At 40.8% G+C, this 65336-nt stretch overlaps 3 protein-coding genes across 4 annotated transcripts in view; 1 reads left to right on the forward strand and 2 right to left on the reverse strand.

Moving 5' to 3' along the window:
- Positions 1-2805: 2805 nt before the first annotated feature.
- npc1 (Niemann-Pick disease, type C1) lies at positions 2806-16846 on the reverse strand. Its single transcript, XM_079348162.1, has 25 exons — positions 16673-16846; positions 14451-14579; positions 14198-14304; positions 13690-13835; positions 13277-13444; positions 12889-13138; positions 12687-12769; positions 12205-12575; positions 11861-12087; positions 11372-11472; positions 10443-10545; positions 10119-10308; positions 9671-9853; positions 9245-9359; positions 8971-9098; positions 8536-8670; positions 8292-8381; positions 7926-8116; positions 7653-7768; positions 7029-7158; positions 6667-6852; positions 6312-6543; positions 4968-5081; positions 4564-4726; positions 2806-4475 (listed from the first exon to the last, which is right to left on the reverse strand). Exons 1-25 carry the CDS (start codon positions 16769-16771, stop codon positions 4393-4395), a joined length of 3840 nt encoding a protein of 1279 aa, XP_079204288.1. The 5' UTR covers positions 16772-16846; the 3' UTR covers positions 2806-4392.
- Positions 16847-17331: 485 nt separating this feature from the next.
- egfra (epidermal growth factor receptor a (erythroblastic leukemia viral (v-erb-b) oncogene homolog, avian)) lies at positions 17332-57095 on the reverse strand. Its single transcript, XM_079348163.1, has 28 exons — positions 56773-57095; positions 37528-37679; positions 36675-36861; positions 36436-36567; positions 36235-36303; positions 35859-35977; positions 35353-35494; positions 34630-34746; positions 34184-34310; positions 34019-34092; positions 33844-33931; positions 33475-33671; positions 33169-33301; positions 32616-32706; positions 31841-31998; positions 31357-31395; positions 31051-31195; positions 30797-30919; positions 29109-29207; positions 27673-27858; positions 27169-27324; positions 25363-25438; positions 24372-24518; positions 24152-24249; positions 23592-23759; positions 21615-21662; positions 21411-21504; positions 17332-20397 (listed from the first exon to the last, which is right to left on the reverse strand). The coding sequence occupies exons 1-28, from the start codon at positions 56849-56851 to the stop codon at positions 20054-20056; spliced, it is 3588 nt and encodes a 1195-aa protein (XP_079204289.1). The 5' UTR covers positions 56852-57095; the 3' UTR covers positions 17332-20053.
- Positions 57096-63670: 6575 nt separating this feature from the next.
- Positions 63671-65336, forward strand: part of mmp16b (matrix metallopeptidase 16b (membrane-inserted)) — a 17189-nt gene continuing 15523 nt past the window's right edge. Inside the window, exon 1 of one of the 2 annotated variants that reach the window (XM_079348165.1) lies at positions 63671-64148. In XM_079348165.1, the coding sequence (XP_079204291.1) occupies positions 64017-64148 (132 nt within the window). In that variant the 5' untranslated portion in view covers positions 63671-64016. The remainder of the gene's footprint in view (positions 64149-65336) is intronic. The other variant, XM_079348164.1, reaches the window with a different exon arrangement.

Here is a 65336-nt window from a genome sequence, read left to right on the forward strand (position 1 = left end):
CCACAGTCACGCCAGTCTCGTGCTCCCATCAAAACAAACAGGCCCCCGAGTTGAGTGTGGCCACATGGCATACGTGGCTTAGTCCCCTCCATTGACAGCTTAATTCCCCCCTCGTCTCCTCATAAAGGGCTCTATTGACAGGCCTTCCTGAGCACCGCTCACACATAAGTGACCCTCATTGTGAAAATATGTGTACCAAAGTTTGGGGCAAGCTGCGCCCTGTTGCTCTTCTCTTTAAAATAACATGATTCGGCTGAAATGGCATATTTCGTCTTTCCTATCATGACACTGTGACCCAGAGCTTTGCAGACATTTACAGTCACATGTAAACAAATAGTCAACAACAACAAGGACTTTATAATACTGTAACTTCTAACTTCTGGTAACCTGCTTTTTTTTCTGTACCATATTTTCTGCAATATTACAAGTTTGGCTTTTAGCCTTAATCTTTATTACACACAAGGCAGGGCATTTAAAGGTTTAATGTGTACAAATCTACTGTTATTCTCCTGTAAATGTTCTGATTTTCTTCCACAGTCAGCAGGGGACAGAACTACAGGTGGACCTGTGAAGCTGATCTTCTCCTCGTGTTTGACAAGGCCACCTAATACCTTTTGTTCCACTTCCAAGAGTCCATTTCAGAGACAACTGAGCCCACTGTAACAGAAAACCAGTGACGCAAAACAGGGCATTAAATGCTGCTCACACTTTATTATTCATGGAGTGTTTTAAAAACACGTAGAACCACTTTTTCAAGTCAGTGTGGTGGAGACCCCAAGGTGGTTTCAAGGACAACAGTGGGACTGCAGCGAGGAAAAAGGATCAGCATGAATAAAATGAGGTTTGCGGTGCGTTACTGAATTTAGTTTTACAAATGAGTGACAGAGGCAGATGTTATTTTAAACTCTGGATTTAATGTTTTGCACGAGTCTTACAACACAGACAAATTCTCTGTTACAAATGTTCTCAACTTCTGACATTACAGTGGGATTCTGGTTAAAAAAATTAAAAAAAAACCTCTCCCCTCTTGGTATCTCCACCCTCAGCCTAGAGCAAGGTTTATACAGGGTCACAAACCTCCTCTGGTGCTTGATTCATGTTTTATTTTGACCAAAGCACAGCACAGATGTTTAATTTAGACCACAGGGGACTGTTTGAAAATGTGGAAAAGGGGGATAATGTGTCCTCTTTAATAATGGGTCAGTTTTTACAAGTTCAGATTTCTTTTGCATTCACCATGATAATGGAGTAAACAGAATAATATTTTTTTTTTTTTTTGGTTAATTGGCATCGTCAAATAAGTTACGGTCTAAAGCGAAGTCACTATTCTTTTTAAATTAGTTATCTCATCGGAGGAAATTCAGTATTTGGGTTCATTAATTTAGAGAAACGTTCATCTTGTATTCATTTTTTAAAACACCGAACTGTGTTTTTTAATCATGCTGCTTTTTCCTGAAGTTGGAGAATTAGTATAACATCGCTTAATGATTGCTGTACTGCACAGTTCCCAATGATGAACGATGATGTATTCGCTCAAATTTATAAAGCACTTTTGTTCTGCCGCACCCTCTTTAATCTTTTAATTTCACCTCTCAATGATTGTTGGTATAAGAGCTCCTGAGCTACATTAGCTTCCAGATGATTTTCTAGTTTAGTCCTGTTATCTAAGCGGAACAAATTCAATTTTAGGCACCTATAATCCAAAGTCATTACTTGGGTGACAGATGACAGTCAGTGGGAGGGAGATTCACCTGGCACTCAACCAATCAGAACAAATTATGAAATGAAAAGTTCTTTCCTAAGAAATCATTCTGATGTATGTATGCAGAAGATTGCATTGCAGTATAATTTCCAGGAAAAAAGTCACCATTAATGCACGTTCACATACTGTTTGTGCATTTGGGCCTATATACAGTATATAAACATGTGAATTTCCCTCAGGATCAATAACATATCCATCTATCATTCCATTTTATTGAGCTAAAACATCCTCACACTACAGTGGGTGTGTGCCTCTCTGTCACAATGAAGTATGGGGACAGGGTAGACTCTAGTGAGAGCCAAGCCTTGCACAACTTACATAATAGTTCTCTCACAACCTGTATCCTCTCCTGCAGACAGCAGTACAGACCTGCAGAGGAAATTAATATTTTAATCTCTCTGCCAAAGAACAGTCCCCACTCTCACAGAGCAGCGGATAAATAAGTCATGAGTCGGAGGTTTGTGTGACAACAGAAGCGGACAGACAGACACAACAACACTCACTGGGAGGAAGTGCACAGCTCGGCGTTTGGCAGAGACTTTCAAATGGGATGTGCGAGTGACTCAGGGCCTAAGAAGTTTATTGGTGCAAATGTCTTCAAGCTGCAGAGGGAGAACATCCAACTGCATGCAGAAGCTATGCAGACCTAGCATTGGAAATTCTGCACCCTGCAGAAATGTGAAGTACCAGCTATGTGAAAGCATGACTGCTGCTCTTCAAGGAACATAAATCAGGTCACTCCCACTACATTACTGAGAGCAGGATGCGGCAGAGCGACATGAGCGGATTCAGGCGCCACACTGTGGCCAGTCTGGACAATTTCAATAGCAGTATGAGATTTTTGCCACATGCGCATTAAGGGCAGGTAACATGAACGTTATGAATAAATCTACTTAAAATGCGTTTAAAAATGCTTCTAAGCCTTTACACAGATTTAACTAGAACCTCTAAAACAAGCTCAGTCTCTGCAAAAAAACAATAACAAATCATAAATAGAACTAAATGCTTTTTGGGGGGGGGGGGGGGAGGAAGAAGGAGCAGGATCACTGACATGAGAAGATTTTTAATATTTGTTAAAAATGTTAAAAACTACTATTAGACATTTTTCAGAGACGATTTGTCCAAATCAATGCACAGCACTGTTAACAAACACATTTCTGCATCATTCCTGTCACAAGGTTTCTATTAGTTACAAAATATGTTCACACCCAAGATTTAACTCAGAATATCTTTTTGCATCAACCAAAAACGTTACTGCATCTCAAGGGGGGGACAAATGTAATGAGAATTAAAAACGAAAAAAGGAACGAGAGCTGTTCCTTTAAATGATTGTATACCAATTGTGTAAAACATAAACAGCAAAGCATGATAAAAAAAAAAAAAGAATAACTTAAATGAGTAGGAATGACAAAGTCAGGACTGCACTAGTATCCATTTAAAAAAAAAAAATATTCTGTATTACAATATCAAGCTGACGAATCAATCTAAATCAGTCCTTGTCAGCTATCTTCAACACAAAGCTTTGATTCTTCACCTCCAAGTCCCATTTACACGTCAATATAAAACCATTATTAAGAGACCCCCCCCCCCGCATCAACCTGGCATCAACACGCACCGTGACTGATATCGCACATTAATGGGACCGTTTTTAAAAGCACCAGAGACGGATTAGCGATGGAGTCATGCAAACACGTCAGACGAACACTTGAGATTCATCACCTAACTTTAAAATGAAATGCTGCACCAGATCATGCTGCTGCCCCGCCAACGTTGAAATAAAAGACCAGGCAAAATGCTGTTTCAAGAGCCACATTAAACAACTAGGTAGCAGTGTGCTAAAAAAACGAGTATATTTGCTGTGTATCCCTGCTTTGAAATGAAACAATGTCAACAAGGCCCATCTTGAAGTTGTTCATGTTTTTTTTACACAATGCCCAGGGTAAAAAAAATAAACCGTCCTAAATCCATTACGCAAAACTCCTAAAAGTTAGCTTCAAATCCAGAAAGCTGGAGCCATACAGTATAAATCTTTAAAATCTGTGCAGTCACACGACACTGCAAGGTAAAACTAGAAAGCCTGTTATACAGTAGGAGATGAGATGCATGTTGATGCCAGTTTCTGAGGACCTGTGATGTCATTATTGTTGTTAGCTTCAGAGCGTGCTGTGCGTGTGTCACAGGTGACATTACTTTTCACAGTAACAGTAACAGTTTTACCCTTTAGAGTTTTCCCCAATCTAAAAATCTCATAGCATAATGAGGCGACTGTCAACTGGTGCCGTGTTTCTCCTACTTCCACACTGTCGTTGGGACTTTTCTTTAAAAAATAAAAAAAGTATGTTGCCCAAGCTTCAAAAGGTTGAAGTCTGATTCGTCCTGTAGTGTGAAGAAGATAAAAAGGGGGGGGGGGGCAATGTTGGGGGTCCAAAGTCCTCTGAGCAAAATCAATATGTTTGCAGTCTGACAAAGCCTCTGGCACTCCTCTTCACGAGCATATTCCTGAGTTAAATCCGTGCATAGTAGTGGCGACGAGGGTGAGTGTGTCAGTAATCACAGAAACGGCCTCTCACGCCCGCACAGCCCCTCCCTGACAAATAGTTAGCTCATTGTTCATCGTCCCAAGCAGTGTGCTAATAGTTGAGGAGGCGCTCCCTTTCTGTACCAGCGTAGCGTTTGTTAGCAGCAAACACCTTCGCTTTGTTCACTGAAGGACCTGTGGAAACGGGAGAAGACGTTACATTTAATACAGATGTTGGACATTAAATCTCATCTTTTTTTTTTCTTTTCCTTTTCACACTGACCGATATAACTGAGCAGGACGGGGAGCAAGATGAGGCCGTGCGTGGCCCCCAGCAGGACTATAGCCAGGTACATCCGGAAGTAGAAGACCTGAAAGATCTGAGACTTGGAAAGTGCCAGGATGAGGATCCCTCCAAACTTTGTTAATGTGATCCCACTGAACACCTGTGGAAAGAAACATTAAACGTCAGAATGACCAAAATTAGACTTCATCAACTTTCTGAATCAATAAAAGGTTTTCATTTCGAGACTCATTTTCTGAGCTACAGCAAATATGTAAACACGTTTTCCTGGTGACATTGCCAGCACACAGACGCACAAAAATTCAATAGACGCTTTGGACCACGTTTCCTTAAACTCAAAAGCTCCCTTTTGTGTATTTGATCAGAGGAAAAGTGAGACTTACAGAGCTGCCCATGTGAGCTAGAGCCTCCTCGGCTCGTTCCACTCGGTTCTTCTTCACGCTGATGGAAAACGCCCGCACGATGTGACTGCAGAACTCCACTGAGATACCACAGCTCTGCAAGCGAGGACAAAACACGACTCAAGCACCACAACACAGAACAAGCTGGAACAAAATCCATCTGATCAAAGTTTCTACTCGGCTGCCTCGCTTGAGCTGAATATTTGACAGGCGAGATGAAGAGCAAGTTTTTAAAAGGCTTTCTCGTGGTTTTGAAAATATGTTACACACAGACGTGAGTGGGGGAAACTTAAGGACACGCTGACATAGCTGGATCAAAGTCCTGGAGGGTTGACAGCACGAGGGGTTCGATTGACCAGCCAGTATGTCAAACACGTTCCAAGATTAAAGGTTCAGTCTGTGATTACAACAGAGCGGCTAAAACGAGTGACAAGTCATCAACACACCTCTAACACTTATGTTGTGTGCAAACTTCATGACTTTACACTAACTTCTAGAAGGTCAGCACTTTGTTTCTAAGGCTCTTAACTGTTTACAGGTCTCTTTTAATCAGCACATAGGTTTTCTCTCCTCACAGGTTATGTACATTTATGCTATATAAGCATAATGCTAATGTTAATGCTAACTGCACAGGTTCAATCTGTAATCCTGTTTACTCTTAGTCCCATAGGGGCTGCTAAATCTTGTTTGGGGGATTATTGTATACAGAGGGGAGGGGGACAGCGGGTGTGTATTGTAACTAATGTCTTGTATCCTGCCTGTCTGTATACTGCTACTGGATGCCTTGAATTTCCCTCGGGATCAATAAAGTATCTATCTATCTATCTATCTATCTATCTATCTATCTATCTATCTATCTATCTATCTATCTATGACTGATGTCTTTTATATCAGCCATGATTGTAAACAGGCATTTTCTTTCGATTATGATGCGTCTCGTCATCCTGACATGTTTTGAATACATTTTATTCATGTATGTGGCGTTAACTATTACAAAGCTTTTAAAGAGAATGAGAGAAATCATTTATCTGGAAGGCCCTTTGAACTGGATGCGTGAGAGGGAGAGGGAGAAATGTAAGTCCAGGCCCGACTGTAATTAAACAAACGATGGTGGTTCTGATCTCTAATGGTGTCAGTCAATTTGCATAAAGGAAACGAGAAAATAAAATAGAAAGAACCAGAAGAACCAGAAAGGAGGAATGCTTGAAATTTGTTTCCTGAAAAACCTAAAGTCGGGTCTGTTTCGTTTTGGCTTTCAGAACGCTGTTCAGCTCCTTCCACCCGTTCTACCAGTGAGGTCATTTGCGCCTCGTGTCGTTTTCTCACCATGACGAGGTTCACGAGAGAGACCGCGTTGAGGCTGATGTCCCACAGCCACATGACCCCGAACATGTTCACCAGGATCATGGCGATGGTGATGGTGACCATCGAAGCCGACCACAGCTCGAAGCCGAGCAGCACCGTCGACACCACGAAGATGGCCGCCAGCGACACGCTCAGGTTCCAAGCTGTGTCGTACGCGATGGTGAGGTACTGCTCGTAGAACACGTAGAAGACGCTGCAAAGGGAAGAACAACGGTGTCAGAGCACATTGTGTTGAACGTGACGCAGCTGACGGCTACTTGATATTCCGGCTAATCTTTACTTTGGATTGGACCGACGTGAACAAACTTCTTGTTACCTGTAGGCAAACACTTTGTGGTTGATGGACTGACTGATATTGGTAGCCAACGTCCGGGCCATTTTTAGAGCGTGTATAAAGTCCGGTGACTCCTTCATGATGGTGTGATAAGTCATGAAGTAATTGGCCCCGACCCCTTTGTTTTCAGGATAGATGTCGACTGCTGTTGCGTAAGCTGCGTGGCCTCTGGATGAGCGTGGTTAAAGGGAGACAAAAAGACCAACCATCACTTTTAAAAGGAACACGTCAGGAACGGAGGTGAAATGTGAACGTTTCGAATGAAGTGCCATGTGTTTGCATTAAAAACCTGAAAATGAGAAAACACTTCAGCAGAGCTTCAAAAAAATTGTAAAAAAAATTACCCTTTTCCACACTTGATGTTCGGATTGTCGGACAGAAACATGGGCAGGAAGCGCATGAAGTCGTCTCCTTCGGGCCTCTGCTTCCCACTGGCAGTCATGGGCCGACAGTGTACACAAGAAGAATCCACCACTGAAAAGAAACAGTATCACACATATTATCGTCCATCGAAATAACTGAGACAAAGCAATGAAAAGAAAAGCAGACACATGTGGAAAGTGACCTCAAACTTGCACTTAAGGGAACAAAAATAAATCTTAAAATGAAACTTTTTCCTGAGACTGAAAACAACAGTGCTCGAGTAAAAGCACACTCTATTTGTTCATGCATTGCTTTGACGCAATGCTGAAGCAACGTGGCTGCACAAAACACTAAGGTGACGGGCCTTTCTTCCTCTTTGACCTGCATGTTTTAAAAAAAGAATCCTAGTGCACCGAATGTCTGCATAATGTCCTCAACACTAAGGGCATCATGCAGCAGACAATGTCCCCGGGAACACAGCATTCTCTGCACGAATACTGAGAGAAAAGGCTTCAAGTATGTCAAACAGCAGCTTGTGAAATAGTGATAAGGAGGCGAGGGCTAAAGGCATGTTGACATTTTGATAAAAAAAAAAAAAAACGTACCCGAGGCATTGCAGAAGGCTCCGCTGGTGTTGTAGTATCGACAGCAGGTCGACTGAGGCTTCACCCAGTCAAAGTAGTCATCGATCCAAGAGGACGGTGTGTAGGCAATGGTTGTGCTGGGAGTGAAAGGGAAGAGAAATGAAATACGTAGCTTGCAGAATAACAAGTATGTTTAGAAGTCCCGTGACTAAAAATCACATGATACCATTTTTTTTTTTTTTTTTTTTGTCATCGAACCCTCCGCGATTCAATTTATTCACAATTCAAACGTACTAGTTGCTGATGAGTGAGGCGGTGTAGACCTGCTGGACTAGAGAGTCGTTGTTGCAGCCCACTCCTCCACACACAAGATTCTGACCCTCTGGGCTGCTGTAGTTCAAACCGTCCTCCACCACAAAGTACACCGGAGCTCCAGTGTGGAGGTACAGGCTCAGATTCCTGAAGTAGTCGAGCACGTAGGAGTCCTAAACGGAGAGGACGGATGTTAGAGCAGCATGCTGCAAGGGGTGTGATGTTATTATGATAATGATGGATGATTGATTGGATAAGAGCACTGAAATACACAGAGATATAACGCCCAGAATGCACAAGCAAAGCATAAGAAAACATGACTATGGCCGAAACGGGAAGAAGACTTACATCAGGCATGGAGAGGGTCTGATCCAGTCCGATTTCTACTTTATTGATCACAGCAATACTGAAGGAGAGCATTCCTACAAAAACTGCAACCTTAACAAAGACAAACGCAGAAACAAACTCAACACTTTTGTAAACTCAACGCATCGACATGTGGAAATGAGACAAGACAAGAGGGGGGGGGGAAGTGAAAGTTCAATCTCTAGAAGCAGAGATTCATGGCTATCGGAGCGTCTCCCGCACTTACTATGATTGGTCGCACCCACTCTTTGAGAATGAACGGAGCAAAGACTTTCTTGAAAAACCGGAAGAGGAAGCTGTCTGTCCTTTCTTCCTGACCTTCTGGCAGCTTCACGCAGCAGAGGATGTCGAGTCGATTCTCCTGAAACGCAGCAAACGCAGCACTCTCTGCGTGAGAAACTGACTCGTTTAATTCAGAGCAAGACTTCCTGAGGCCACGAGCACTCGCGGCAACTTGCTCCTTTCTGTGCTCTGCATTTAAATACTCAACCACAAAGGGGAGTTTTATCTCTTCGGTGAGCTTGCACACTGATTGGTAGGATGATGACTGACAAAATGCGTAGGAGATTCTTTTCCACAAAAACCTCGCAGTTCGTCAGCCCTTCCCACAAACCCTGCAGTGTTGTCGCTCTACGTAACCACCATTTCCCCTCAGTCTCACCTCCTGTCTTTTGGCGTCCAAGCCGAGCAAGCTGACAAAGCAACTAATCTGCAACAGGAAATCAATAAAGACCGCCAAGCCAGCGAACAGAGAGAACGTCCTCACGGCGGGCATGCTGGACAGCGCTCCTGTAGAAGACAAAGGTGACAGACTTATCAGCATGTGACACTTTTTAGAACAACTGGTGAAAAAAACAAACATATACTGCACTTATATTAACCAAGAAAGAATATGGTTTCACTTCCATGGGCAGTGTCTGTACGAGAGCTCTTACCCAGTAAAAAGGCCACTGTCTCAGAGAAGGAGGACAGGAACATGCTGGGGGCAACGTCTCCGAGAATACGACCGATCTGCTGGTGGAGTTCCTCTTGTGGCATCCGCTCATCCCTCTGTGAGACACCAGCGTAAATTACTTTGAACCGGTCCCACTGGTAGCACTTGTCATTTGAACCTCACTGACATGACAGTCTCTTTTTTTAAACACGAGCAATGTATTCATAAACTAAAGATGAGCAACGTTGTGACAGAGAGGGTGGAAAAAAATACACGTCTCTGTGAAATAATTGATCAAAAACGTAGTTAATAAAAAAAAAAAATTGGATTAAAAAAAACCTAAATGTGTAAATCTGATCTATTGCTACAACTTTCATTTTCATTCATTGTATTTATCAAAGGACACACTGGTCAAGTAAAAAGGTACCTGATATGTTTGCACTATAATAAAGATGTTATCGACTCCCACAGCGAGCACCAGGAAAGGGATCACTTCGATCACAATGAGGGTGAGGGGGATCCCGCAGTAGCTGAAGATACCCAGTGAGGAGGACACAGAGCTGAGCACTATCACGATACCCGCGATCCCCAGAGAAATCTTAGAGTCCACCTGTACGGGCCAAAAAGACAGACGATCAGAAGCGGTCGACCTTTTCACTCATTTCTTTTCTGCTACAGGAAGTTGTCAAGCAAGTTTCACTAGTTTTTTATCATTTTCAGAAGCTCTTCTTACGTCACAGGCAGAGAGAACACTGGGTAATGTTGTAAAGTATTTTTTAAGAGATGGATGACAGTAATGGACAAATAGGAGCAAATGAATGAATGACACGTTTTGCATGGGGGCGGCGGGGGAAGAGTGTTGCTTAAGCTCTTACCATCACCCTCCTGAAGCTGTTGATGTGACCCAGAGCCAGGGAGATGTACAGGAACATGATGGCGTAGCTGATCACTATGGTGCTGATGTCGCTCTCACTCTCTCTGTCTAGCTCGTCTTGGATGCTCCTCTCTGCACTAAAGGCTATGGTCATGTTGGGGTTGCTGAAGTTCTTCATGAAGCTGAGGAATCTGAATTAAGGAAACACACACAAAAAAATAAAAAATAAAAAAATGACAATGAGTGGAAGCCACCTAGCATCAGCTGAAGCTTCTGCTAGCTAAGAGTCTCCAAGGGATTCTAGAGACAGATGGTGGTCTCTCACTCTTTCTCCCATGCCAGAGATTTGTCCCTCTTGACGGAGTCGTTCAGGTAGTTTTGGAGTGGGAAGGTGATCACCAGAGCGGTGGCGTTGTTGTAGTTGTTCTCTGTAACGGAGGTAAACAAACAAACAAAAAAAAAAAGATGCACTCAATCAGACGTCAGAACAAGTAAAGAAGAAGTGTCCACCAAACCAGGAGCAGCCGTACAAACAAACAGGAAGGACATCAAAAAAAAAAAAAAAAAAAAAAGGGAAACCAGCGAATAAATCAAATAAATTATTATCAATCACATCACGCATGACTCCTCTTTTAGAAAGAGGAAGTAACCTAAAACCCTTTTATCACTCTCTGCTTGCTGTGCTGTGAATTGTATCCTTGTGTCTCCCCTTTCCTACATACTAATGCTCTTGCCTTGTCCCTCCCTCGTCTTGTGTTGTTCTGCATCACCCAATAATAAAAAGAAAAGAAAGCAACCTAAAAGCACGGATGACATTCCCAAAAAGGCATTGCCTCGTGTGGATTCTACGGCAGCTCTCGTCGTAATGTGATCACTTTTCTTTTCCCTAGATTTTATTCCTACACTGTGTTTCAAAGGCACACTATCAACTGAAGCTAAAGGGGATCGTTTTTACATACCACAAATGAGTTTATATATAATAGTATTGAGTTAGTGCCAAGAAATTGTGGCTCAACTTCAATACCACCTGGATCAAAAAAAGACCCTAGAGCACAATGTTCGCTGTTGTTGACAACTTTAGAGATTGATCATGTTTAAAAGTTAACCAGACACTGCTGGAACATATTCTCCTTCTCAGTGCTATAAAATAATCTACCGAGAGGTTGTAAACATTATGAGATGTCACTGCTTCCGGGGGGGAGACAGACATGCTTTGTACTTCTCTGCCTACTAAAAGGTGTTAATCCAACACACCATCATAACCACCGAGGGCGAGCCACGGGAAGACGGGGCCACCGTACGTGCCTAAGCAGGGGTCGTGGAGTTGGGTGGTGTCATTGAGGGATGCCGGTGCACTGTGGAGGGAACAAAGAGCAGAGATGTTGGAAGGAGAGAAACCCCGATCATCGGCTATTATATGTATATATGTTGGGCAGTAAAGCAGCACATCTGAAGAGGAACTAATGGACAGCTGAGGAGGAAGTTTGATTAAGTTATTTAAACAATACGGCTTCTCCCACAAATGGCAGATAGCTGCCTTATTTGAAAATAGATTCTCATGACCTGCAGGTGCTTGATTTCAGACAAACTTTTTTTTTTTTTGGTTGTTGTCAGGTTTGACCTTTTCCAAGATCTCTGCAGGCAGGAAAAGACGACGTCTACCCACTGAGTGCCAGCCTGCTTGCTCGACATTTGAAAGTGAAAACAAGAACCAGAACTCAGACTCAAAAAAGAACGAATTACCTGACACAATAGAGGAAGTGGCTGTGGAAGTCAGCGTAGGTGTAGAATTCGTCTCCTTTCCAGTGGTCCAGCACAGCGTGGCTGTTCTGGAAGTAATTGAGGACACTCAAGATGGTACAGTTGCTATTGAAAGGGGCCAGCGGAGCCAGGCAGAGGTCTTTCAAGGTGACTTCTGTTCCATTGTCTATGGCGACAAGAGCTTCGATTTCAAGCTGCAGGTCTAACACCTGATTTGGTAAGAAAAAGGGAAACAGGAAGCAATAAGTTAAAGTGTCAGAGCTGCTTTTCACGTTGCAAAGTTGGTATCCAACTTGTAAGAGAAATACAATCTCCATCTAACCCACCTGGTGCAAGAAGTTTTTGTCCAGAATGGCTCCGAATGGGACGTCTGATCCTCCAAAGTACGGGGAGTAGAGGAAAGTGCTATTGAGTGGAGTAGTGATGATTAACTGCACAGTTCTGAAGAAGGGTCCGAAGTGGCTGTCGAAATAATCCTTCTCTTGGCGAGCCTGGCTCGAAGGAGACGACCACAGCTCAACAGGGTCGGTGGTGATGCGCATGTATGCCAAGCCCCCGGAGGAGGCCACCACCAGTATCAGGCTCCCCAGTATGACCACAGAGGGATGCCTCACGCAGAAGGAACCCCAGGAGCTAAAGAGGGTTCGCAGAATGTTCTCGAAGCGTTCGCCAAGTGTTTCACAGCAGGACGCATTTACTGAAAGATTTAAAAAAATATATATATATATATATCAGAGTTTGCTGCAGCGATGACAAAGATATGTTTATTTTACCAACAATGCAAAACACTTTGAGTGCACTACAGTACCTTGGTCCGGGTTATCACTGTTGAGAGATAATGGGTTATTGCTGTCTAATATAGGGCCGTACTCAGACATGATGGTCCGTTTCCTGTAGGTACAAACAACAACACAAGCAAAGTTTAGATTACTCTAAAGCAAGTGTGTTCTCGTACAATGATTGCAGCTGTAACCATTTAACACGTAAATAAAAGGCAGTTGGGTCTGTACCTGTAACACCAAGCTCCCACTACAGTCCCAACAAAGATGAGCAGGAAGGCCATGTAACAGATCCACATGATGACCGTCATGGCATCCATACCGAGGATGGTCCAGGGAGGGGGGAGAGGGGGGGGCACAGGTTTGGGACCACAGGCCTTTGAGCAGTCCTGACAGGAGCAGGGCTTTGAACCATCCTCTAAACCCATGGTGCAGTCAAACGTCTTGTTGTTCATGGGATCGTACCCGGCCAATGGGACATCTAGAACAGAGAGACGGCTTATCAGAGCGCGGTGCATGGACGATACAAAAACTGCAACGGACCTCAGTAGGGTCAACACTGATTTAACCGACATCAAATAAGCAATGGATGGGGGGGGGGGGGGGATGTTGTTTTTACCTGAGAATATTGGGAGGATGGGAAAGGGAGTCTGTCCATTGTTTATATCAAACATGTACTGGATCCAGTTAGTAGCATTGCATTGATCTGCATCCTTCCCACACAGCAGGGCTAACGCCTTCACGTTGCTGGATGGAGCCTGGACATCCCTACAGGCATTATACATGGCTGAAGAAAAAAAGCACAACTGTATTATTTGAGGGGAATGAATCAGGATTTCTATGGCACACAAACTGCCAGTTCTCTATTCCATTTGACCAAAAAAAGAAACGTGCAAGTAGTTGGCCAACCACAGATTTACACAAGTGAGAGTGTCACTTTGCTTTCATGGTTTCTGTATACTTCCTTACTAAAAGACAATGTGGGTGAAGCGATCTTTTTATATCCAATTGTTAATGTGGCAGTGAACTCACCATTCGTGAACGTCTCCCCGATGTAGTACTGCACTTCCACGACATTTTTACCTTCGACCTTCGTGGCATTCATGAACTGAGTCTGGTGGGGGCTGCACGTCAGCTCACAGAAGAGGGTCATCAGGTTGAAGTAACAGGCGGGACACCTGCGCACAGACGTGACGGATTTACGGAAACGAAAAAGGGATCATTGCACCAACAGCGCAGGAGGATTGAAACAGGTTTAAGGACGCATTGGGTGGGGGGGGGGAAACAAAACAAGCCAATAACATTTTCACTGGAGAGAATAACATCTATAAAGATAAGAAAATATGCCAACCTTGTACAATCAAAAGTCATCTGTCTGTCTCTAACGAATAATTTAGAACACGCAGAGGCGAGGAGATTCGACAGATTTAAAAGGACAGGTAGTCTCGTGTTTGTGTTCAGTGTTGTGAGGGGGAATAACATTGCCCTTCCAAACCGCGTCATGCGCTTTATTGGTTAATGTTATAAAGGCAGTCCATACCGAGACAAGAACTGAAAGGGCAGCTGAAGACTCCCTTTGAGAGTGCGTAACTGGGTAGTGTTGCAGCACAGGCTTCGGTTTCCGTAGTCGTATCCAGGGCAAAGCTCCTGCATGCAAACACAAAATGCGTGACGTCACTTTGATTCATTTCATTCCTCTGCGTAAATAAAAAAAAAAAAAAGCAGAAGTATGTTGCAAAACACACAGTTTTGAGCATCGGATGTCAGGAATAACACGAGCGAGGCGTGCGTACCGTGAGAAGTTCATAACCCTCCTCTTTAAGCGGGATGGGAGGTCCATTGTAGTCGCAGTTGTACTTTTTCCCAGGCACCTTTTCCGACTCCCCGCATTCCCCGTACCACACGCACTGCTGGGCCTCAACCTGCCAGAAAGACAACGAAAAACACACGGTGAGCATTTGTGCAGTGTGTACATGAAGGGAATCCTCTTGGCCTTATTGCTTCAGCATGCTTGTCTGAGTAAAGCTTCCTTCTTTCCCCGAGAAGCTGGTGAATCTTATTACTGATAGCAGCCTACTTCAATTAAATCTACACGGAGTGAAGACAAGAACAAGGGTCATCAATGAAAGAGAGACAGCACATACAGAGTTTGATCAAAGGCTTCAGTGGACATTCAGAGTGTGTTTTGGCTGCTCACCAATAGACTTCGACTTTCTGATCTGAAACTAAAGCTCTGCGTGTTTCTCATATCCTGTCATCCTCGTTTCTCGTGCTTAGAAAGTCAGAAATAAACGTCTCACTTCTTCTTTATGAGGTGGTATTTTAAGAGTGAGCTTTAAAGAACAAATAGACAGTTGGTTTATTATGTCCGCTCAGAATAATCCCAGAATTTAAGGCCTGTTAATTTAATTTAACAGGCCCGAAATAAAAAGAGTGGATGGTAAGATGACCACATTTTGCGCACTGTTGTTAAAACTACAACCAAACTCAGTTTGTTTGAGCAGAGGAAGCATTGATTTTCATTGTGTCATGTCAACTGTTTCTTAAAAAGATGGTGCTAAACACGCAATGAGCAAGCTTCTGCAGTCAAAGTTTTCCATTATCCGCCTATTCAGCATCAAAGCTCTCACGTGATCTTAGTTGGGAGGGGTGCTTAGGGAACTTAATTCACTCACTCCACAAGAGTTCAGCTCACTGTTAAACTCTGTCCTACTTGAGCCTTGTGCTACTGAGTTCAAGGGCAGAATTCATGTCATTATGCCCGCCCTCTGACTTCTACTCGGCTGAAAACAAGAGAATAAACTGTCCAAAGTCAACTTGCAAGAATTGAGAATTTGTTTTAAGAGGATTTTCTTTCTATGAAAAAAAGAACCTGATCTGCTAGATTTCTTTGAACGGATTTATAAAAATCACAGAGCTGGTGCATGACCCCAAGACCCACAAAAAAATCCCCCCCAAAAACAAGCAGACTCTTATACAAGTATTTACAGCCTCCACAAATTCAATATGTTCCATTTCTTCTATACCCTCGTTGTTTTCACCAGAAGTCTGATCTCTTATCTTAAAAACATAAATATATAATCGATCATGTTCAGTTTATTATTATTTTTTTTGCATTTTAGCACACACTAATTATTAACCACATAAATAACAAAAACAACCAGTGGATCGGAGAAAGCTGATGATGCAAAGTGAGCAGGTCGATTATTTATGTCTGATTAACTCCAAATAAATGCAAAGAGCCAGTCACACCGCTTTAAATCCCACCTTTATCGAAAACGACACAGTCATGTTCACCCTGTATATTACAGCTGTATGTCCATCAATGACTTACATTTATAATAAGATACCTAATAACCTCTATATAACCATTTAGGTGTGAACACCGACGACGGCGTCAAACCGTCTTATAATAACTGCGTACTAACTTCTCTGTGCATCATCTATAAGAGTGGCTTCACATGGACAGACAAGAAATCATTATAGGAACACAAAGTACATTCAGCTAAAATAGATTAAAACGTTTTATCAGCAGAACTGTAACTTTAATCCTCTGTCAATATTTAAATACATTGCTATTGTATTCCAGTTTCCGGATATTTTGCAGCATTTGTGTCGAAGGAATACCACTACATGTTTCTCAAACATATTCATCGTGGCTGTATGTTTGCATCTCAATGAAATAAGAGGTCTAGGTTTTTGTGTTTTGTCTGTAAAGAGACTCTTCAACCTGTCCTCTCACCTTTGACAGATTCCTCATCTGAGGAATGTCAAAGCTAACATCGAGTCCAGTTTAGACAACATTACGGCGAGTTTCTTCTTTCATTTACATTGCTGCTGATATATTTTAGCCACAACTAAACCAATTACTGGCTGACTCTAATGTTATCCCGGGTTAAAAGAGTTTAAAGCCGGGATACCTAAACTGAGCTGAGGATAGTTTCGTTAGCCGCCTCGGATAAACCGAGCTGAGTCATCTTTTAGTCACGAGAATAAACACTGTGTTTAAACTTACCCATCGGAAATGTCCCTCTAATAAAAGAAGAAAAAGGAAAAGTGCAGATAAAACGCTTCTTTGTCGTACGAATCCCATTCCTCTTACTGAAGAAGACATCCAAACGAGATGACTGCCCTATTAAAGTTTCGCTTCTGTTGTTGACGGTTTCTTCTTCGTGGGATTATTTATTGAGGCGGGGACAAACTGGCGCCTCAGTGCTGCCACCAAGTGACAATTAGTGACAAGTAAACGGCATATAACTGTACACTATGTACTTTATTGAAAACTTTTATCTTTATTTTTATAATAATGATTATAATGTAAACAATGTTTATTATTATTATTATTATTAGTTATTTACATACTAAATACGTGTTCTAATTGGACACCTTGACAACAGCACGTAAAGACACCTAAATTGAATCTTTTAAGACTTTCAGTTTTCTGGCTCTGGTGTTTTGACTCTGAAATTTCCTTCTTGGAAAACAGAAACTGTCACTGTAAGAACTTTAATTTCAAATCATTTGTAGCTTGCATTTTAAACTGAATGTAATTTGTGTCCCACTGGTGTGAAAAGGTGTGACAATTACTTTTTGCACAAATACTTTTGGCATTGTCTCTTTAAAAAACAAAAGGTAAATATATCAAGAAAATTAAAATGAATTTGAAGAAATAAATTTCATTATCTTTTATATTTGATCAAAAATAAAATGGTTGAGGAATCAGCACCCATACAATTTACTGAGGCTAAGCATGATTTTTGATATGTATTTTCTTTTAAATAAATCTGACAAAATTTGGGTAAAAATGCATATCTCAGTCCAAAACACATAGCTCACATAAATAAAGACTGTTCACAACTGATGGGATTTCATTCATTGATGCTTTAACTAAACTTTTATTGATGCTGATTAGTTCCAAAAGTTTGGGATCGTTAATCAGATCTGATCAAAGCAAACACAATCAGCCTTGATAAAACAGAGAAGCTGAGAGTTAAACTGTAGATACATCGTGATGAGACTTGATCAGTGATCACAGAGGATGTTTTTAAAAGCTGCATATTAAGTTACAAATATTAGGAGGAAATATTTTACAACTGAATCCCACAAATAAACTTTAGCTTTCAACTTAAAAATGCATGATTCAAAGTAAGCCACTCTCAAGCTTTAAGTGGTCAAAATCAGCAGCGTCAGCACTTCTTACAGCCAGAAGCTTATTCTCATTGAAGTGTGTAATATAATTATTTCCCGCTCAAGTAAACCTTTCAATTTCAATTATTCTCCTCATCATGTCAGAACTCCTAGTGTTCCCACACCTTTCAAAACTACAACAAAGGTGCTCAAATAAAGTAAAACAAGTATAGCTAACAGAGAAGTAAAACATTAGATCATAACTAGAAAATAAAACATACCCTCAAACTTCTCTGATCTAGAACTGTTTCTTCTTTAAAATGGGGTTACATCTACCAATACTCAGTCAAGCGATTTTTAGCTCATCAGGAGGATTTATCTCATGATTGTCTAAAATATGTTTCTCACAAATACAGACTTAAACTTTAGAGCTTTTCAAATATGTTCGTCTGGATCCCTTTGAGTGAAACAACAAACCATTGGGGGGGATGGGCTGCTCTTGCTCAGCTGATTATCTGCTCCAGGCATTTCATCAAACTGTTATTTGAAGTGCTGCAGACATGGAGATAAACAAACCAGATAAAATGAATAAATCCCTGAGCACTCAGTCTCACACTCAACCGTCGGGGGGAAAAAAACACACAGTTCTTCCATAGAAAAAAAAGATTTATTAATGTTCACATCTGAATGAAATATTCACAAATCAGGAATAAGTGCATATTCACATATAATGTGACAAAAACTGTGTACTGAGTATAAATTATAGACGATTATTTTAGGGTATATTACAGTATCATGAGTTTTTTCTGTACATGTACCTGTGTAAAATCTGCAAAAGTAGGTTTAATGGTTGCTACAATAGTATATTCCTTTAAAACTAGGAATAATGTTAATGCTCTTGCACAACTACAAGACTTTAAAGCTAGAAGACGTTTCATAGACACGGTGTCAACACCCTGTGTGGAACAAAAGTCTACACTTTAGTTAAAACAAAACAAAACAAAAAAAAATCAAACAAGGAAAAGTCTCTAACAATATAAAGTCACGACCAACATAGACACATAAGAGCCCTAACCTCAGAAACAGTTTTAGCTTCTGACTTGACGTATAGACATTCAAATAAAACTCATATCTACAGGGAATTCCTCTAATCTACAATTCAAACAAGTTACTCACATGACCTAGGACAGTTCATCCAGCATATTCAAACAAAGGACAAAATAACATCACATAGTGAAACATGAATTAAAATGCATTGGGAAGTTTTAGTTTGAACTACTTTACAGTTTTCTTGTTATTCTGTTTAAATCGATCTGGTTTTCATAGAAAATAATCTGAGTGCAGTCAAATTATTACAAGAGATGCTGAGATTGGGAAGTGATCGTTACAAATGCTTACTGGGTACATCCACTATAACGCCATAGTGCTAACAAGCTTAGACTTTCACCTCTGCTGTGAGCAGCATTACATTGTCTACACAGTTAGTGTTACATCACAGATCAGATAGAACAGTAAACTCTCCTGTTTGTTTCTCAGAGAAACAGACGCGCATCTCGTACACATAGAACTGTCTTAGAGCATTAAGGTAACATATTTCATCCTCACAATCCAACAATATTTCCCTTTAAACTGACTGTACATCCGATGCATTGCGACATTTTGTTTCCTCATTGACTCGTCCTTTATGACGAGCGTCGTCGGGCCTCTGAGGACCCAAAACAGTCAGCATTATTCTCTTTAAATCTCCCTTTAATCATCTTGACTTCATCACAATGAAAGCTTCTGAGTGTTTGTATTCGTGGGTGTCAATTTATTGATTGTGTGTCTATCTGATGCTACAGAACATGTACCTCGGCTTGGATTGTAGGTTGAGCTGCCAGCTTTCTGCTTTTGAAGACCTCTTTTTTTCAGGAGAGACTTTGACTTTTTGACAGAAGTTATAATATGTAGCTGTAGTGTATCTGGCCCAGAAAGTCTCAGGTCAACTGAGTCATTTAGAAGTCGGTTTCCATCCAGCTTTTATTCATCATTTGTAGTTAACTGATAAGATAAAAAAGTCTTTGGAATGAGGGGAGGGAGTTTTGTGCGACACGCCTGAGTGCATGCAAACGACCAAAAAAGCTGCATGGAGTGTCACATGTCTCTGAAAGCAAGACAACAACCTTTGTGATAACCGATGGTGACACTTTGCTTTGCCCTTCCAGTCAAGGCCTCAATGCCCTCTCTTATTGGACCAGAATGAAGTCACTTATATTTGACCACTCGATCCTCAGTCTGGTCCCAAGTACTCCACGTTCTCTGCTGCTGGGATGTGTCCGTTGGTGTGTGTCTTAAAGGTGGGAATAAAGTCTTGTTGGTAATCTGGGTTGTCTATGCTGTTCTGAGGCTGATATTTCTGAACGCTGTGGACTGTTCCGTTGGATGTGTGTGGGAGGGTGGCAGGGGATGGGATCTCGTTGAGGTACTCGGGTCCTTTGTCCCCAGTTTTAAAGCAGTTCAGGTACTCTGACTCGGCGTCGTCTGAAGAGATGGTGGGGAGGAGGGTGCGAGGCGGACCAGGGTGCTGGTAGATGGGATTCATCATATCCGAGACACCGTTCTGGTTCATGTAGTCTGTAAGAAAGATAAGGAAGGTTGTTTATATAATCACTGCACTGCTGATCATTTCCAGTCCGTGATCTTTTTTTAACTATCAGCCTTCCAAGCTGATAGTTAAAAATGAATTACACACTGCATTCTTTGAGTCTTACTCTATTTCTTTTCATCTTTAAGACTTTCTTAATGTGAAGGAAATAACCCTGAAGAAATCAACACGTCAACACGTCACGTCACATGGCCTCGAAGACTTCAGAAAATGTAAAAAACATGTCAGAGTAACAAACTAAAGTATTAAGTTAAAAAAGAAAGGGTATAAAAAAATGTGCCGATGATATGCATTATGGGAAATGTAGGATCCGGAGAGAGGTCTCCCCCCTGCCCCCTCTTCTGTTAGTATCCTCAAACCACCTCCATCTCTGGTCCAAACAAAGATTAAGTATTCCAGATTGGAATCGAAAACCAAGAGGGAGGACATACTGGCTGCTGCATTGTTATAAGAGAAGCCAGCACTTCAGGCCATTTTATGAATTAATTCAGTAGATATCTTACATATTGCTCCTTTAAAAAAAATTAATAATAATGAAAAAAAAACCTGCAATTAAGAATTTATTTTGCAGTCAAAAAAACTATTTAAAATATGAGCAATATTTTGTGTTAAATGAAGAAAAAAAGAGAATTCAGAAGTGTGTCATTCAAAAAAGCTGCAGCCTGATAATCAATTTTTCCACAGAGGAAAAAGTTCCTGTCTGCTGTTTAAATAGATCTACTAAAAAGGGAAGTTATGAAGATAGAAACAATCAATGTTTGACGTGTTTTTTCTTTTGTTATATCCTCAAAATGTTGTAACAAATAGATTTGTGCAGTAAAGCTGAAGAAAAACCAATGACTCTAGTGTTATACTGTGGTGTTGTTTCGAAGTTGTCCACTAGATGCTCCTCTAATTCACTGGATCAAATAGGAGGCCAAAAGACCAGCTTTACTGAGATTTATGTGAAGGACATAAAAAAAAGTGTTTGAAGGAAACTTGCCTGGAGCTGGCAGGAAAGCATCATCTAAGTTTTTGTCCGTGGGGTCAGGAATGTACCGGAGAACCATACTTCCATCTCTGCTCGGGAATGCGTTCTGCAACAGAAGATTATGAATTTTAAGGCTATCGCCAACAATTCATAAAAGTAAAGAGAAATGACCAGCCTTGTTTTTTTAGTGCAATTTAATGAACATATTTCTCTTACCAATAAACCATTTCTGCTCTGACACCTTCCAATGCTGCTGTTGGTGCTCTGCAAAATAGATGAAAATTAGTTTGGGTTCAAGTTAAAAGGTGACAGGCAAATAAATTAGCATGGAGGAAAAAATGAAGGAAGTCTGACAATGTGAATATAAAACCATTTTCAAGGCAACACAAAATATTTTAGAATGAAGGCAAAACTTATCATTTGTGGACTTTTCTAATCCTTTAATATGGCTTCATTTAGAAAGGAGTTTAATTCTGTAATGAGTGTGTTTGTTCAAGGAAATGGGATTTATTTAAAGCCTCTGAGAGGACAATAAATTCTCTTGTCAATACCACTGTAATGAGTTTTTATAGCACCCATGGAACCATCGCCATCATCTCAGCACAAGCAGATAAGGAGCAAAACAAACATCCATCGAGCAGATTCATATTCATTCAGACAATGTGAAAAGCTTTGTTGTGGCTGTCACTTTCTCGAGTGGTGAACGGGGTGAAGGGTACAAAACCATGGAAACTGAGGGAATCAAAAGGAAAGAATGGCAGCTGTGGCAATGCCATTACTTTCCAACAAGAAAGGAAATTACAAACGCTAAAAGTGCAGCCATCAGCAAAAGAAAAAAAAAAAAGGCTCGACCCACATTGGGCAATGCCCCAACTGTGATATTATAAAAGCAGGCTTATGCTGAGCTTTTGTAGGACAAAGATTTTATAGAGTTCTTCTGCTTGCCTGCAAAGGTAATCAAAGTTTAAAGCTCATATGAGCTAAGCAGGCTGTCAGAGTGCAGCAATGATCCCAGGTAAGAAGAGCCCGACCTACGCATGGCCTTCACTGAACCTGAGGTAGACGACTTCTACTCATCCATCTGAGGGAACCTGGGAGGAAACGTGGGTGAGGGGATGATGATGGGCGTGTGGGTAGGGGCCAGGAAGAGGAGAATTAGTCCCAGGGGTGAAATAGAAAGAGGGCAGGTGGGTTCAGCCAGGTTCAGCTCGGTCAGGTACGGCTCTCTTCACTGTGGGATCGCCTGGATTCAGTTCAGCAGTCAGCAGAGTTCTGCTGCTGCTTGAAGTAAAACTAATTGATTTTAACAAGGTACAAACTGACTCATGATTTTTTTCCCCTTTCCCACTCGTGGTGTAATGACTAATGCAGAAATTCTATTTCCCCAAACTCAGTTTAAATAGCACTACTCAGTTTGGAAGAGTTGGTAAGGTGTACACTGTTAATGCACGTGTTGCAATTTCTCTAACAATTAATGCTCCTTTTTCTGGGAAAATTCATCATCCAACACAGCTGTTATTCTCTTTTCTTCAATGCTTTGGCCAGTATGAGCGAGTCTGGTGTCTCACTTCATGTGTGATTATCTTTTATAATTTTTTGTGAGCGAAAGTTCACAACATAAAACACAGCAACACTTTTTCCCCACTCATTCTAACTAGAACAGTAATGAAAATGAGTTGCTGGCATTGGAAAGAAACCGTTTCAAAGTAGTTAATTATATGTGAATGTTTAATGTACTGTATGCTCCCTTGCTGCTTCCCCTATTACTTACAACTTTGGCTTTTTTAACGACTTTATTTATGATTGTGTTTAGATCATCGCCGTCTGAGACGTCACTTTTAATTGAACTCTTAGACTATTTATTGCTTTAAAATGTTTACAAGAAGTATGGAATACATTTTCAGTAAAACTACACCACCTTGTGGACTTTCTACTCAGACGCACTAAAACACCAGAATTACATATTAACCTTCCTTGGAGTCTCTCATTGAGGACACTGAGGACATTCAGTGAGTGATTGCTTCCCTACAAGAGGAATGATTTACCCTCTACTGAATTTTAAACAGGTTTTATAAGTGCAGAATGCAATTTTTTTCAAGCTTTGGTAACCCATTATAACCTAGTACAGAGATGCAGATGGACCCACACCTGATACAATAGCTCTGATAGTATGTTGTTTTCTTTGGAGCTTACTGTGGAGTGAAGCAGGGGAGTGACAGATGTGCTCGGGCTGCTGAAGAAGCCATGTTGTGGCAGCAGGTACTCGTCTGCGTCTACAGCGTCATCCATGTCCTCTCCGCTGATCAGGCTGCGATACAGTTTTGGGTCCGCAGGACTCGGCAGGTGCATGCAGTCATCCCCCTGGATTAGGAGGAGAATTTGTAAAGTCAGCTTCACGTGTACTGTCGGTTACTGCAATTCATCATCAAGTATGAGCTGCAGGAAAAAAGAACTAAACCGAGAAATGCGTAAGCAATTCTCCACTTCCACTTCCTTCTTCTCTAAGTCAGATGCTTTTTTGTACACGGTTGGATGAAAAAGAGATGGGTTAAAAGAAGCTGGTTATCAAGATAGTTTTGGTTTCAACTCTTAGCTATTTTCTTCTTAAAAACCTACCACAGCTGAGGTTTTTAATGTTTACCTAAGAAAGCAGACACTAAGAGTAAGGGGGGGCTTTTTGTTGCGGGAACCAGGGCTATGCTCACCTAAAAAATGGTACCGAATTGATTCTATTTTATTAAGTTAGATTTTACCTGAATGACCAGATAACGTGAAGGATCCCGAGCCATCTTTGTAAACTCGGCTATCAGCTCCCGGAAACGTGGCCGACTATCTGCATCAATCATCCAACCTGCCATAAATCATCATTAGTCATCAGATAAGAACATGAGCGGAAACTTTGGCATCGATAGCTGCAACTTTCAAGTGCAAAAATACTGTGTTATTGCAGTTCAGAATTAGTGCTCAGCGTACATTTCACCATGATCATGTACACATCTATGGTACAGATTGGTGGCTGAGGAAGTCGCTCCCCTTTCTCCAGGACTCCGGCTATTTCACTGGCTGGAATCCCATCGTACGGTTTCGTCCCAAAGGTCATCAGCTCCCATACAGTTACTCCTACAAATAAAAAACAAGGACAGTTGGCCGGATGAGCTGTCATTCACTTGTTTTCGCTCCCAATTAAAGCGGAAAAAACGAGAGTGACAGGATGCAACCTTGACAAATATCACACAGTATCAAAATAACTCTGTTGACAAATTGGCTTTGGCTGCGGGAGTGGGAGTAAGCAGGATGTGTATCTGTGTTGGAGGAACTGAGGAAGGGAAAAGGAGGAGAAGAAGAAGCTTGTCTCTTCTGCCAGGGTCTACTGATGCTTCTGCCATATTGAGCGGAAGGCATGATCAAACCCTCAAGGGATTTGGAAGCTGGCCCACACAAGAAAGCTGTGCTGTGTTTGGCTTCTCTGTGTGTGTGTGTGTGTGTGTGTGTGTGTGTGTGTGTGTGTGTGTGTGTGTGTGTGTGTGTGTTTAGGCATCTGTGCAAATGTACTCTTCTGTTTCTGTGGGTGTTGGTAACAATCTCTTTGACGTGATATTGTCCATCTGAGACTGCTGGTGTGTAGGTGTGTTGCTACCAGTGTCCTAAAATCACACATGCTAGCAAGATGTTCTCCTCTCTCATGTCGTGCTGTAAAATGTTGAAACGACTCGTTAGATTCCAAAAACAACATCTTCAGCTTCAAACCTCCTTTCTCTCGCGATGTTAAAATACTTTATCAAGCAATAAATAAAGGTTACTCCACTGAGGGCCGCCACCAACTCCTCAGAGTACAGAAGGCCAGCTGCTTTACATATCTGAAAACACACACACACACACACACACACACACACAAGCTCAGACTGCAGCAGGCCTCCCTGGGTCTGAGCTTCCATTCACAACACAAGACAAACAGCTCGCTTACCGTAGCTCCACACGTCACTCTGGTGAGTGTATGTTCTGTTCAGGATGGATTCAAGAGCCATCCATTTTATCGGCACCTGTGGGAGGAAAATTAGACATGAAATCATCTCATCTCACATATCAATACAATAACATAAATCTGTTCATTTAGACCAATAATGTTTCCTTAAGAATATCTAAACATACACTTGACTGGCACAGAAAATAAACGGTCTACTGTCCTGCAGAATATGCAGACCTTTAATGAATGCTGTACTTTGCTAGTTTTATTAGACGATTTCTCTGTTTGGCAGGGGGTACAATCAATGAAGAGGTTTATAATGGCTCAATGAAACAGCAGCAAAAATACATTCTCCAAGAAACTCTCAAAAACAGCAGCCTGTTAAAGTAGTCAGAATTAAATTAGGACAGTAACAGAACTTAGTCAAGTTTAGTTAAAGAAACGTTGCATTTTCTGAAACTGAAGTCATGTGTCATTCTTCTCACATGTACTATGAAATGTAACAGGGCTGCCACCTAGTGGTTAAATCCACACACACAAAAACCCATACTTGTCATTGAGGTGTGAACATCTTACAAAGGTTTGAATTTGAGGACGGTTTTTGACATGATTTAAATTTTGTGCCAGATTGTTGTGATCACACAAAACTTGTGAAACTAAATGAATAAGGCTTGTTAGAGTCAGAAATGTAACGACTAACCGAAATGTTATAAATACATTTTAACAAAACCATAAATGTAAATGTAATAACTGGTTGATATGCTGAGCGCAAAATTTATTAATGTTTTCTTATAACATTATGGGGCAGGCTAAATATGTTTCTCCTACTGTAATAGTGTAACAACTTGTCACATTTTATTACATTATCGAGCAGTTATTACATATTGGGTTTTGTTAAAAAATTTCAGGTCGTTGTTACATTTCGGGCTCTAATAAGGCTGTCCAGAAAAGTTCCCAAAAATCAATACATTTTAACACTGCTCATGTTATTCTCATCCTTAATAGGATTCTGTAAAACATAAAGCTGAGCTGGACAGTCTCCACATCTGCTCCTCCGTGGGAAAACACGAAATAAAATCTTAATGTTAATCTGTAATGTTAAAAGTGTGTTACATAATCAGGAAAAGTCGTTATCTTGTTAGCTTGAAAATATAAATAAGGAAAGGAAGTCTGAAGAACATAACAAGTTGATACATCAATATAAGAGATCTACCATTTGACTTCATAAATATGCAGATAACAAATATTTGGTGAAGTGCTCGGCTGTACAGAGAGAAGTGTGTAGGTCACCGTGAAGTTTCAGGTGAACATAAGCACTAAATATCTGTGAGGTAAAAAGTGACTTCAGGAGTATGGAGACTCTTTGATAAGAAAAGGAACTATCTTATCTGACTTGTCATTTCTCTTAGAACTCAAGTTCTCTGACAGAACTATTTATACTACATCCCTTCCGTAAGATACAATCGAGAGCAAAAACTACAAACACAAAAATACCATCTTTCATGACGTGGAGCAAAATCCCTTCATCTACAGGAAGTCATCACTCTTTCAAGCCCCAAGTTTGTTGCAGGCTATCAATGTAAAAAAAAAAAAAAAAAAGTTCATCAAGAGCATCATCTGCACGTCAAGGAACGGCCCCTTGATGACATGGATTTGTTTTTATCCACGATGAGACATAGTTCAGTTTGTTTTCTTTAATCTAAAGAAGGAGGAATATTTGAGTAAAATTGAGGACAATAAAACTAGAAAGCCGGCTGAAGGTTAAAAAAAATCCCAATCACAGACAAACTTCAATCTCACGCATACCTTTCCACCATCTGCATGGTACTCTTTCTCATCTGCATTGAGGAGTTTAGCCAGACCAAAGTCTGTGATCTTCACATGCTGAGGAGTCTTCACCAGGACGTTTCTGGCTGCCAGGTCACGATGCACCAAGTGCCGCTCCTCCAGATAGTTCATACCCTGATTATTTAACAAGAAGGTTATTATATAAGTGCTTTGTTTTTTCTCCATATCGATTCTTTGAGATTAAACTTGGAAAATGCTGACAAGACACATTAAAAGTTTAAAGGTGCCGAGTAATGTCTCTTAGTATACTATTTAACACATTTATATAGCAGTTAAAGACAATTTGAAAACATCAAATCAACTGATGTGCCATGCAGATCTGCTCAGTTGCTTTTGTTGCCCTGCATGAGAGAAAAAAAAACACACACATTGGATCTGTTGTAGGTGTGGTACACAAATTGTATCCACCGAACAGATTCTCCCATGTTACTTGAAACTTTCCCAAGGTTTTTTATTTCTCACCTTGGCTATCTGCACACACCAGTTGAGCAGGTACTGGGAGCCAATGTTGTCCTTGTTCTCTTTGACGTAGTCCAGCAGGCAGCCGTAGGGCATCAGCTGGGTGACGAGCTGCACAGTGGAGGTCAGGCAGATGCCGAGCAGGCGACACACATGGGGGTGTTCAACGCTGGCCATCACATAAGCCTCCTGTAGTGTGAATATAGACGTAAAAAATAAATAAATCTATAAATCAATACTTTATACAATCAGGGGGAATCAGGCGACACAGAAATTCAGAAACTACTCTTATCTGCGGTACATGGCTGAAATAAGTGTCGTACATATTCCATCTGAACCAATATGAGAAGAGTTTATTATCGAGGAATTTTACTAGCTTGAGTCAGGTAACATTTGTGAAGTGATACGTTTCTTAGCATTAGCCTGAGCAAAGTATTTTTTTTATGTGACTAAGCTAAAAGTGGAAACCAAAAGTTGTCATAACAAGAAAAGAGACCAAAAGCTCCGGTGAGGAACTTAAAGTACGTGTTTATTTTGGCGACCCGTCTCTGCAAAGCTGTAGCTCCTCTCGCATGCTTTGACGTGGAAAGTGTACAAAGAAAGAGCCAGTTTCTGAACCGGTCTTTGATAGCGAGCTAAAATCTCTCCACAGTAGCTTTGAAGAAACACTCCGTGCAAACAGCACTTCAGACTGAGCTTGATTTTATTGGTTTCCTGCCATAAATGGCTCATTTTGAACCAAATATTTTCTGCGCGCCAATTATAGCATTAGAAATGTTCATGAAATCACCACCTGACTGTGAGAAGCTCTGTAATTTAGACGGTCTGATGACAAAGAGGCTTCTCATTTAAAAGCAGGCCTCCAGCCTCATGTCAAGTTCGGCACACAACATGTCCACCACGGCTCTCTGACAGTGACTGTGCACCGTGACCACAAAAATCACAGGATTCAAGATGCACATTCAGCCCTTTGATTTTATAAAAAGCTGCTTTTTCAGCGTGGCTTTGCGAGAGCTACCCTATACAGAACATTGCAGTCTTGTATTACACGCCAACGCCCACACACAGCCTTATGATGATTTAATCCCATTTCCTACAGTCTTGTAAGACGGTCACCGTTTAGAAAACATGACACGTTCTCTATTTCAAAGAAAGGAAGTAGGCATGTATTATAACTTAAAGAAAACATTACAGTTTAACTAACATGCAGGAGGCAATAATTGTCTCTTATTTTGAGCCTTTCAAATTGAGTCAAATGCATGCAGCTACTGACTTTGATATTTCCTCTGTCATTTCCCACCAGCTGCACACTCTTAACTGAAGTACTTTTGGGAATTAGAAGTCATTTTAATGTTTTTTTTTTTTTTTTTTTAAATTCTGACTCAGTATATCAGTAAGCCTTGGGTCCCGAGACACACCACATAAATCAGTAAACCTACGTCTAAAATCTCTTTGTTTGCTTTCGGTGATGTGGCCTCTCTCAAAACCTTGATGGCCACGGGGATCTTCACATCCTCTCCCTCTGGAACCCACAGGCCCTGTAGTGACACAAGAGTGTTATTTTACATGTTGTAATTACAAGAGACACAATGTGAACACATGTTTGCATACAAATGTTTGTACAGTATATGCAGCACAAGTACAATCGCTGACATGTTGTGTTCTGCACATATGAAACCACACCCCCATAACTGCTCCATATATGAGAGAGGAACTTGGATTTCCCCTAAAATTAGACAAACTATTAGAACCTTCACTTTAGTACAATTTGAAGGTACTTATCCTTTCATCGAAAACTACTATCAGAATTCTTCTCCACTGCACCTTAGTGGCTAATGATAGGCTTTGACTTAACTACATGGTTCTGTCTGCTGTATTTTACAAACACAACATATGACCTCTTATAAAATAAGATATATCCACATAAATTAAATGACATCACATTAAACAACAATGACGAAAAAAAAAAAAAATAGTGCCTAACTTAGCTAGCTGATGTCAGTATGTTAGGACTTGGATTGGGTACAGGAGGATCCCGGTGCGGAAAATACAGAAATATGTCTGGTAGATAGAGAGGTGCCCTTGAGCAAGGCAACACATGTTTTATTACCACTGATGGGGGAGGCTCATACTGACATTCTACATTTTCCCAATATGATCAGGAAAGGTGTCTGGAGATAAAGTCTCCTCCTGCAACAAAACACCTTTGCAACATTTCAGAGTGAGTCATTTACCTCAATAGTCTCCGGTTAAACAAAAAGGTTGTTACTCTTTAACAAAAAGGTCAACATCTCTTTGGATCTGTATTGCTTAAGTAGTTCTTCTTTACTGCAGGACTGAGAACACAAATGACCTTGAGGCCATTACAGCCTATTTTATTGCTCCTCGCTGAGGTGACGCAATATCAACAGTTTTTTGTAAATATGAGTTCCTTCAAGTTCCTTTCTACACAAATTCTGTAGAAAAGTACAAAGGTTTGAAATACCAGAATTACCCTTTAACTTTCATGAGTTAAAGACTGAGCCTGATGCTTTTCTAACCTCAAACATTTATTCTTATTAAATTCTAACTAAAAAACTTGCAGCCAACTTCACAAACTAAACCAGCCCTTGCTTACATTCCAACGATGTCCCTAAACTCTGGAGATCTTAAAGTCATGGTGGTTCTCACAAAGATAGGAGTTCAAGAGGACACACCGAGGAAGAACATTGTGGCAGCCTACATTCTTTGTCTGGGGATTTACTCTAACCTTAACCTAAATACAACCCTTAAATAGATATTTAACTTTGTAGAGAACACTGGATTGTCCCCATATAGACGATTTGCCCTACTATACATGTCACTGTGTAAACATACATCCCCAGACTGAGTTTAAAACACGTTTATGCAGACACACACTGCACCCGAAGTGAGATTGGAGTTAGTCATGCATGATGTGGCTGTTTAAAAATGTGTCTCTTAATTGAAAAATTGACAACAGATGTGGATGAGGGAAACACTGACGGCTGTTGGTTTTGTATCCTTGGCACGAACAGTATTCTTGAGCTCCGGTTTTGATAAAGCCAAGTGGAGTTTGGAGAGGAGTGAAATTTTGCTTTTGAGACCCAAACCTGCAGCATGCTCATACCTTGTAAACTGTTCCAAAAGCTCCTGATCCCAGCACTTTGATTTTCTTAAACTCAGGCTCCTTCAGGATCCGCAGCAAAGCCTGGTTCGGAGCCTCTCCACTCGGAGTCAAAGGTTCAACCAACTGGAAAAATAAGCATTTTATATCTCACATACAGTCTGATCGTTTACACATCTGACATCTCTAAAACAACTTCCCGGCCATTTCTCGATGTGTTGATGTGCAAGTGTGGCGACTCAGTTCCCTCATCTTACCTCTCTCTCCTGGAGAAGCCTGCGCATGGTCCTCTTCCTCTTGATGTGGCGGCGGCGCAGCAGCACAAAGACGGACAGGCCGGCAATAAGAAAAGCCAGCAGTCCACCGACCACACCAGCCGCAATCATGGAGAGACCGGAAGTGCTGAACACAGATTTAACATCATTTAAGAGTGAAGATAAGGAACAGTGCACAAATAAAATGTAATAAACAAAGAGAGGTGAAATTCAGATTCTGAATTAAGGCAAAGTCAGTGTATACCTTGGCGTAGAAAATCAGTGTTGTAAATCAATGTATTTACATACCTCCTGCCCTTGCAGCCTTCAGGACCAGGCCCAATGCAACTGGAATGAAATCAACACAAAGAATATTGTGTTATCATACAATCCCTGTGCTTTATCTTTGCAGATATTACAAGTTATTACATGTCCGGTATTTCCCCATCAAGATATGGAATCCCTGAAATATTTTCCAATATACAACCCCAGTGGTCACACTTCCTCTGTGCTGGTTAACATTTCTTGTGTGTGTGTAATTCTGTGCAGCCCTCCAAATCATTGGCATCTTAATCCACAACATCCCTCTTTAATGTTCCAATTCCATCTCGGCAAACATTGCCTCATCTTGAAAGGCTGAACTTTCTGTCCAGCCTGTGCAAACCACGACTGACCCTTCCTGTCTGGATTCAGTTACAGCATCAACATCATAACGGACAAATGTTTTCAACGCGGAAAACAGGGAGTGCCAGTTTCTCAGGTCAGCCGAACAATGATTTTTTTTTTTTTTTACCCTTGGGTGCAGTTTTTGTGGCAGAGCTGGCACACTTTTATCTCATCTGCGTATTTCCACACCAGTGTGTCATCCTCTCCTGGCACGCCTTGTGGACAGCGAGACACGCAGAACAGTCCATCCTGGAAGTTGGCACACTTCGTACAGTTTCCAGAACCCTGGATGTAAAAAACAAATAAATAAAAAGACTTACGTTTACAGCTCCCCTGAGAGAGTAGTAAATATTATGTAAACTGCACTGTCTCATAGTAATAATTTGTTAAAGCAAGCTGCATCCATCTTCCTCATGAACATGCAAATGTTTAGCAATAAAAACCCACCACTGATGTAGGGGGCTTTACTTTAGCATAACGCTCAACGCTTAAGCAGTATAGCGCTGCAATTTAATACTTTCACTCAACCTATCCATGCTATTTTCAATGACTGTACATTTTCAGGTTACTTTCACAAAAAGGGCTTGAACTTTTCTTTCTCATCCAAAGAAGGGATTATAAACCTCTTTCAGCAGACAACTACTTTACACACCCACACCTCTTATCCCAAACAAAACATGTCTTGTGGTTTCCCAATGACGGCTTGCTAAAGCTGCCGTTGATGGAGAAATTGGTACAGTAGTAGGTTACATGCTGAGTTAGTTTCTCTTTGATTCTGAAGGATTGACAAAAACAAGACACTGATTGTTGACACCGTCGATTCATGAATAATGTTTATGAAGCTCGTCTGGGATCATTTTTAATGGATGTTTGTGATAATGAGGAAGTTGTTCCACACATACAGGCGCACTACAGGTTGCAGTCCCGTTCATGCGATGACACTCAGGGTGACACTCCATGCAGGTTTTATTCATGATGGCCTCCCGCGGCTCTCTGCAAAGACAATAACAAAGCTGACAGACCCTCGCTGCACCACATTTCAAACAGTTACACGTGGAGGAAAATCCTTCAACCTTTTTTTGAGGCCATGAGTTAAAATGTAAGGATGTCGGGATTCAATGTTTGACACAGTTCTGCATAGATAAACTGATGTGCCAGCACAGCTGAATAGTTTAACTTATATCTACTGGACCTTTGACTTCCAGACACTTTAAATTCCATTAAAATATTTAGTGGCAATGTTTTGAAGCTAGACCTTCTTTAGGATAACAGTCTTTGACATTACAAGCAGTTCCAAAGGAGGGTACAGGTAGGTCTGCTTATTCATGCAGAAATGCAGGAGGTATAACTACAGACTTTAAAGTTAAATCTTTATCTTAATCAGTTTGTTTGTTGAAACAAAGAACATTGCACTTCAGTGCTTCAAAGGCATTCAAAGACTAATCCCTCTCTCACCCCTCCAGGATGTTGCAGGAGTCAACACAGCTCCCTTCACGGCTGAAGTCACGGCAGGCGACACACATGTCGGGGCCGGGTCCCCAGCAGCCGTCTTCCGTACACTTTCTGTCACAAGTCTTGTTCCTTTGAGCTGAAAACAAACACAACATCTCAGCTAAAGATCTTCCCCATGTGATTAACTAATTTAGGATATTAGAGTGCGCTCATTAAATCTGGTTTATGCATTACATAATCTAAGCAAAAGAGTACACAATAAAAGAGTGACTGATTTTTTTAATTATAGGAAAACAAAATTCTATGTACCACATGAAGTAGGATCAGCATTTTCTATGGTTACAGTTTGGCTCTCTGATTTAAAGAGCCTCTTCCAGTGGCTTTTATTGGTGTAACACAGGTTCTCGTTCTTATTGATGATCACATCCCCATCGCTAATTTCTTTGAGAGAGCGAAGACCAAGGCTCTCAATATTGAGATGAGTAATCACCACACTGCGGCTCCCACTACAAAAAAAAACAACAAAAAAAAAAACTATGGAACGGGTGGAGAAGGACAACAGAAGGAACTTTCTTTGATGAAACCGTGTATATTACTCAATCCTTAAAACAAATACATCCTTTCTTGTGATCCAGCAGTTGTTTATCTATCGTCTGCATGTCTTTACAAGGAACATACCGTTTAGTTCGCCCTCGAATGATCTCCAGATTCTCAAAAGGACTGAGCGAGGTCATGCTCTCCGGCCACGTTTGAATCAACAAATATCCTGAAGCAAGAAATGGAAAGTTCATTGGGAAACTCTTTAATTTGCATTTAGCGTGTAATTAATTTCTCAAGTATTAAAAGGCCTCACCTGTAATTTCTTTTACTGTCTTGAACACATCAAGCTGGGAAGGAACCATCTTTGGTGTTTTTGTGTATTTATCCCTACGAATAAACAGGACACACACGTTAACTGCCTTTGTTGAAGTGCAGTTAATATATATGATACATAAGAGCATAGATGTCCATGAATTACCCATAAATTGATGTGTGCATGATGCCGATGTTCCCATTAATTTTTGTGCAGTTTTTAAAGGAGTCAATGTTGGTGGCATTGATGGACATGATGCGAGTCAGGTTCCCTGTTCCAAGTCCATTGCAAACTGTAAAGCATAAAAAAAGTGCAGAAAATGAATCGAATATAAATCGAAGCCAAACTGAGCTAATATTACTAATATTCATCTTTTAACAGGGGAAAAAAATCCACCGAGCAAGCTACTCTTAAGATAACAAGAGCAAGAACATTTCTTTATTTATACTTCAAGGACATGAACAGATGGAGATTTTGCCTCTAAAATTTTGAGAAGCGTTTCCATAGAGTAAAACAGAATCAAGTCCAAAACCTAATTTCACCTAATTTTCATATTTAAGGAACCCGCTGTGTTAGTCAGAAATCTGCCCCCAGGTTACACAGTGACTTACCTTTTGGGCACAGTCCCTCACACTTGGCACACTTCCTTATTCCCCCCTCGTCCACCTCGTAGGTGTTACCACTGCACGTCCGCACACACGCTCCGTGATCAGTCACTACATAGTTATCTACAGGGGTTGCAAAACACAAAAATGTCACTGCAGTTCAAATCAGTTCAAATTTAACATCGGCAGGTTAAATATTACAACGTTTGAGCACAAATAGCCAAAAACAACCCCCAACAAAAGCAACTTAATGAAATGTTTCAGCACTGATTACATGAGTTAAGTCATCTGTGTACCCATAGAGTAGTTATATTACAAAACTGCTAGCTGTATAGTCTGAGTAATACTGGGACAGAGCTGTGTAAGTTCAGCTGAGAGAGAGCAGTGTTGCATTAACACGCCCTGAAACTCAATCATTTTCTTTCCGCGTTGATTCAGTTTATAATTAAACAGAGTCTAACTGTAACCAGTGAATATCTAACAACTCAGAAGAACAAACAGGCCACTTGTTCAGCTTATCACACGGTGAATAAGCCCGTAATCATGCATGGTGTGTTTCATATGGGCCATTAAAGCAACCTAGTTTTCTTTTATTTATCTTGGCTGTCAAGATCAGAGCTCCTCGAGTAGACATTTATATAACGTTATTAATATACCAGTGTCAAGAAAGGCTTCGAGACATTTGTGGTTCAAAATACAAAAAGTTGATCTGCTTATAGTCATTCTTACGTGGGCAGCTCTTGACACAGGTGGCCCCAAAGTTGTACTTCCCGTGTGGGTTGGGTACCAGCTGGTGCAGGTTGGGATCGTAACGCATGAGGCCAGGGCAAGAGTCCTTACACACCCCATCGTCCTGGAAATCCCGACAGACCTGCAGCACAAACAAAAAGTCATCCAGCAGACTGGGACCATAACAGAGCCCCACAGTAATGATAACACTACATTCCTCTATCGCAGCCTTGGCTTAATACTCAGAGCGGCACAGAGAGGGAGAGCAGACGCTGATACTCGAGGCAGTGCCAGATGAAAGATTTAATCTGCCATTATATGTCTCGTACAGGAATCAGATACAACTTCTGATCATAAAAACAGATGCTGCTGAGTGAGGGCTTTGTTTTATTGGAGGCTTCAAGATTTAATGCACAATACTATGAAACTTTCAATGTTTTGTTTTCCCATAAAAGTTCATCCTCTCCATTGGTCTTGTCCCACATTTGAAAGCATTGCTCTCTCACCAGACAGTCAGTTGGCCTTGGTCCTGTGCAGCCTGCAGCACAGTGCTCATTACAGCAGTCGCTGGGTGAAGGTCCTCTGCATCTTTTAGAGCACTGCTGGGCACAGTTGAGCTTTGTTACTGGAAATAAGAACAGGACAAAGTCAGAGGAACAACCTCTGGAAACTTTTTTTTTTTTTTGATTTTGGAACTAAGTAATGCCAAGCTTCTTATATATCCATCTTATAAGATTTATGTATAAAAAAAATAAAAAAATAAAAAAAATAATGGTAGATGCTTAGCAAACTGTTTTGACTGTAACTAAAGGAAAGAAAATACAGATTACATTTTCGTTTTCTAAACCTACTGTTACTTTCTTATCAAAGAACACAGCTTACAGGTCTGGCAGTTTTGAGGCCCAGGGGCCCAGCATGAACCGTTGTAGCAGCTTGAGTGACATTTTTTACCTGTATATGCAGACAACAAGAAATAAAGAGTTAATGTTTACTTCAAATCCATGAAATGCTTCAACATTGATGAAAATATGCAAATGTCAGGATTTTCAGTCTTTGCCTTCTGTCGTGAAACATGTGACTTACAGTGTGGGTTGTTGCTGGCCAATGGGAGCTCCATAACAGGTTTGCTGTCACCACTGACGATATCATTCCACTGTATTGTTTCCACATTACACAGACGGCCGGGCCCAAACTTTATACCTCCTTTAAGAATTTCTAAAACAAGACAAAGCTTTGTGAACAGATATTTTTTCAATAACATACTTTAAAAGGATTGATGCCACTGAAAAGTGCAGTGAAAAAAAGGTTAGACATGGAGTTACCTGTCAGGCTGGTCAGAACGAGCTCATTAGTGGCCTGGCCTGTACTTTTGTTTTGATTGGCTATAACTGCGAGGGCAAACTTTCCCTCATAGAGTGAGTGACCTCGAATGATGCGCAGATTATCCAGAGAAATCCTTGACGCTGTGTTGAGAGCGATCAGGACGTAGCCCCCAACTTCTTCAATAGACTGTGGAAAAAAAAAACCAAAAGGGTGAGGAAGCGTGGTTGTAAACAAAAGCAGCCAGTGTGAAAGTCAGGGGTTCTCCCCGAGAAAATATAAAACTCAAAACAATGGAAGCACACCTTTTGGAATAACTAATGCCACTAAATGTAAAATTAATGCACAAATGCACATATATATATATATATATATATATATATATATATATATATATATATATACATATAAGGAGACGATGATGGGCTTTTCAAAAGGGTGTTAGCTATGGCCTTGTCTTCCTAACCAGTGGAAATTAGATCTGTGGAAGTACTGCATAATTTCTGCTGACTGCATTTTATTCTGCTTTCGAGCGTGCAAGCTTGCAATGTGAGTGCGTGTGTGGTCCCTCATCACATCTGCCCAGTGTTCACAGCCTCGTCTTTACAGCTGGGGTTCAAGCGAAAGCTCCAACCAGAGCGTCATAAACACATTGAATCATCTGTCACTGCGGACTTTCTCTCCACCGATTTTAATGATCTGCACTGAAGTGATAAGAGCCTGCAAAGATCCAGGATAGATTGTCTGGTAAACTAGCATCAGACCACCGAATAGACAACTTTAAATAAACCGAGAATAGAAAACGTTTTCCATCTGTTATTCAGCCTCCTCTGCTAACAGAGAAAGATGATTTACCCCGAGGAAGGACAGGTCCCGGTGCTCATCCATGTAGGTGATCTCCAGGTTTTCCAGAACCACTGTGCAGTTGCTGTAGGTCTTCACCATGTTCAGGTAATGGTCATCTCTTGAACCCAGGAGATTGAATCGGTTGGTGAAGCCTTGGCATACTGCAGAGGAAACAAAAACAGCAGGACAATTTGTATGATTTATTTGAAAAACAAGACACAAACGAGTTCTGAGCATTTATCAGCAGTGCTATCATCCGACGCATTCACTTCTTACGTAACTCATTGGCTGCAGTTACAACCCTCTGTGTGTGTCTGTTTGTAAATGTTGGTCTGCGCAGTCATAACTTGGCCAGCTGGGATGTGAAAATGCACGATCTGGATTGCGTCTACGTCAGGAATCAGATCGCACCAACGAAGCGACTCCTGGCTCGTGAGTCAAAGTGAGCTGGCCGTGTTTATACTGGAAGGAGGCCTGAATCTTTCCACTGCTATACAGGCTAGTTTAAACAACCACTGCATCTCTGGAGCCATTGTGTCATTTCAGTGAAAAAAAGATTTGGTGTGTCAGATATTCCATGAGATTTGGGAGTTGCGCTTCTCCGGAGGAACTTTATCTCTCTAAATCTCATCGTTAATAACTAATTCAATAACTTTAGCCCCGTGAAAGCATAGGAGTTCTTTTTGGGCAGGTTCTTGATATGATTAAATAAAAGCTGAGGACTTAAATGTAATGCTGATCCATGCAGTTTTCAGTTTGTTACGACAAACTCATACAGTACAGTACTCGTTGATAGGCAGATTCGCTGGGCTGACATAGTGGGCTGATAAGTTGTTATGCAACTAAGTATTTAGATAAGGAGAGCAGTGTCACTGATAATAGCATGAAAAAACAAGAGGCTTATGTTGTGGTAGTGATCAAAGGAGGAGTTTGACGAAAGCCTGATGTAGTCCACGGAGCAGGTCGGACAGGTTCTGACTGGCACAGAAGACAGTCAGTTGTGTCTAACACCGTCGACATGGCAGACACACGCACGCATGCAGACGCTCTGCATGCACGCATAATGAGCGTTTAATGATTTCCATAGTTTGAGGTTTGCTTGAGCAATAGGGTCAGGAAAATAACCGATTCGTCCTCCTGATTATTAGATGGTGTTGTCGTAATGTCTCTTGGGTCACATTCCACAACGTGTCTGCTCTTGACTCGAAGAGAGAACCAAACGCTCGCTGCAACGTCTGAGACACACCTCGCGACAACATTCAGGACGGAGCATGTAATGTCACTGTGGCACGTCAAGTTAACCACATTTTACGAGAAATAATAATAATTTAAAAAAATACATCATCCTCAATCCAAGTCCTTCATCTATACTTCAGTTTGTAGACATGTTGTTGTTTTGAATTCACACCCAGGCACCCAATCAGTGAGAATTAGTAACAAACATCTGTCTCCCTCCTTACACCTACTCCTCATTAGTTTGTCCCTCGGGGAGCTCCCTGACATGCACCCGGCAGTCCAGCAGCCATAAGTCCAAGCAAGAGAGGCAGAGAGCAAAGTGCCTGTTTTAATTAGAGGAGTGATGTGAGGTGTTCTTAGCTATTCAATTTACCAGACTTAGAAAGCAAACAATTAAAAAAAAAAAACAGAGCTTTTTGTTTCTTTGCAACTGTGAATTTCAATCAACCGGATTGGGACCACTTGCTAGTACTGACTTTTTTTTTTTTTTTTTTACCATGTTTATCTCCCAGCTGCATATACTAAGCTTCCTGTCCGTCTTCAGTTGATATTTATGATGTGCAGTAAAGTGTGCAGGAGGCAGGTGTCTAAACTTCCCCACATAGAGGCTTAAACTTGTATGGTGCACAAGGAAGAAGAAGAAGGAAAAAAAAAGGTGATTGCTCAAGCTAGCAGGATTACAGTAAACATTGTGTCCAGTTGTGATTTCCAAACTGTGTTGCAGGTGGTAAGTGACCTGATATCCAGGCTCATAAACTGACTTCCTCATCAGGCTGCACCACAGGGGACAGAAACAAGGTCAGGCTGTAACTACATTAAAGGTATTATAAAAGACTGCATCATAACACTACCTTGACCTACACATTCTTCTTACAACACTTTCCCAAATGAAAACAACTCTTGTATACTGAGTTTAAAGTGTCATAAAAAAAAGGTGGCACACCTTGAAAACTACATTTTTCCTTGTAAAGATAAACAACGGCAGTGAGTAGAAAATTCTAACGATGGGAAACTAGTGGGAAGTCAGTAATATGATTCATTTTTGACTCATCAAAGAATCTAAAACACAGTTTTTCTGTCTGCCAAAAATGCAAGGGTGGGACTTTGGATGACATAACTGATACTGTGACAAAGACTAATTACAGATTGCCTCACTTCTCCCGGCTGTATTGTCGTCACACGTCGTCCAGGAGGCAACTTTAGTAGCAAGGAGTGGCAGATCTGGTACACATCTCATAACTTAAGACTCTATGCATGAGCGTGTGGGTGTGTGCACATCCATGTACGTATGTGAGTGTGCAAAACTGTGTGGAGTGTGTAACATTCCCGGGATTGTGCTGCACCGATCAGCACCCAGCCAGAGCTCAACCAAAGACTTGATAAACCCGACCATTAGTCATCAAAGCTTGTTGAAATGTGGGGCTGCTTATCGCTCTCATGGCGTTTACTGAAGGACTAGCGTTGGAAGTCAAGGGCGTGTGGTGGATATTTATTTCTTGGGGCTATAAGAACTGCAAAACTATGAAAAATATCACCTTGTGTTTGTTATAATGAGAGGACTTTTAGCTCATTATTCAAGCGCTAACTCTATACACACTCAAGTACCACACATATATCTATATCTGTAGTATTTATAATTTTTCATGAAGTATTTTAAAGCTATACAAAGGCTAGCTGGATAGCAGATATACTACTTTTCGGTTATTTCTTTCTTTGTTAATAATTTAATAGTTGGCACCAAACTACACAATGTTGACATGTTAGTCCAACTTAGAAACTTAGAAAGACTTATATGACACCAAAAAAAAAAGGAAAAGCTGGGTATAAAACCAAAGTCATGGAAGACCAAATCTGGAGTAAACATTCGAGACACAATAACCAAACATGTTGAGGACCAAAAACCAACCAAAGGAAAATCCCATTTTGAGGTCTCATTTAATATCTTGGTGGAAAGATTGTGCTTTTCTGACCATTACAAGAAATACGGAATATACACGCAAACCAGATTTTCCTTTGACGTGTAAAAGAAAAATCTCCAACTCATCTAATGGTTTCCTCCTACGGCACGCTGAGTCACACCATACCTTTAAATCATCAAGCTTCATACCTTTCTACAGACAACAGACATGATCCTGCAGCTGCGTCTTCCCCTCATTCACTACCTGCAATTCAATTACACTCTGTCCAGAGTCTGCAAATTCAATTATCTGAAAACGTACACATAATTAATGGGAAGCAACATAATGCTAACTGACATGGCTTGTTTATTTCTTTCTCCGGGTCCAAGGCATTCTGGGAGACTTTCTTATGTAACTCGATCTGAGGCGTTCCTGCCCTGATAACAAATCAATGCCAGGATTAATTGCCTTATTTAGAGGTAAATGATGGTTATCCCCTGCTATGTCTCTGCAGATATATGGTAGGAACATGATGATAAAAGACATGGTAAAAAAAAAAAACACATGTTCTGCTTTTATTGGTTTGAAATTGGGGCTCACTTGGGGCTGTGATAACTCACGTTACCAGACCTTCAGATTTCAAGGAATAAATCTGTAAAAGCTACTCCCTATCAGGAGAGAGAAGCCACTTCCTTGATTCTTACTGTGCGCATACTTCCCGTCAGACTGGCTACGATAAAGGAGAGGATGAGGGATCAAATGTCACATGAAGCAGGAGCGCAAGTCGGAATGTGTGCATTCTTTGTTGGTGTACTATATCTGTGCAAACACACTTTGTAGTTCGACGAAGAGTTTCATGATATCCTGCTCTCTTTTAAAAAGGAAACGCAGTCTTCCTCTGCGTGGGAGATGCATCAATCCCTTGGAGAAAACATCTTGGGGCCTCAGAGAAGAAGAAAAGAGGCCAAGAAGGACAAGAGGATACCCCCCCCCCCCCCACACACACACACACACACACACACACTTTCCCTCCCTATCCCCAGTGAATGCAATAACACACGTCCCTTTGACATCTCAGGAAGTTGATCTTTGCATGGGGTCAGCTCCAGACGGCTACCCTGTGATGCTGAACCAGATGGTAGCTGATTGTCGTCTCCAGCGGAGGAGGATGAACGTTCTATTGGAGAGCTGATGGAAAGGAAGTGTGCGAGAGGCCGAAAGCAAGAGTCAAAAAAAGAGAAAAGAAAGGAGTCTTCAGAATGGTTTGTGGTTAAGCGAACCGAGATGTAGATGTGGGACGTCGCACAGCCGGCTGTGAGGTCAAAAAGTGGGAAGGGGGGGGGGGTGGGGGGGGGGGGGTGTAAAGCCTCACACTTGATGTATGAACATAGCTGACCTTTTCAGGAAGGCTAACAAAGGGGACGAAACCATGTGAAAGAGCAGCTGTGGAACACGAGCAAATGAAGCATCGCACATCCACGTCACACATCCTCTGAACAGTTCAACCCCTGAGACTTTAGTCAGCGGCCGTGCCTCAGCTGGAGCACAGTCTGCGAAGTTGAGCCTGTTAAAAGCTCAGCAAAGTGACCAAATAAAGACCAAAAAGGCTGATGTTTACTCCCCACTGCTGAAGAGCACTCTCCACAAGTCAGTGAGACTCTCCAGATACCTGTTGCTGGGCCCATGTTAATGTTTACTCCTCAGCACAGTGTGAGGAAACTGTGGATTTAGGTTCCGCACAAACACAGGAATACAGCATGTATACTCACACGGCTGCATACTATTTCTCAGATCTTTGGGCTTATAAAATAGACCAACACAGCTGCTCACCCATATAACAAAAAAAAAAAAAAAACATTATTTAGAATGGAAACATTTCCTTTTGGAAACTCTGAGCCTTTTATTCGGGATAATCAAATTGTAAACAGTGATTCCAGGAAAGAATTCTTTGGCGGATATTAATTTCCAAAGAAAATTGTTCATATTGACGTCTGTTTATTTTCGGCAGTGACAAAGACATTGATTCTGGAAAAGAGTTCTGTTTTCCCTTTCTTAAAAGTTGCATCAATCAATATCTTATACGAACAATGGCTTGGATAACTCTGTCTTGTGGTTACTCGGAGCGCGTTGCTGATGAACAACGCTCGACTCTGCAGGTGTTTCTATCAGACATGAGGAGACTCATCTTCTTTTTGTTCACGCTCGCTACACATTGATGTTGTTCCCAGTCAGAGCAGGACTTTCTTCTTCTTTTTTTTATGTGCAAAGAAAGAGCGAGAAACCAACTTTACTCTTTGAAGAGAACCCCATGGACAGATAAAGTTGGAAACAAGCTTGTGAACAATGACGCGTTTAACCGCTTATGTCAGATTTTGATTCTCAGATAGAAGTCATCACATTTATGAAGTCAAATTCATTATGAAATAAGAAATGTCAGGGAGGATTGGAACAAGGCGGCTTCATAGCCAAATAAAGGACGTAAACAATAATATTTTTAAACACTTAAGTGCATTATACTGTAGATGCACAATATACTGTATATACAAAAAAGTAATAACACGCTTTAAAAACATACTCTCTTACAAGCTGCCCTGTAACAACATTGATATGTGACATGACTGTTATTAAACTGTAGAAAATAAACAGTATAAAACTGAATCTGCCTTGCATCCATCCGCCAAGCAGATTCAGTTAACTTCAGCGTAGCTCACAGCTGCTAGTTAGCTATCCATTTACATCCATTTGGTAGACATAAATCTATGAAGAGAATCTACATCAATGTCCTATCAACAGGTAATCCTGTATTCGTTACCTGAGGGCAAACTGACTTCTATCAGGATACATTGATGTATTATGGTGGTTATCATTTTAACTAGAGCTGTAAGTAATCCCTGCCCATTTATCTCTACAGTCAATGCTCCATCCATTACCCAAAGCGTCTACTCATGACGGTGGAGATAAATAAACCCCAAATGATAGAAGATGCATTGATACGACGTATTAATTACTGGGCACCAATGAGATTTATTGGAGGTAGTTGAACACAGCTGCTCACCGATTACTCTCCAGCTGTGTCTGATATACCGTAAGAGGGGCCCCAACATCATGGCCCAAATAATCAAGCAACACATATCATTAGTCAGATAATTCTCCTCCCACATGCCCTGTTGGAAAGTCCATTACTCCCTCATGAAGGCAGCAAACGATCCCACCCCGGCTACCCAAAACTCACACATTCTCTGTGTGCCTCAGCCCCATTTGAATTCCAATAATGCACCCACCATTCTCCTAAAATGTTCAACCCACTTCCTCTGTGACGTCCACACATTCTCCCTATTGAAGCCCATTCTAGCCAAGACAACTCCCCCCCAAACCCCCCCCCCCCCACAACCGCTTCTCTTTTTTCTTTTTCTCCTTCCCTGTTAAAACCATACTCCTCTTCAATCCCACAGGAAGCGCAAGAGGAAGACTGGAGAGGGAGTGGGCGGCAGGCGTACTGCTGCTGCCCCCCCCCCTCTTTCTCTCTTCCACAGATCCGTCACTGAGCCATGCTTGGAAAAGAAGAGTGGAGGAAGAGGAGCGGTGGAGAGCGCGAGAGAGGAAAAATAACAACCACAAGCAGAGAAACCCACACATTTTCACATCATCCCGGCAAGAGAATGCAGCTGTGACTCGGGAATCCCCAGGTGGTTTTAAACGCTCTCGCAAGTGCAGCGCAGCATGGCCCAGGTTGGAGCACATCAACACAGAGAACAGATAACTCTCAGTCACTGACTCCTCACTTCATCTAAACAAAAGAGATAGATGCTCTTTGAGGCTCGAGGGTTTCTTATTTTTAGCCCTGATTGCTGACAGGCTCATTTCTGCGAAGGTCTCGCCACTGTTTCACAGCGTTGCCTGCCAACAGCTCTGTTACGGGCTTAGTCATGTCTCTAGCAACTCTGCCCCGCTGGAGTCTTGACTGAGATAGACCCCATAAAAGGAATATTCTCCAAAAGCCCTGGGGTTTGCGTTGGTAAGCTTTCCTCTGTTGCTCAGACCTTACTCACCATTTCAACCTCTGCGTTACACATCAGCAGGCCACTGATGAGTAGTTTCTTCCTCATTGCACGCTGGCAGAGGGCAAGAGTCACGGACAAATGGTGCTCGGGGAGTTTAGTTTGTACAGCCGAGGAGCTCTCATCATTCTCGACGCTGCGGAAGGGTATTTCGTTACATGTTGTGTTGTACTCGCCAAAAGCATGACCAATTTAATTAGCCCAAGAAAGCTCGGAAGAATTTCGCTCCATCTTCCTGCTGACACATTCGACTGAAATGTTTGAAATGCAACAGGGTGCCACTGCCAAGTACTCGGGGGGCCCCAGAGCGCTGGGTTTATAATCTTCATGAGTATTTTCGTGACCGTTCTGTCTCAGCTGAAGGAGTGTGAATAGCCACGACTGACAGAAAACGCTGCTAGTTTTTCATCAAACACCTCTCCCACAAGCCCACGGCTTGGATTTCACCTATTGTTAACATGCAGGGCATTATCCTGTTCCTGACAACAGCAAAAAAAAAAAAGAACATCACATGGAGTTAACAACGCACAGAAACAATGCGATAGCTTGTTTAAGACGATTATGAGTGGAGAGGTTGGTTGTTTCAAGGCCGCCCCCTCACTACAGAGACACAGAGGGGCTTTTGCACAACCTAAGGCCTGGCTGCTCTGCGTCTGTCAGCAGAGGCATTCGACTTGGCAGGCCAGATCCTTTTCTCTCTATCAGCTACACTGTTGAACATAAGGACGTGGCTCCGAATCACTGAAGAGTGAACGATCACAGTATTAGACAGGATGCAAAACTGCCTTACTTCACGGTTGTTCAATCTGCAACCTAAAAAACGAAGGAGATTCGCTCATGTCACCTTATTTCACCAGAAAGTTTAGACCCAAAATATAATCAACGTCCGAGCAGTAATTGCCTTAATAATAAGTGGTGAAACACTGTTCATTGTTATCAATTTCAACCATTCAAAAGATGTTACGATTGGATCATTGTTGACCTTTGAAAAGGATTAAATGATAAGAACATATATATATATATATATATATATATATATATGTTCTGAATCTTCCGATTATACAACACAATCTGAAACTTCTTCTGGTAAGATTATTTTTTCCATGTTCAATCTCAAACATAAGCCAAAGAGACTTCCGACTGAAAATTCAGCATTTTAGCAAAATTCCAACGTGTTGATCTTGCGATGAGATTCTAACATTGCCTTTGCACAAACTAACTTCAAATTCTTAATTTTGAGCCAATGTTTTTTTTTGTTTTTTTTCTAGAAGGGAACTCAAAGTCCTGTGAAAAATGTGATCATCTACCCTCCCATCACAACTGGCTAAACTCCATGTCCTGGTGAAGATTGAGCAACTCCAACATGAGGACATTGTGATGATATTTTGTCGGTTACAAACAGCTGTAATGAGGTTTCCGGCTCCAAATCCTGGATCTCATTTTAGGATGTTTTTCAATTGACGAGCAGGTGCAAAGCATTTATACGCAAAGATAAATCTCTAACACTTTCGATCACTTCCTTTCCTGGAAGCTTGAGATACAAGCACATAAAAATCACACAAAATGTGGTCTCACCAAGCCAGATTATCAACAAGAAGAAACAAAAAGTCAATTTTCTCTTTGACTGTTAGATAAATGTGACATTCAGTGGATTGTTTATTTGTCCTTTGACCCAAAAACCCAATTAGATTTAGATTGCTTTTTAATCTCTTGGAAATCTTATGGGTGCCTGATTAGTGTCACAATACTCTAATAAAAACTAAACAAGTGGACTCATATTAAAAAATCTCAGACTGCCTTAATCAGCTCAGCAAGAGGTTGTTGATGTAGTGGATATATTGCTGGCCCAGAGGGCTAATCCTTACTGCATGGCACTCATCCAACTATGCACTCCAGGGTATTTCTACCAGGGAACCCATTCCATTCCGCTCCTCACTGCTATCAAGCTGGAGTGGTTTGTTGTGAAGCTGAAAGCAGAGTAGCTGATACTGATCATTTATCAGCGCTGCTATTAGGTGTTACGGAAGTAATGGGATGCAGTGCATGGGAATATATTCTCATTTTACAGCCTTCCAATGTTTTTGTTGGGCAATCCTTCTATAAGAGGGTCAGGTCCAACTTTCTTTTTTCTTTTTTTTTTATGAGGGGAAACGTTAGAAGTAGAGCAAACAGAATTCCTTCTTTTCGTTTTCAGAGGCTTCTGGCTTTAATTATGAAAACATGTGGTAATGAAGATGTTCCGCTCAAAGTCCCACCAGGAAAATTAATTCAGAGCTCAATTAAGCATTGGTGTTGTCGAAGCATACGGGGTAATTAGAAAAAAGGTACCAGAGTGGGCGCACATTATGTTTTAGGGCTTTTTTAAACAAATCCCAGATCATCTCTGTAGCCTGGCCTTGCCACCACTATGATATTATGAGCAATGCTGTTAAAAACGTCTGCAAAGGGCTGGAATGAAATGTTGTTTTTTTACGATCACGATGAAATCCCTGAGAGTTGATATTGGCTTGTAAAACCCAGAAACCACGGCCAGAGAAAGACGGACATCTTTACTTCCTCTAACACTCTTCGCTACCAGTGGCACGATCATTACTGTTGTAGTAACTCAAACAGAGCTATATGTCACGGTTCTGTTATTTGCTTCCTAGAATTGTGCTGCTACTTTCTAGAATAGAAAGTAGATTAAGTCAAACCTCCAGACACAAACATACTTAGATGTTTGTTTGATAAAAAATAAAACGTTTTAACCATACTGGCATCAAACTGGTGACACTGGTTCAGATTGATCATGTACCTAAAAAGGACTGGAACCAAACTAAGCGCCTTCATCCATGGCAAGTAAAAGACCTATCCTAAAAGCCTTTTGTGATGCCCTAGAATTCCTTCCAGCTCGACCAGCAGTTCAAAATGCACGATCCTTTGTTTGGATTGGAACATAACTTTTGTGGTTTCCAGTGGATCAATGCTAATAAGGTTGGTCTTCCCCTGATTTTTCCTCTGCCTCCACCACAAAGTTGACATTTGTGGTTTTGTGTCACAACTCCGATGGGATGGGAGGCCAAAAACATTTGGTAAAGCCTGACATAAATCCTTTAGACTTTCATGTCACATTACTATCACGCCATAACTGAATTTCTGAAATACTTCCATTTATGACAAGACAACTACAACATTAAACACTTTTCTATTAGCTGCTGTATGTTTTTATAGTGCTACGTAGTAAATGTATGCATTCACAAACTCATAACTCCGAGCATTCAGAATTGTCATTTAGAGGAACTTTGATGTGAAAATAACTTCTCTGCCAAAGTACAGCCACCCAGAGTTGCTAGCACAGCAGCAGACTCTTAATCCTAAAATCATTCCAGGAGGTTTTGCTCTCTACTAATATTTGTATGAAGGATTACACGCACTGATCCAGCATAAAACTCCAAAACAGCTCAATAGATTCTTTTAACCTAGCGGCCTTCATAACAGCAAACAGGGATGCCTTTCTCCTCACTGTTGACACAGAGTTGTAAAGTCATGTCTACAAGGCAAGTTAAGGTCAAGGAAGACAGATAAGCCCGTGTCAAAGAAGACAACAAAGTCCTAAATAAAGAAGCCTTTGTCCTTAGACTTTGGGTTTCAGCGGGGAAGGAGGGATCCATTCAAATTAGGTCTACACATGTGCCACAGGGGCTAGATAGGAATTAATTCATCTCATGGACTTTCCTTTTCTTTGTGTATGTTTCTTACTCATGCGTGTTCTGTCATTATCTTATTTGGATCCCAGCCACCCACCCACTATGTATATTGGCAAATGTTCAGCCTGATTAGCATTTTCTGCAGGAGGCACTCCTGTTGGAAGGCCGGTAAAGCTTACCACAAAAGTCACAATGTAAGTTGAGTGTTCAAGCTGTGCATTCTGCAACTTTTCAACACCGGACCCATTTTAAATCTCTTGACAGGGGGTCTAGACTATAGAAAAAAACCTGGAAGAAACACAGGTATCAGTGAACTCAGTGATCTTTACTGTGCTCAGACCCTTATGGACCTACAATCGGCTCAAAATCAACAAATTGGCAAGCTATTTTGTTCCTCATGTTGGCATTCAAGTGGTGCTGAAAGCAAGATAAAAGGCTTTAAACTTGCTGAAGGTGTTTGTCTTCTTTCAAAGAATACAACACATGATTGATTCTGTACCACACCCTTTGCAGTGAAGCAGGTAATGCCTTAATAACACTGTCAAAAGAAAACATACAGCACTTTTTCATAGGTGGTCGAGCAATGAAAACTAGAAGGCAAGCCTGATCAGGATTCCCTGAAAAATATATTTATCATTATGGGTTATATAAATGAACTTGACACTTCTTTTTTTTTTGACGTTAACAAATTAACCCTGACAGTAAGTGAAGCCGTCAGCTGCTGTCAAGTCAAACAGTAGCTGTGAGTCACAGTTTAAATTGCACAAGTTAGTTAACAAGGCCAATGGACCACACGGGAAGAGGCTAAATACTGCAAAGGAAGTTTCACAGATCAGCCACCCCCACTCAAGCCAATGCTTTCTTCTGGAATATTCTGAGATGGGGATTTTTTTTTTTTTACAAAGCTATTGTTCCCTCCCTGTAGGGGAGTCGTTGTCCGGGCCAGCACGGTCTGAAATCCCTCTGAGTATGTTACCCTTAGGTCATGGACAAAATGCCACGCCTACACATGATCTTTTGGATGGTGCTCAAAGAAGTCCATCTTCAATTGAGATGCAAAAGTGAGGCAACGAAAACAAGAAAGACAAGCTCTGAGGGCCTCTTTGATAGGTGATCACGCAAGGGCAAAGAATACCAAAGTCAAAGATCTAACCCCTTCCTTCTGACGTTTGTTTGTGCATCCTCAACTTTCCTGTTTTTCTCCCCCTGCCACGATCCTTCCTTTAATCCGTGCACCGTTCCTGTCCATCTCATTGACATCTCTTAAATTTGCATAGTGACACTAAGATCCATGGAGCTGAGAACGGAATACAAATACGCCGACTTATAAATCAGTCAGGAAAACAAGGGCTCAGACGTGCCAGTCCATTTTCCGTCTGAACTGAATTGAGCTGCAGATATTCTCCAGAGCTGGCATGAGTGATGCTTTTGAGTCAAGCTGAAAGGCTCAAGGATGGAAACCTTTTTGTGCCCACTTTCCATCGTTGCCTTCACGACCAGAACTGAGCGTTGGTTTAAGCAATTCCAGTCTGCCAGGAAACATCTTAAATCTGCTTCTGCTAACAGAAAAAAAAAAACGAAAAAAAAACAAAAAAACGGGAAATTCTTTCAAACAGGAAATAATTGGTTGGAAATAATTAAGTTCCTGCATCTGGAATTGATGTAAAGCCAGCAAAAAAAAAAAAATACCAGCCACTGAATAGAAGGAAGTTTAATTTGGCTAATAGCACTGAAAGTAGGTCACTTTTAGAATAAAGAAAAAACTTCATACATATTAGTGACAGCGGGAACATACTGACATAATCGTGGCAGGAACTTCCATGAGGATGTTAGTCCAATTTCCACAGAAGGCCAATGCTGAAATACATTGTGATCTAATCTTAATATAAATATAGGTTTCAAATAAATGTTCATATGTACAGTATCATATCAAGTGGAAGTAGGGCTGGGTGATTTGACCTCAAATCAATATCACGATTAATCAGGCAACCCAAAATCAAAAGATGACATCACATTTACTTTTATCAGACGGCTAAAAAGCAACAAATCCCAAAAACGAATCAGGGCTTTATTAGGTGTATCGGTACTTTGTTTTCTATGAGTGGAATAGCGTATTCATTGATTAAGTGTAAACTAAATCCATAACCGACTTATCCTTTCACTTCTTTGGTTTTTATACAGACTTTCATGTTGAGGACATTTCTGTCAGTATCAGTGTTTTTGTTTGTAACGTTACTCCTGAAGGGAACAGGAATCATACAAGTGTCCATCCATGTACATTTCTCCGCCTGCGAGATGAATAAAGAATCAGCAGGAGGGCAAACATAGACGCCTCAATAATTCTATTAGAGCTGTGGCCTCTTTCCCTTTTAACACGACGCTGCACCTGACGAGATTGGGAAGATTGCAGAAGGACTTTTTTTTTCCAGCCTGAATTCCTGGGTCTCTTTCCACTGGAGAGTCCACGGCACAGCTCGTGGATCATGGAAAGGCCATAAATGCAAAGGGATCACTTTGTTACCATGTACAAACAAAGGACACAAATCAGTTCAATGAGTAACCACATTCACTCACTTCTTCCACGCTGGCTTCTCACTGTATACAAACTCCACAATGGATTTAAGTAGCAGAAGTTACAACACAATAAATACTGGGTTTGTTTGAATAAAAGGCTCAAAAACGAGCTTTCGATAATTCAAATAAGAGATGAAGCAGGCTGCATTTCCAAACATATTTAATATTTATCCCAGACATGAAAGCAAAACATGAAACTTTATTGTCTGAGCTTTGTTGAGTCTAAACAACAGTGGAACCAGACACGTAATTAAAGGTTGTAGAGCTGACGCACTGCTTGATTTTCTACACAATAGATTAACTGTGTTCAGATTGGTCTTCACAGTTTAAAAGTAAGAACAACAAAACGCGGCTTTACTCCTGTTTCCTCTTGATGACATAGACGCGTCTAGCCTCGGGTGCGTCTGCTGCACGCCACAGATCTCGCCTGCTCGACAAAAGTATCAGTGCAGCCAGATAACCTGCCCTCTACAGAGGCACCATTGTCCCAGAGTGAAACCAGAATCCTACACCTCGCCAGAAGCTCTCTTTCGAAAAAGCTCGACCACTCAGACATGGTGCAGTCTGTCAGAGCTGGGGAGCAGGAAGGGAAGAAATTCTCCTCCAGCTCCCACGGCCGAATCCAACAAGCCAAATATCCAACAATGTCTGCAGCAGATGCAAGTCTGGGAAGGTCATCAGAGGGGTAGCTAGACAAAGCACAGGCAGGAGTAAGACCGGGACCACTCTGGACCTGGAGAGAGTCTAGTATTTCACATGATCATAACCTACACTGCCGTCCATCTGATCCAAAAGAGGGGGCTTCAATGGCTGGGGGGGGGGGGGGGGGGGAACTAGAGGAGTGATGATGAGGGAAGTTGGCTTGTTAGGTCCCCCACACAAGGCAGAGGGAAAAGCACTTACTCAGGATGCGAAAAAGCACTGCAGGAGCGAAATTTTATCATGATTCAGCGACAACTTTTGCAGGTGTGCAGATTTAAATGCAGAAAAGATGGGAGCTGGACTTCACCGAGATTTATTATCGTATAATCTCATTCTGTCGAGAGCTTGAATAACATTACTAACTCAGGAAAGCGTACTGGTATAAGCTGGTTATTTTGTGCGCAAAGAAAAAAAATCGGTGAGCCCTGAGTAAGAGATTAGGGATTAAGTTAACATGCCCCTGAGATTATAGTCTGATCTTTCACAGTTTCACTAATAACCCAGTTAAAGAGGCTCTCAGGCTGATATTCCTCATAACTTTGGCAGCTTGGAACATTTACTTCGAAAAAGGTAGAACAGCTTGGAGATATTAAACATGCCATCATCATCCTCTACAGTACAACTTGAGTCCAGAAGACCATTAAGCATTTCATCTGGGAAATAAATCATCTCGGTTATTACTCGTGGTCGAGTGCCGTGAGAAGCAGTGGGCATTATTTACAACCTCTCCACACATGATGACAGTTAATAAACTGAGCACGCCAGAGCGTGGGGGACGAGGAGCTTTTCTATTATTCAGCAGGTCCTGTCTGACTCCCACAGAAAGCATCACACACTGTTAGCTGTCAGGAGCGGCAGACTGACAGGTGGGCGTCCTCTGGGAGAAGCTGTTCGCTGCCAGGACCGTTATCAAATCTCAAATTCATTTCCAAAAAGACTTAATGGCTTCTGCATAACACGACTGCAACTAGAGTCGAGGCGGACTAAATGACTCCATGAAAGAATCTGTTTATTCAAAGCAGGATTATGATTAAGAGCACTGGGGGAAAAAAAAAACACATTTTATGTAACTGTAGACAGTGGTGTAGTGGTGCCTGAAAGAGTGGAGAAAATTTCCCCAAATGTTTTTTTTTTTTAAGAGTGGCCCGTCCTGCAGAGGATAAACCTCTGTAATAAAAAAATGACATTTAAGACTCATCCTGCATTTTTATTTTACAGTTCAAAGTAACTATCTTACTTTTAAAAGATATTGCATGTTTCTTTTGTTGTAAAAAAAAAAAAAAAAAAAAATCTCTGTTTGAATGATATGGGTGTGTCATTGTAGCTCAGGCTGAGCAATCAGAAATGGTGTATGCCCTGTGGACGCTGTAAAATCGGTGCTGCTCCACACCACTGACTGCATATAAGACAAACTACACGATCAAATGCACCCTGCCTCCTTTCTTTAGCGGTGCTATATTTACCCGTCGACTTTCTGTCTCCTCTCAACACAAAGACACAGAGAGGTGCACGATCAAACAGGCAAACGGCTTCAAACTCAATATTCCCATTCTTTAATAGGAATGAGTCCTTCATGTGAGAGGGAGGTAGACACACATCAGGTATCTCTCTGGTGCTAACGCTTCCACTGTAGCTAGCTCGTTAAGCTAACATCAATGTGTTGAGTTACTTGGAAACACTTTTTCAAGCTACATGTAAATGTTGTAAAAGCGCTTTAAATAAAAAAAAAGATTGCAAGCTCGAGGCCTTAAAGACTGAGACTAAAGCTGAAGTACATCTCCTCGAATGTAATGATCCACATAGCACACATTGGACTTCATTGTATTTCAGAGTAAATGGAACCAGTGAGCCTGAATATTTGAGGTAAGGAAGTTACTTTATATATGTATTAAACTATATATTTAAAGTCTTCAAATTCATGTTTGAACTTCAGACATTTTAAGGGTTAAAATAAAGAGAGAAAATAGCTTTCAAGACGAGGATGCAAAGTGTTTGCTCATCTATAGCAGTAAGTTATAGATCAGCTTTAGAAAGGCTGCACAGTCAATTTGCCTTTTTTGTCACCAACACATGTAGATAGTACCTTCGGTTAGAAAAATAAACACACAGTTCAGACTATTCACTTTTGCTTTTGTTTTGTTTTTGTCTACTGTACAAGCAAAAATAGAAAGACACCACCCACCACACTCTTTAAACCCCTCTTACCTCATCCTCACTGTTTCAACATGTGGAGAAACCCAAGGCTTGACAAGCCCGCTGTGCCTAGTTACTGTTGCTAAGCTGTGATTGGACAATCACTGTATGTGGGAGGAGTTGGCAGAACTGTCAATTAAAAAGTGATGAATTATTTGATTTTGAGAGATGCACAGCACTGTAAACAGCTGACCAGATGTTCCACTCGCCTCTTTGCATCATAAACACATGCAGGTCGAGCCAACTCATGAAGTCGTCAATCACTCACAACCATGTATCTCCTGGTTTAGTGATTTTAAAATAAGTCAAAGGATTACATGCTCCTTTGGGTGCTGAGAAAATTATCCTCCAACTTAAGTCTCATTAAACCCTTCCCAAACCCCTGGATTAACTGAGAAATGCATCGTCACTAAGCTAAGATCAAGACTGTTTTGTTTTGACTTGATTTTGGAGATGCTTTTATAATGTATATGTGGTAGCACTATAGCATTTTCAATTACTGGAAGACGTGTGATTTATGTTTTCTTAATTTTGGCAGACTGGAAGCGACCCAACAGACAGGTTCATAAATCACTTAACTTTCCACTAATCTTGTGGTAAAGTATGACCAAAGGCAATATTTCCAGAATCAGATTTACATTATCTTTAAAAAAAAAAGGAATTTCAAATCTTAATGCATCATGAGCTAATCATCAATATATAGCAGACAGCTTGCTGCAGATATATAAAAAAATAAAATAAATAGAAATCACGCTTCAAAAACTTTCCAGAAAGAGTTCTTGGAGAGACGCTGCTTGACAGGCTCCATGTGTAACAGAAAATAATGAAAAGTAAGGCCTGGATTTGACGTCATGATTTAAGGACTACAGATGTTGAGATCTCTTTGACAATCAAATACGAGTTCAATTCACCAGGTATAATTATAAGGAAGCCATGAGAGTAACAGTATTTCAAGTAAGACTTTCTTTGTCAACAACACCTTCAATAACAGCGAGTTTCATGCAGTCAAAAGTTGTTAGAAGGATTTATTCTGAGTTAATAGATAAGCCACCTGCAAACAGGATGGCAATAATCCATTGAAGCACACTCCAGCTAATCTCTCTTTAATCAAGAATGATAACATATGTGTTTGTCAAGACGGAAAACAACCTTTGAATTAAAGAATTTGTAATCCTGAAGATTTAGTGCCAAAATAATGTACCGCTAATTATCATCATATGCAAACCGTGTTTCAGGCTTTTTGGACTTTGTGTGCTAGAAAGACAGTGTTTGCAACATAGAAACATCTGTCCTAGCCTCTGGCCAACAACAAAACGACAACAACAACAAATAAAACTCTCGCACCATATGGTGGACCTACGTTTTTCTTTGGAAAGGAAGTTGGAAAAAAATGTCCAACACTTATACGAAACGATACTGCATAACGCATCTATCACTTCAGCTGCGCCTTTCTAATCTTCTCTGCTTTCATGACAGTTCTATAATCCTTGTGGAAGACTTAATGCTGAGGGAAATGTGCACTGTTTGTTTAGATGCTCAGTTATATTTAGGGACTGTGTCTTTTTTGCCTCTAAAACACTTTTGATTTGTTATTGTCTGAAAACTAACACCGGTTCTTACTTGTTGGAGGAGACAGGAAAGATGCAGCTTGCACATGTGTGCAGCTGGCGTGGCCATGTGTATACAGTGCCTATCTGCTTATAAGGAAGAACAACAGTGCAATGAGATGGACAATGATGATTCATGAGAATAGGAAGTTAAAGTCATTAGGGTGCAAAGTGATACTTCTGGTCACTTTCTCTCCCTGACATCTGGCCTTAATGAGGCTTGAGTCACTCAAACTGCACGTGGAGCACCCTTTAAATTCAACCACTGAGAAACCAGATCTTTCCGGTGCTTATTTCTCAGTCAAATCTATGTCAAATATTGTCTTGGCCTTAAGTGAGATGTTCATCTAAAGTCTTAAATTTAAAGAAAAGACAGTAGTGTGTGAAAGCATTGAATTAAGAGTCAAAACATTGGCATGTGATTACAGCATTAGATTTCCGTGACCTTTATCGTTAAGGCTAAAAGGAAACACTTAAACAAGCAAAGCTGATGCCACTAAAAAAAACCTGCTCCTCTACTTCTTCAACACTTGTTCTTTAGCCATCTTCTCTCTTTCCATATTCTCTCATTTATAACTGATTAAAGTGTTCAACATACTGTCACATTTGATAGAACTTCTTTTCAGAACTGGAGACCAAGTGAGGAAGGTACTTTTTTAAAAAATTGTTTTCATGCAAAGATACAGATAAAAAGAGTAGATCTGTGATTCAAGGTGACAGCAATGTCCTCATTTTAGGCTATTTCTATTTTTTGCCAACAATTAGGTCAAACACTGCGTAAGGGCATTTGGGACCAAATTCTAACTTTTTTTCCCCGGCAAACAATGAGATCAAACACAATTTAAAAGAGGGGAAAACTTAAATGAAGTGACAATGGATTTGGTAAAGCTGCCAATGAAATCCAGTTGTTGCAGCATTATCAATGTAGTGCAGATGTGCGTGCATTTAACTTAGGTTTTGCGGAGTTCTAAAATGGATCGATCTAAACTTTTCTGAGGCACAAACATTAATCTATTCATCTAAATCTATTCATTATACACAACCATACCGCATTGCTACTGGTCAATGACCTGTACATGAGCCTATTTGTAGCTTTAAATGTGTCAAAGACTGAACATAGAGGCACTAAGAAACTTTTCTCCCACACACACACACTATCAAGTTTCTGCGGCTTTTTCAGCGGTCTGAGATTTTTGTGAGATTTATGTAAATGTAGGACGACCAAGAGGAAAGCCAAAGAGCGTTTTTGGAGCCCAAACTCAGCCACGTACATGTCGTAAAAGCTCCCTGTCTGACATACCTTTCTTTTCCGCCAGAACACAGCAGCCCAGACACAGCGCAGAGGTGAGACAGATCCACTTCACTAAACAGGCTGCCATCGTGTTTTTCAAGCTCCGCGTGAGAAGGTGTCATTCCATGTTAGCCACGCGCGATATTCCGCTCTCTCAAAAAACTTGAACAATCTGTAGGCTTGTCTTTTTTGTCGTTAAATAAAAATACTTTTCTTTCCTTCTCTCCGAAACTTTGACAGCTCCTCCTCCTCCTCGCAGATATCTCCTACAGTCCTGGCTCTCGCAGCGCGAGGACAAACTACTGGCTGCTGTGACGTCAGCAAGAGGGAGGTGAGATGCGCCTCTCAAACTGCTCAGGTACAGGCATAAAATAAGACTTGGAGAAGTAGGTCAAAAACATTGTCTTTTTGTTTTTAAAGGCTCTTAATGGCGAAATGCCTAGTCTGTATTGTGTTAAAAAAGTGGTTAAAAAATAAAGACTAGATTAAGTTGTTATTTATTATTATTATTATTATTATTATTATTATTATTATTATTTTTACAACCAAGCCTTTTTTAAATATCTCATAAAGTTATGACCTTTTATGACTCATGTCCTGTTCTTATAAAAGAAATCTTTTTTTTGGATTGAGGTAGACAAACGATATTGCATTTTATAAACACAAGGATTTTCATTTGTTGATAATGATCCCTCAAACTCACATTAAAATAATGACAGTGACATATTAGGTCAGTTAAAATGAGGTATAAGTCATAGAGAAACAGCCCATACTCAAACACCAATCAATGAATAAGCAAATATTGAGAGATGCATTGATCCAGCTCTATAAGTATTTTGACTTCAGTTTAGTTTGGGATTTGATATGCTGTGAGTTACTTAATGTACTTAAGAACTTGCAATATTTCCAAATATATGACTGTTTAGAGTAGATTGACAAGCTGCCTCCAGTGTAAAAGTCTGCTGATATTTCTTAGGGTCAGATTTTCCTGCATTATGCAACAACAGAAAAGGAAACAAATAGTAGTAATTAAGAAAGCAAATAAGTAAACAAGCATGTGTACATTTGGTGCAAGCACAGCTCGGTAATTAAATTGGAGTCATACATATTTTTGTATGTGGTTTTTAAAAAATATTTACCACATCAATACACTAACTCCCTAGAGCTATTCAAGGTGAACGCCAAAATATAGAAAGTTAGCAGAAAGAAGCATGATGACTCATCCAGTCTGCCAAACACAACCTCTAGGGGTTTCTTACTGTTCAGCTCATAACAATACAAAGTTAAGCAGTTCTGGCATCCTTAAATCAGCCGTTCACTTTGTTTTTAATTGTGACGTGCATGCGTGAAAGACAGTCAGTGTCATACAGGGGTTGAGATGACTAAATGTCTAGACTGTTGACAGAGTGACTGTGTGATCAGACTTGAGTGTAATTGGATGTCAAGCTGCTTAAATGTGTTTGTTGTTGTACACAGATCAGACTCTATGGGGACAGGAGTGATAGAAATCATTTTTCACACTGGTGTTTATTTCATTACTGCAGCCTAATGGCTCAGTAAATTGTCTCTGGTCGTACTGCTGGAGGAAGAGGTTATTGTGTTGGGTGAAATTATGACCATTTTCCTGCAGCTGAAATCACCTGTAATGTGAGGCTAACGTTTCTATTTTCAAGTGTGCTGTGGATGTGATGCAACTGTCAGTTTGACATGGTTTAAGTGCTGTCTCAGGGAAATGGAAAAAAACTGAGTTTGTCACAGCAAAAATGGTAGCTGAAGGAGCAACAATGTCTGAAAGTTTTTTTTCCTTTGGCAAGTTTATGCTCTTCAAAATGGTCCAAGTTTCATAAAGGGAAAAGGAGAGGTCAAGTATTTGAGCTCGCTTTTTGTAAGAAGGAAATTCAAACTGCACTTCAGAGTAATATTTTAGATTTTGACACTGGGGTGAGTTTAGAATGCTTTGAGACTAAAGAGCCCCTCGTACTCAACCATAATTGTGGCTCATTAAAAGGAAAACAAAGGGCCACCTTTGCCTCTAAGCAGCGGTTGACCTCTACAGCACTGGCCAGCCTCCTAATTATGCAACGTTACCAAACGACAGAGTTTAATGTCTCCATCCATTGCTGTCTTCAAGCATTGTGCATTTTTCACTAGTACAGGCCAATATAGGGCCTCAGACCACAACTGTATGTCAGCCGAGCAGAAACACTAAACAAACACAGAATAATGGCAAGACCACTGAGAATTCAAAAGAGAAGCAAAGGGGAAAAAAACAAGCAGAGAGAAGCAAAAAAGAAGTGTGTGAAAGAGCGAGGGGAGAGATGACAACTACTGGATGGCAAAGTCAACATGTGATAGGCTAAAACATGTCCCACCCAAATTCTCCTATTTCTCGTCACTTCTGTTTGGTACTTATACTGGTATAATGGGTTTTGTTTGATTATGTCTCAATACATGCAAGTCATATTTGAGATTTATGGTATTTCAGGTATGAATAACAAACAATATAAGACCTCCAAAAGAATCATGTTTACACAAAAAGTCTTATTAAGTGGTTCAGTGAGGCAGAAAGGTCGTGTGCTGTGAGGGGAGATGAGTCGTTGTCCTGGAGGCCTGAAGTCTGATCTGCATGACAGGACCCAGATGGACCAGCAACTTCTCAGAATATGGAAGGAAAAAAAAACATGTACAGTCAGGAAAATACCATCCCCCAACTATCACAACATGAACATATGATTGTCTCGTACATAGAGAGGAGGTGGTGCAGAAGCAGGAGAAAAGAGCACAACATATGGGACCATGTAGGATTCACTGTCACTCAAAGATGCAACATCTGCTGCATGCACACAGATATCATCACGTTGGGCTTTGACAATAAATATGAGGACTCCAAGATGAATTTTCTCTGTAAACAGAAGCGGTTGCGTTGATTGTGTAAAAGGGAATTGAAAGGTGAGAGTTTGAAAAAAATAAATCAAAGCTTCTTTTCTTTTCAAGTAAATTTGTAAACTCCCTCTTAAAAAACAACTTTGTACGAAATTAGGTCAACAAACCCGATATTATTTGGGGTACAAAGTCAGTAAAAATTTCAAAGAACAAATGATACAATTTACAGGTATAAAAGCATAAAAATAGAACCAATTTCTGTTTTGAAATGATCTTTATTTCCAACAATTTCTGATAAAAACTATTCAGACCTGTAAAGAACAATTAAAATATAGCTTTTTGCTGACTGTACCATATTTCAAAGTGAGGCAGAACTATTCACCTGATGCCCTTTTTAAATTAATCAAAGCTGAAGTGCTGAAGATTGACCAAACATATCATAACTGTATGTAACTGCACTGAATATGTAGTTGAGATGGTTTCCAAGTTTGATAGAAAAAAATGTCAGAAAACCAAGCTTTAAATGTGGCCTTTCTGTGAGTCTCTGCACTATTTTAAGCACTCCTCATGTCTGCCATATCTTAGACATGTGAGATAAGAACTTGGACTTGGATTGGATTTGACTGAATCCATACAGGCTTTAATAATAGCTCCCTAAATCCTGTTTTCAGCGGTATGGCTGAACAGCCTCAGGCGCTCAGAACAAACTGTCAAGCACCAATTAATTAGGTTTAATTAGAGAAGCCAGTGAGATTACCTTGTATCCCACCATCTGCCCCCCTGAAGGAAATTCTCCTTCAGCTAAACTTAGATGGTGAATATTTGAATGTATGAATGAATTATTTTGTAAGAGTGAGTAAACAAACTTTCACATGCTTTGTTTTCTCTGCTTATACTGGGCGATGAAACATGTGTATGTTTGTATTTCTATCGTGTTTTGCTGTTTCCTGGTAAGGCCCCCGGTGTTTGGATCCGAGCCATGTTCACTTGCCAGAGCATGTGGTCTCCATGGCAGCCCATTGGGTTACACAGTAAACACCTCCGAGTAAATGAATGAACCTGTTTTAATCCAATAGGAATCCCTTTCTCAACTTCTCAGCCAGTCACATCCTGTTTCACAACATGGTACACCTTGTTCACAGTTATGAGTAATGTGAATAATTCCCCCAAGATTAAGTGTGTGTTGATTTTAAAGGCAAAGATGAATGTTTTCAATGTGAGAGCGTGGGTTTTTACATGTGTTTGATGTGTTTCAGAACAAAATAGTGAATATCGGTTCATGAAGCATTTAAAATCACAATTGCTTTACAAAAGCCAAGCAAACAGAAATACACCTATATCACAAGATCAGTGAGTCAATAAATAAAAAAAAGCACAACCACAAATATACATGTACACACACACACACACACACGTATATATATATATATAGACCATATCAAAATATAATGAAAAACATATGAAGGCAGTGTTGCATACATAACTCTGTGTTGATGCAACAAGAGAAGTAACAAATTAAAATAAAACATACATATCTGAGCTATAAAATCATGTAACCGTTATTAAAACTGCTGAGAGCCCCACCAGATGACTGGTAAAATGGGAAATAAACAATGTGATGTAAAAGATAAACATTTTCTACACAATATTCAATCCAATCATTGAGGTTATTAGAAGTTATGTAATCACTGAGCAGAGCACATCTCAACTCCTTTGTTTATGTTACTCCTAGCACTGTCTGCGGCACATGTATAGATTTACATAAGATAGTGCTCTTCTCTGATTGATAACAATTAATAATTATATTATTGAAAAACATTTCTGTGTTTTACATAATCATGCCTGTGCAAAATCTGAGCAGAGTCTCTTTTCATTTTCTCTCAACACTAAAATTAGTGATGATATACTGCCACATAGAAATAAGGAGAGTCTCAAATAATAATGTGAGTCTGTGTCTTAACTGTTGTGTGTGTTACAGTATAAAATAATGAAAGAAGTCTTTCCAACTCATATGAGCAGTTTCATTTTACTAAGTCTTTCTATATGTTTTTAAAGGTTCTGTCAGTGCATTATGTATGGATTCTTTGTCAGGAATTCTGGTACCTGGTTATTTAAGGATAATATTTCCATCAGATTCAACACTTATGTTGACCTCACACAGGATTATGATCCTCCATCAGGTTCAAACCTCATTTAGGTGTGATATTTTACACTTTGATGAGGGCCTTTAGAGTTAATGGAGCTGTGATTGCCAGAGTGCACAGAAGTGGTTTGGAGCTGAGTGTGGCACAGTTGGGGTGAGCGTCTCCATTCACAGATCTGATCATACCATGGTTCACTTTGGTTAATGGTTGGCCCATTCTTTCAAATCCATTCAGATCTTTGGTGAGAATGTGACACACACTACAGGAACCTCTGAGTCATTGAAAAGAAGGAATAAAAGGGATCAAAAGATTGACCGTCAGAAAACTGGCTGCAGCAGCAGGCCACATTTTGCATTGGACTGTGGTCAATAACTGCTGAACCACAAATGTGTCAGCCTGGCATGATGAACATCATTACCTTTCTGTCTTGTAAAAGTGGATTAGATCATGACTGTAAAATTGAAGTTGTATAGCACTCCTTCAGTGGATCATAAAATCACTCCAACTGGAGCAAACTCTTTTTTTTTTAAGCCAAACAGGTCAAACCAGCCTAAAAATGGTGTCATATTGATGAAGAGTATCGGTGGGATTAGATAATGTAATATCGGGACATATTTCTGGTTTTAGTTTTTTTTTTCAATCTAGTTTATCTACAATGATGTTCCCCTGATAATAATGACCTTTGGCCTATGCAGCTTGTGCAATTCAACTTGTTAGTTTGTATCACATTGAGCTATGTGAGAACATAAACAAACCGTGTTCAAGCAGTTTCTAGACGAGGAAATACTGCAAGTGACGAGGCATAAAGGTGAAATACAACAGGCTTGTGTTGATCAGCTGATTATTGACAACTGCATCAAGAAATCTTCATGCAAAGATGTTCAGAGACTGCTAATTCCAGTAACAAGTTTTTTTTTCTTTTTAAATTTGCTAAACTTTTTGCGAATTGAAGGACTACATTTTGAATAGGCCTGCTTAATTGACTTTTATATTTTTCATTTTTAACCAACTTTGATAGTTTCTATTCATCTTTATTTGGTTTAAATATATAATAACACTAGAAAGATGGTTCATATCGTCAATGATTTGGTATGTTCAATATTATTGCCAAAAAAAGGCATTAACTACACTGGATAAAGCTATTTGCCCATTAAAAAATAAGCAGTATAGTGACAAATGTTCTTCACCAATTCCCTCTTCTTCACTCCTTCATATGTGCCTCTTCGCCTGTCATATCAAATCAAAGTCAAGTCTCTGTCTCGGCTCATTAGATTGTGTTGGGGTGGATTCAGGTTCCGGTATATTCAGTGTCCTCAGAGGGGTTTAAAGCAAACAGCTGGCGGCTACATTTCCTCAGTGAAACACCGCCATCGTGTGGCTCGGTGGCTTAAAGCAGCTTGTTTGAGCATCTCTGGGCTATAAAGAGTGGTAGCTCTATAAATGTCTGCAGAAGCTATTAGGTCATGTTCTCTGGGTCTTCAGGGGAGAGATCAACACACGGGAAACAGTGAACTCATATTTTAAGCTGAGTGTTGGGGGAAAAAAAGAGCTTATGGTCTGTCCTTAACAGCAGACTGATGCTGATAAAAAAAAAGCCTGATTTATGAGTAGGGTAACCTATTTTCTTTCATAACAAAATACATAGACAATTTAGGGTTATAAATGCATCAGCGGAGGAATATAGGTTGCATAATATTATTATCTAGGCCATTTTTACTATCAGGAATTGAATGTCACACCATCTGGCTGCAGAAGTGAGGCTTAGATTGCACCGATTCTCGGCCTTTGCCATGTAAATGTGAAACGTACAGGCAGTTCTAAGGCATGGTATTACATCTCTCTCATGCACTCTGTAGGGCAGCTCTTGTGATGCTGCCAAGCAGCGCTGCGCCGTGTGAGAAATCAAAGCGCAGGCGTGGAGTCGGGAGGGAGCCTATCTTGCGCAGACTGTGTACTGTACATGGCCATTGATGCTGCTGGATAGATGTAGCCCCTGATGTAAATAAGAATGGCGAGGGCAGCGGGTCTAATATGCCGCGTTTTCTCTGCTTGACATCGGAACATTTTTTATGTCGCCTTCGGGATTTTACAAAGCGCGTGGCCCTATTTTTCCTCGTTTTTATCTGAATCCTGCCTTGACAGCTCGCCTGATGATTTTCATTTGACACAAGAGCCAAAGCAGACGGGCGGCTTCTTCTAATAAACACTCGGGAAAAACAGGTCATTATGACCTTAGAATCCTCCAGGACAAGAAAACCATCGGATTGCTTTTACGCGGCAGCTGTCTGCTTGCATCTTTTGCTTTGGATTTCGTGTGCCGTGTCCGGAGAGGAGGATCATCATCAGTTCAGTGTTGAGGTAAGACAAATGGCCTTCCCTGCCTCCCCTAGTTATCATAAATGACCGAGCTCTCTCCTCCACATCATCTGCCTCGCCGTGAAAAACATGTATGTCGTCTCCTCACGCCATCCGTGGGGCTCGATTACCATAACGGAGAACAACATGGACGCATTGTAAGCCTATCAGGACAACTCACGCACTTAAAAACAATAATATTCCTCATTTGGAGAGTGCAGTGAAACAGAAGGATGCTCACTTTATTGCACTGCGGGTCCATGAGCTGAGCTGATCCGGCCCACTGATCCCCAATGTGCAACCTAGATATGATGGGGCTATTTTAGCAGAGTTGCCCTACAGCGAGATGTTTTCACTGTTAGATTCTCTTTTTTGATAGGCCAATATGAAATCAGGCATGCTTTGGCAGCATAATGTGGTTGGAGATTATAAACATTTACAGACACAAGTTACATAATAGGATTTGTTTTTGTTTTTTGTGTGCCTTATTTATAGATGTCATTTTCATCCTCACCTCTGGCTCCCTTCCCATCACTCCGAAGAAATTAAAGGGTTGGGGCTGGATCTCACACACACACACATACATAGCCATCATTATTCAATTTAATGGTTCAGTGGAATGTGCCTGATATCTCTCTGAGATCTCTGCCTTTGAACAAACACAACACACGCAGAAAACACACCCACAGGAGAGAGAGGATGAAAAAAAAAGGGATAAACAAGGCGTTTAGCTCAGCAGAAAGAGGGATACAGGCAGAAGGGGGAGGGATGGATGGAAACAGCTCGTTAGATTAGCTAGCTGGAGCATTTCTCGTAGGCTGAGTGGTGATGGGTTGGCAGCTGTTTGGCGTGCAGACAGTGGATAGCGTGGGCACCGCGTGGCCCTCAGCTTCAGGTTTGATTCTGCCTGGCAGTGACCCCTACATGATGCTCGGTTTCACCTCTCCCTTCTGTATCAAGCCGACCTCTCGCTTTGTAGGACAATTGGAGGCAGGGCCACAGACCTGCACATGTACACTGACCAGCAGCCGCAAGACACTAACACTGACTAAGGTCACTAGAAGGGATATAAATGCAAAACAGCTGCACTTGCAAATGCACTTTTACATGCAACGTTTACTTGATGAAATCTTCCACACATCAGATATAACCCATGAGCAACTCATTTAAGTGAACTTCATTTTTTTTAAA

The sequence above is a fragment of the Symphodus melops genome (genome assembly GCF_947650265.1).
Source record: "Symphodus melops genome assembly, chromosome: 7".
Lineage (NCBI taxonomy): Eukaryota > Metazoa > Chordata > Actinopteri > Labriformes > Labridae > Symphodus > Symphodus melops.

Bases quoted from the DNA above. Each gene is read 5' to 3' on its own strand.
- npc1 (XM_079348162.1), bottom strand. From the start codon at position 16,771: ATGTCTTCTTCAGTAAGAGGAATGGGATTCGTACGACAAAGAAGCGTT. The intron at 8,382-8,535 runs GTAAGTGCGGGA...GTCTTTGTTAAG, and splicing joins AGTGGGTGCGACCAATCATA to GTTGCAGTTTTTGTAGGAAT. The intron at 4,727-4,967 runs GTAAGTCTCACT...TTCTTTCCACAG, and splicing joins TAGCTCACATGGGCAGCTCT to GTGTTCAGTGGGATCACATT.
- egfra (XM_079348163.1), bottom strand. From the start codon at position 56,851: ATGGCAGCCTGTTTAGTGAAGTGGATCTGTCTCACCTCTGCGCTGTGT. The intron at 35,978-36,234 runs GTAAGCTGTGTT...TCTTATTTCCAG, and splicing joins GCCTCAAAACTGCCAGACCT to TAACAAAGCTCAACTGTGCC. The intron at 31,396-31,840 runs GTAAAAAAAAAA...ATTTCATTCCAG, and splicing joins CACAAAAACTGCACCCAAGG to TTGCATTGGGCCTGGTCCTG.